The sequence below is a fragment of the Limanda limanda genome, chromosome 21 (assembly GCF_963576545.1).
Source record: "Limanda limanda chromosome 21, fLimLim1.1, whole genome shotgun sequence".
In the NCBI taxonomy this organism is placed as follows: Eukaryota; Metazoa; Chordata; class Actinopteri; order Pleuronectiformes; family Pleuronectidae; genus Limanda; species Limanda limanda.
This window is the reverse complement of record NC_083656.1, coordinates 2,624,687-2,696,473: the sequence shown is the minus strand read 5'-3', so window position 1 is coordinate 2,696,473 and position 71,787 is coordinate 2,624,687. Positions and strand designations below refer to the sequence as shown.

The 71,787-nt window shown below is 43.8% G+C and overlaps 3 protein-coding genes across 3 annotated transcripts; all 3 read right to left on the bottom strand.

Annotated features, from left to right (window-relative positions):
- Positions 1-22,983: 22,983 nt before the first annotated feature.
- grb7 (growth factor receptor bound protein 7) lies at positions 22,984-35,374 on the bottom strand. The gene is made up of 15 exons (XM_061094849.1): positions 35,255-35,374; positions 33,209-33,374; positions 32,364-32,490; positions 30,279-30,435; positions 30,077-30,198; positions 29,113-29,187; positions 27,855-27,992; positions 27,633-27,743; positions 27,418-27,516; positions 27,112-27,195; positions 26,874-26,990; positions 24,918-24,975; positions 24,717-24,804; positions 24,446-24,539; positions 22,984-24,364 (listed from the first exon to the last, which is right to left on the bottom strand). The coding sequence occupies exons 2-15, from the start codon at positions 33,367-33,369 to the stop codon at positions 24,218-24,220; spliced, it is 1,578 nt and encodes a 525-aa protein (XP_060950832.1). The 5' UTR covers positions 33,370-33,374; positions 35,255-35,374; the 3' UTR covers positions 22,984-24,217.
- Positions 35,375-36,382: 1,008 nt separating this feature from the next.
- On the bottom strand, positions 36,383-43,567 carry arf2b (ADP-ribosylation factor 2b). The gene is made up of 5 exons (XM_061094595.1): positions 43,491-43,567; positions 41,058-41,215; positions 40,657-40,767; positions 38,458-38,582; positions 36,383-38,292 (listed from the first exon to the last, which is right to left on the bottom strand). The coding sequence occupies exons 2-5, from the start codon at positions 41,203-41,205 to the stop codon at positions 38,131-38,133; spliced, it is 546 nt and encodes a 181-aa protein (XP_060950578.1). The 5' UTR covers positions 41,206-41,215; positions 43,491-43,567; the 3' UTR covers positions 36,383-38,130.
- A 17,294-nt stretch (positions 43,568-60,861) lies between these two features.
- grnb (granulin b) lies at positions 60,862-71,721 on the bottom strand. The gene is made up of 16 exons (XM_061094485.1): positions 71,596-71,721; positions 71,102-71,151; positions 69,535-69,675; positions 68,844-68,984; positions 68,600-68,695; positions 67,856-67,997; positions 67,584-67,702; positions 66,028-66,157; positions 65,819-65,910; positions 65,520-65,706; positions 64,736-64,833; positions 64,211-64,447; positions 63,839-64,108; positions 63,456-63,761; positions 63,124-63,372; positions 60,862-62,970 (listed from the first exon to the last, which is right to left on the bottom strand). Exons 2-16 carry the CDS (start codon positions 71,102-71,104, stop codon positions 62,821-62,823), a joined length of 2,361 nt encoding a protein of 786 aa, XP_060950468.1. The 5' UTR covers positions 71,105-71,151; positions 71,596-71,721; the 3' UTR covers positions 60,862-62,820.
- Positions 71,722-71,787: the final 66 nt, after the last annotated feature.

Genomic DNA, 71,787 nt, shown 5'->3' with positions numbered 1-71,787 from the left:
GTTCAGAGCGTGTTCAGAGCGTGTTCAGAGCGTGTTCAGAGCGTGTTCAGAGAGTGTTCAGAGCGTGTTCAGAGCGTGTTCAGAGCGTGTTCAGAGCGTGTTCAGAGCGTGTTCAGAGCGTGTTCAGAGCGTGTTCAGAGCGTGAGATTATTGATACGGCCCTGGAGAGTGCCTTTTAAGAACAGGACTTGATAAGAGACGCTTTGTGGTGGAGACGTTTAAATTCACCAGTTTGCTTCAGTGCTCTGAGGTTCACCCTCGATATTAAAAGTATCTGACGTCAAATCTGACTTGTTCAAACATTACTGGAGATTAAATGTCATTCTGCAACTGTACAGGATCAGGTCCTTGTGTGATGTAATCGAATCTTCCCACAGACGCCCAGTGGTGGAGGAAGCACTGAAGTACCCAGGAAAATATATACTTAAGTAAAAGTAAAAGTACTACATCAGCAATCCTACTTAAGTAAAAGTAAAAAGTACTTACTTTTAAATTTACTTTGAGTATTAAAATTAAAAGTCGGAGCTGCTCCGTCACAGCAACATTTTGGCGAAACTGTGTTCATAAAATGTAACGAGTAACGACTCATATTGTAGAAATGTAGCGGAGTAAAAGTATAGATAAAAGCTGCAAAATGTAACGTAGTAAAATTAAAAAGTATGGAGGAAAAATAGTGGCTGAAAAAACCTGGTCGGCGTTTCTCGTCGATCAGGCGATGTCTCGTGCGAGTTGGAGGCGTGTCCGGGTAATTGAGGAGGAGGAGCTAAACAACACTTCAATCAAGCGACTTGACTTCATTTCAACCAAACTTCTCAGAAACATGAACAATCAAACAAATAAGATAAAAACTACTTAAAATGACCGAAACCATCTTCTGTCGTCTACTGTCCACCAGCCACCAGGGGGCGACGGAGACACTTTGACACAACTCTGCTGTCTTTACTTTATTGAAGCGAACCTCAACGATGGAGAACGCTCAGCTCTGATCCACGTGAAGGTCGTCCCAGGTTAGCTGCCTCTCACCCCCCCCCTCTCCCCTCCCCCTCCACCCCCACCATGTCCCCCCCTCCTCTCTGGCTCCTCTCCCTCTCCGCTATCTTTCCCCTCCTCTTTTCTTTCTATGTGGGTTCTCTCGGGGCGATGCAAAGGAGCCGGATGATAATCTTGGTGCATGCAGCCGGCGAGCGTCCTCTGCAGAGAGAGAGAGAGCGGATCAGAAGAGAGAGAGAGAGCGAGACCGGGCGAGAGAGAGCGAGCGAGTGAATGCTGGAGGAAGCGTTACCTGGGTGGTGGTCCCGAGCAGGTGGAGGTCCGCCTCTGGCCAAAGTCTACATGGCACTGATGGGACACGTGTGTGTGTGTCTGTGTGTGTGTCTGTGTGTGTGTCTGTGTGTGAGTCTGTGTGTGAGTGTGTGTCTGTGTGTGTCTGTGTGTGTCTGTGTGTGTTAAAAAGCAATGAGTGCGGTGGAGGAGATGGGGCGAGTGCACAGTGTAGAGGAGGCAGGGAGCTCACTATGAGCTAAGACTGAGCCTCTCTCTCTCTCTCTCCCTCTCTCTCTCTCTCTCTCTCTCTCTCCCCCTCTTCTCTCTCTCCCTCCTCATATTCTCACTCTCCTCCTTTCCCTCTCTCTCTCTCTTCTCTCTCTACCTCCTCCTATTCTCTCTCCTCCTTTCTCTCTCTCTCTCTCTCTCTCTCTCTCTCTCTCTCTCTCTCTCTCCCTCCCTCTCTCTCTCTCTCGCTCTCTCTCTCTTTCCCTCTCTCTCTCTCTCTCTCTCTCTCTCTCTCTCTCTCTCTCTCTCTCTCTCTCTCTCTCCCCCTCTTCTCTCTCTCCCTCCTCATATTCTCACTCTCCTCCTTTCCCTCTCTCTCTCTCTGTCTTCTCTCTCTACCTCCTCCTATTCTCTCTCTCTCTCTCTCTCCCCTTCTCTCTCTTCCCTCTCTCTCTCTCTCTCTCTCTCTCTTCTCTCTCTCTCTCTCAGAGTATAATCCCTTCCTCAGTCTTCGGGGACGAGCTGTAAATGAACTGGCTCTATCTCTCTCTCTCTCTCTCTCCACTTCCTCTCTTGTTCTGTATCTCCTCTTTGCACATGAGCCCCGAGCAGAATTACCCCCCCCCCTTGCCGCTCGCCCCTCCGCCCCCCCCATGCCTCCACCTAGCAGGCAGATAAGCCAGAATAGCAGAGAGCAGTCTTGCCCTTAATGACTGTTACAACTCCATCGAGCCTCTTCCTCTCCACCGAGGTCTTCACCCTGCACCATGTGAGCAGCGACGCCCCCTGGAGGCCGTTCTGCACCCCCCTGTTAGTTTGCTGCACAATGACCTCGATGTCGTTTCACGTTCGGAGTCTGGAGGTTTATTGCTGCGGCTGCTTTTCAGAGTTTCTAATTTTTCTGGCAGCGCTTTAAGATGCAAATGTTGGTGAGTCAGACGTATCGTTGATCCCATCTGGAAACGTCTGGCAGCGCTTTGAGAACCGGCTGCGTGTGAGACAGAGAATCTCTCACAGAACTCGCCTGTGTTATTTAATGAGCTCGAGTTCTCCGACACTGAGATGAGTTGAATCTGATGTTTCTGGTGTTTAAAGGCTGAGCTCAACCAAACGTTCCTTTTGACCAGTAAGTGTAAAAAAATAAGTTTCACTGGAACGGAGGAATATTCTGTCATCAGCCTGTCGACAGTGAAGAGGAACCAGGACGTCCTTCTGTCCTGGAGACGTGTTATTGTCACCGCGGCTCAAACCATTATTTCCATAATCGACTACATCTGCCGGCTATTTTCTCAGGTTTCATCGGTTTCTCACAAGCCCGAGGCGACATCTTCAGATTCACTTCCTGAGAGTAACAGTCCAAAACTTAAAGGGTATTTACTGTGAAGGAAGAGTTCAGAGCCAGAGATTCACTGTAGAATTATTTAAAAGGAGACAATCTGCAGAGACTCACAGAAGAAAAGATGCAACTTGAGAATTGGGGATGTTCTTCTTTTTAAAAAGGAGACATTCTGGTAAGATATGTAAAACCCCTAAGGCCAGACTCTGTGGAAGTATTGAATGAACGACCCTGTAATGTTGCCTTGATTCAGCCTCACCGACCCCTATCCCATTCTCTCCCTCTAACATGTTGTTGTTTTTTATTCGGCTTGTTTTTATTCATTTATTTATTTTTTTCTCTACTGATCTGTGATCATTGTCTACATGTACGCACTGTACCGCTCCCAAAATGTACAAAGTTACCCAATTTTGAAAAAGGTTGACAGCAGAAGAAAGAAAATTGCCCTTGGGCTGATGTAAGGAAACATTCTACATATTCTACTCAGGTTGATAACTTTAATTAGGGCCCGAGCACTGATCAAAGGTCAGGTGAGGCCCTATTGAAATTGTAAGGATAATTATTATTATTCAGGCAAATAAATTGGCTTTTTGAGGGCTTTACTATGCTCAAATTCTCACCAAAATTTGCAGAAAGTCAGAAAGTGGTGAAAATGTACGTATCCTGGAGGAATTTTCAATGGGCGTCGCAAAATGGCTCAACGGTGCCCCCCCCCCGAGACCCCTGGAACGTGTTCACATTGACCGATCTTCACAAAAGTCTATACAAAGGTGTATCACGACCAGACAAACAAAAAAGTTGTTAGGTGCAATTGGAAAAACACAACAGGAAGCCTGCTATTTTGCATTTAGTGGCCATTTTGGCCATATTTCACATTTTTAGTTAATGTTATTACTTGAAACGGTTTACATGCTCTTATGTTCTCCTCCTCAGATTGTGTGCTGCTGCTGCTCCTCTTTTCAGCCTCTGTCTCAAACACTTGGTTTTATCGAAGTTGTCTGATTGAGCCTCTGTCTTGTGATCGGGAGTCTCGCAGACGTGAGGTCAGAGAACACGACTGATCAGCAACAGGAAGTCGACACCGACATTTAGAGGTGGTCCGGGTTTCGTCTCGGTTTCAGTTGCGACTCTTTCCAGAGTTAGATCGTGTTTTTCGGTAGAATCAGTTTTACTCTGGAACCTCAGTTCATCGTCGACTGATGATGTTAAGATAGTTTCCTTCATCTGCATGTGTCCGTGTCCATAACGTGAGGAAGAATTTCCTCCTTTTCCACTCAAGACGCTGCCGATTCCTAATTTAGCTAGAGTGTGTTGATGATGCAACAGCTCCAGCACGTCGAACCCATCGTCTCTGTGGCGGCCGCGGGGGGGAGACGCCAGGCCGGCGGATTACGTGCATGTCAAATTGGCAGAATGTATTAGCGTCACACCGACCACTGTCATATTTACCCCCTCCACCCCCCCACTAGTCAATTATCAAGATAGATAGCTGAAACAGATAATAGCCCAGGATGGAGCCTGGACCCATTTTCTGCTCAGTGGACAGAGAGAGATGAGGAGGAGAAGAGGAAGGAGAGAAGGAGAGGAAGCATCAGAGATGTTGTGAGACTTGCAGCACAGACAGAATCACATCGGGTCGACCAAGACAGACGGGGGGGGTAGGGTGGGGGGGGTACCAAATAAAAGGAGCCCTGTGTTATTGCAGGCGAGGAGCCCGGGTGGTAGAAATATGGAGCGAGAGGCAGACTTGTCATCGCAATGAAATCATTCTCCAAGGCTGCAGAGGAAAGAGAGAGCTGCACAGAGACGTGTGTGTGTGTGTGTGTGAGTGTGTGTATGGTGTGTGTGTGTGTGTGTGTGTGTGTGTGTGTGTATGTGTGTGTCTGAGTGTGTGTCTGAGTGTGTGTCTGAGTGTGTGTCTGAGTGTGTGTGTGAGTCTGTGTCGAACCAGAGAGAGACAGAAAAGTCTGACCATAAAGAAAAAACTGTTTGCTGATTAAATCTTGTTTTGCTTTCGGGCGTCTTTTCTCTGTCGTCCTCTTAAATCTGCGTCTTCTTCTCTCGACAACACAAACACGACCGTGACAAACACTCAGTGATCTAAAAATACTCGGACACACAAATCTGTGCTACGTGTTCAACAGATTTCACTCCAGAGCAACTCAAAGGTCCAAAAAGGGTGAAAACGCCACGACAGCAGCGATTGATTGTGATCATGTGACGTGCAGCATTCTTACTTCACTTAATAATCTCCACTTTACAAGTCCATTGAAATGCATTTTGGGTAATCGGGTCACAGTGAGAGCTCGAGCACGTGTTCAGGTGTAAACGTCCAGGTGGTCGGGGACATGTGACCTCACTGAACACGACAGGGCGGATACAGTTTGTACAGAAACACAGAAGTCAACAACACAAGATGCATGACTAAGACAACACAGGAAGTCTTACAGCAGATAGAACCTCTGGGGACGGACCTGAAGACAGACGTTAGCAGATGTTTCCCATCCACACTGAGTCTAAGAGGATCTGATCAGGATCCACACGTCACATCCAGGTGTTTCTCCACGTCTCACAGATCGATGAGCGGTCATGTGATCCACTTATAATGAAACCCCCCCGATAAAAATGTCTTTCTGAAGACGCTGCATCTTTATCAACTTTTAATGAAAGAAGTTCCTGATAACACTTTTCTTCTATGTCACGCAGCTCCTCTACAATAATGAAATGATTTCCTCCTCCTCGTCTCGCTGCTCGTCTCAGAGAGACCATTATCCCAGAGAACGCTTTTCATCTGAACGTGATCGGGGGGGTTTCTGAAGGACCGCTCCGTGCAATCAGCAAATGAGCAGCTTGTTAAAACGTCGCTCGCCGCAATTTACTCGTCAACGCGGCGTTTGTTGCGTTTTCCTTCCAGAGGACGAGTGTCAGAGCCGTCACGCCAGCTCAAGAGATAAAGAGCAGGAGGAGAGACACACACACACACACACACACACACACACACACACACACACACACACACACACACACACACACACACACACACACACACACACACACACACACACACACACACATACACACACAAACACACACACGTTCAGCTCATAAAAACACTGTTAACAAGCAGACGACTGCTCATACACACAAATACTAAACCTCACATTTTCAAATTATACAATAAATCCAATGAAAAATTTTCCGAAACTGAAAACCAGGTGAAAGTTTAAAGTCACTAACACTCATGTTTCTGTTAAAGGTAGGAACTAAGTTCACAGGTTGTTGTGTCTACCCAGGTCACTGAGGGAGGAGCACACAGTCTGCGTAAAAGTTGCTGCACCCATAGACATATATAAAGACTAGATGTCTCGTTCGACGGAGCCAGACGTCCGCACATGGCGGCCATCTTGCTAGGGGGCAGCTCGCTCACCCATAACATTGTGTTGGTAGTGGTAAATAACCAAAACCTGCTCAATTTTCAACCGATTTTGAAACGGTCTGGTTTGTTATAAACGTCAGAGATGTAGATATGACACTGCATGCTTATGAATAATTATGTTATTTTCTAAAAAAATGTAATAATTTATGCAGTGTCATATCTACATCTCTGACGTTTATAACAAACCAGACCGTTTCAAAATCGGTTGAAAATTGATTAAGTTATGGTTATTTACCACTACCAACACAATGTTATGGGTGAGCGAGCTGCCCCGTAGCAAGATGGCCGCCATGTGCGGACGTCTGGCTCCGTCGAACGAGACATCTAGTCTTTATATATGTCTATGGGTGCAGCAACTTTTACGCAGACTGTGTGCTCCTCCCTCAGTAAGATGGCCGCCATGTGGTGACATCCGGCTCCGTTGGCCGGCAACGCGGACAAGACATCTAGCCTTTATATATGTCTATGGCTGCACCAGTCATGAGTCACTGTAATTAAAGATGGACGACGCAACAGACCCACAAGTGAAGCCAAATCATCTCTATCACCCCCTGGTGGTTGGCTGGCGGCTGCAGTATAGGTCATAAACCCCGCCTCCTCCATGTTAGTGGATGAGACAAGAAACAAACTAAAAACTGACTGACTCACTGGGAACTAACTGTGATGGAGCCGGTTTCCTGTTACTGGTTGGACCCTCTCTGATTTAATGAGGTCAAAATGAGTTAACGTCCATCAACCTTTAATAGACTCTTCTCTCAGTTTACTGGTCTGGAATAAAGAGATTATTATCTGTGTTTAAACTGACGCTGCTGAAATCATTATTTCTCAACAGTGAATTCATCAAATGGGTTTTTCCTCTCGACAGAAATCCCTCCTGAAAATGAAAGATTCCTTTGAAACTGCTTCGTGGTTCCCAGTTGTTTGTTTGTTGAAGTTTCAGCTCGTCGTTCCCAGTATTCAAACACACATGTTCCAGCACGTTCTAACTGGTTTGCTGGTTTCTATCATGGCCTCAGAGTCCTGTGTGGGAGCTCTTCAGACGCCCGAGGAGGAACATGGCCACGTGGGATTTGGATTTTGAGTGAGAGGTTACTTCAAGGTTTTTCCTGCTGCCGTCACTTATCCTGGGATTTCTCGTGCACAGGGAAACAGACTCAGACTAAATTTGACAACTTTCCCTGAAAGACCGAATCGCAGATATTCATCTCCAGGTTTGTTTTGGTCCTTGATGAAGTAGATTTCTATCTGAGTGACAGAGAGCAGACGATCGGGGGGGCATCGCGGTCACACCTCAGCTTCCTGTCGCAGGTGAAACCTCGGGTTCTGCCTTTGTGTCTCTGTGTCGTCACGGCGACGCAAAATCCATCACGTCTGCAGATTCATCAGCGTGAGATCGGATCGAGCTGCAGACGCCAGACACGGTTTCACATCTTCCACATTTAACAAGATTCATATTAAATCATCTGAATCGGATTTTAGGCCTAAAGAGTCTTAAATATATTGAAATATACAAAGTGAGTCGTGATTATATTAATGTTAATGTTTAGACCAACAAATGATTATATACACATATTTAAGATCGCAGGATGAGACGGAAATATATAAAAATAATAACGAAGGAGATTGTGTTTTTATTCTGCACCTTACATTGAGATGGTTTTAAATACATTTATTATGTCAACTTGGAACTTTAAAACAAGAAATATATCAAGAAATGTTTTAACATGTAAATTTGTTTAATGTCTCAAGCGCGCTGTAATAAAACGATCACGTCTGTCTGTAATTTGAAACCAGGTTATTCTCTCAGCTACTTCTCCTGAAGTGTCAGTAATTCTGACTCTGATATTCCTTCATATCACAAGATCTTAAATTTCCTTCATTATGGATACAGCGTCTGAGACCGGACTCGTGTATCATCAGCGGAGACACCGCTCGGGGCTTTTATCTCTTATATTTTCTCATATTTGCTTAAATTAGTTGAGTTAATAGTCGTGGACGAGGAGATTTCTAAGTGGAATCGACTTCAGACATTAAAGCGAGTTGAGCTTTGTGACCCAGTTTGCGTTGAGTTTTTCTAAAACCCTGCAGCCAAATGAAATATGGTTTTTGGGACCAGTCCGACGTGTCCAGAGTTGTCAGATGTCAGAGAGAATAATAATGAGCAGACGGAGGAGAAGTGAACCTTAAAGGGCCGGTGTCAAGAAACATCTCTGTTCCAGGTTGATCCTGTGTCCCCGTGGGAACTCTTCATTTACCTCTGGTTATAAAAAACAACATCATCATATTTTACATCCAAATCCACGGTTTAAAGACTCGTCCTGCATCCAATCAGAAAACTGCAATTTTAACTTCCTCCCTGTGACTGTAAATTCTGGCGTTTAACGACCGGCAGCCGAGGACGCAGATCGTCTCAATCATCGGTTCAATCTGTGGGTGAAGGTGGGGACGTCCTCTGAACTGCTGGTTACTGTCCACTCTGCCACCAGGGGGCGTGATGCATGGTCAACGTCTCATCTGATAACATGGCAGAGACCTATACTGCAAACCAGCCACCAGGGGGCAACTCAGACGATTTGGCTTCACTAATCATGTCGTCCATCTTTATTTACAGCCTGGTTTTATGGTTGTTTGGAAATAAACCAGGTTTCTGGTTAATATTTGACAGTTTAATAGTTTAATCGATGTTGAGAATCTTCATCATCAGCGTCTGAAAGTCACCGGAGCCTTTTAGTGGATTATTAATGATCAATAATGGACTTTAAGTGCAAACGTAGGGAGATGATTCACCGTGTTCCCTTCGTCAAGTCTCACCACTTTGACCCTTTATTCATTTACTGAAGCTTCAGGCGGAACAACAGGTTCTTCAGGTTCTTCAGGTTCTTCAGGTTCTTCAGGTTCTTCAGGTTCTTCAGGTTCTGGCTCCAGACTCAGTTCACTGGACTGATCCCAGAGCAGAAGCAGAACGTTCGCTGCAACAACCTTCACGAGTGTAAAGTGTAAATGTATAAATTAAAACTGATTTAGTCTGACTTTTATCATTTTAGTTTTATTTTTTAAAATTGTTTTTTATCATTTTCTATTTTGTTACGTTATTTTTCACGTACTTTACAATCTTCAACTTAATTGACCTTTTATTTTCTTATAATTGATGTAGAACTTTTTTCATTTGTTGCTTTTATCCATCTTAACTTTACTTTATTCAATCTATGGCAGTGTCGGGGGTGCAAGTGCACAAAGGTTTCAGATTCCAAGACAGATCCACAGACTCAAATATGAAAGACAACTTCTATGAGAGAGAAAAGTGCGTTAATCCCACAACTGCAGCTGAAGACGTCTGCGTGGACGATAAAAACGTTCTGGACCGTAGTGCAGTATGGCAGAGAGCTCTGCACACACCAAGTTAAATATGGTTTTATGAGGAACGTGAAATTGTTTTTGATTGATTATGAAACTGTGGCAGGACAAATTAGAACATGACGGACAAACACATCCTGATAATTCATGTGAAACTGATTCTTCTGTCCACTCCTACAGGTCAGGGTCGTGTACTGCACCGATCTGTTGTGTTTCTATGGGTCAGTGATAAGTGAAGCTGAGTCAGTGGAAGTGGTGAGAGCGGGGGGGTGGTCTGGTTCCTTCTCTTTATGGCCACAAACTGTCGGTCGGACGTGAGGAATGGGAACGACTGCGACGAGGACAAACCGAATGTGACGCAGTTTGTAATTAAGCTGATTTATGGGAGAGACGCAGGCGGCTCCTCTTTTCTTTATTCCTCCGTTTCTCTTGTTCTTTGTGTCGAGCGTCTGGAGAAAAGAAAACTCAAACTCTGATGACACAAACATAAAAGCTGCTGCTCCTGCTTTTTAACGTCAGATCTGGTTTTTTATGTCTGTTTCAGCTCGACTCTCCGGAGCTGATCACACGTCGTCTGTCTTCCTACAGACAGGACGAGTCTGTGAAGTTACACAACTCTGGAGTAACACAACTCTCATTTCAAACAATAACCCGACAGATACGAGAGTGAGAATGATGAAGGTTCGTCAGTGGTCGATGACAAAACAGATAACTAATAAAACAAGCATTTAATAAGAACTTCAATGAACATTTAAACCTTATTACCAACAGGGAGGTTATGTTTTCACCCCTGCTTCTCCGATTCTGTTTGTTGTGTTTGTTTTGCCCGAGGACACTTCGGTGCCGTGGACTCGAACCACCGTCGTCGTGGTTAGTGGACGACCCGCTCTCCCCCTGCTGAGTTACAGACGCCCAGTGGAGAAAAACTTACTGAAAAAATTCACGACATTTTTGTTGTTTACGGGCCTGGTGAGTTCAGGTACAATTCGACATCGTATATCTGATACAAATAATGATCAGTATCTGCATCGTCAGCGTTTGTGTTCGCCAGATGAAACAACGTGAGGAGTGTGTGTGTGTGTGTGTGTGTGTGTGTGTGTGTGTGTGTGTGTGTGTGTGTGTGTGTGTGTTAAGAAAGGAAGTGAGAGCGACAGACGGAGGATAAATAAATCAGGTGCAGACAAACTGTGAAGATGATCCAGGGTCAAACTTGACAGAGTCTGAGGAGACGAAGCCGAGAGCTGTTCTTTCTTTCCACGACAATATCGTCCAATGATAAAAACAACTATAAACCTCATTTCATAATCAATGAAGCTTCTGTAGCTGAATCTCAGATTCACGATCAATGTGTCAAACCATAATCTGCACATAAAGATGGACGACGCGTGTCCACTGTCCAGGACTGAAGCCTGAAGAAGAAGAGTCATGGAGCCAGGGTCAGTCTCAGCTGTCAATCATAACCTGTCACCTCGTCTCTATATCAAATCAATATTTTCAAAATGTCGACACACAAGAGAAAACCAGATCTGAACTAATCTTTAACAGATTCTCCATAACTTTCATGACCTATACTGCAGCCAGCCACCAGGGGGCATGCAGGTAATTTGGCCTCACTTTAAGGAGCCGTCATGTCGTCCATCTTTTTTGAAGCAACTTGTACAAATAAAGTTCATATTTTTACAGTGTCTGGTACCAACACAGCAAAAAAAGCATTTTCTTTCAAATGTCAAAGATCCAAACACTTGCTGATCGACTTCCTGTCGACGGATCAATCTGCAGAATCTGAATCCATCAGCAGCTTCATCTATATTCATGTTTATATTCATGTTTATATTCATGTTTATATTCATGTTTATATTCATGTGTCAGAGACGTTTGTGATGACAACTCGTCTGTCGGTTGAAGCTTCATCACGTTAACAGCCTCAGTTACTTTCAGCGCCTGGAACCAAATTCCTTTAAATCGTGGTTTTGCTTCATAAACAGACGTCAAAGAGCAAAAGATGAAAGTTGAGAAAGAGTCAGAGGAGCAGCTCAGGTGGGAGGAGCCTCAGCCTCACCTGGCAGCGCCATGGCAACCGCATCAATCAGCCCTGTGATGTAGACGCCCTCTGCTGCTTCCTCTCCCTCACTTCCTCCTCCCTCTTCCTCCTCCCTCTCTCTTCCTCTACATCACTACTTCCTCCCTCCCTCTCTCTTCCTCCTCTCTCTCCCACCTCCCTCTTCCTCCCTCTCTCTCCCTCTTCCTCCTCCCTCTCTCTTCCTCTCCCTCCCTCTCTCTCCCTCTTCCTCCTCTCTCTTCCTCCCTCTCGATCCTCCTCTCTTGTCCTCCTCCCTCTTCCTCCTCTCTCTTCCCTCTTCGTCCTCACTCTCTCTTCCTCCCTCTCTCTTCCTCCCTCTCTTTTACTCTCCCGCTTCCTCCTCCCTCTCTCTTCTCTCTTCCTCTTCCTCCTCCCTCTTCCTCCTCCCTCTTCCCTCTTCCTCCTCTCTCTTACTCCCTCTCACTTCCCTCTTCCTCCCTCTCTCTTCCTCCTCTCTCTTCTTCCTCCCTCTTCCTCCCTCTCTCTTCCCTCTTCCTTCTCTCTCTTCCTCCCTCTCACTTCCTCCTCCCTCTTTCTCCCTCTCTCTTTCTCCCTCTCTCTTCCTTCTTCCTCCTCTCTCTTCCTCCCTCTCTCTTCCCTCTTCCTCCCTCTCTCTTCCCTCTTCCTCCTCTCTCTTCCTCCCTCTTTCTTCCCTATTCCTCCCTCTCTCTTCCTCCCTCTCTCTTACCTCTTCCTCTTCTCTCTTCCTCCCTCTCTCTTCCCTCTTCCTCTCCCTCTTCCTCCCTCTCTCTTCCCTCTTCCTCCCTCCCTCTTCCTCCTCCCTCCTCCCTCTTCCATCTCTTTCCAGATGTCAACAGGTTTGATCAGGCTGACTTGGGGAAACGCAGCTCGACTTCCTGACAGATCCTCTACCCGTCTCTTCTCCTTCTCCTTCGCTCCCCAGTCGCTTGTGATTCCAACGAGTTTGATCTGCTACACACCACCACCTACCCCCCACCCCCACCCCACCCCCCCCTGGGGAGCCGGGGAGGGCTCCGGCGTGTCATTGAGGTGACATGACTCACACAGTCAAGCAGCACAAAGAGAGAAGTTTGGAGATGTTCAAGGACGTTTTTACGTTTTTAGCTCAGTTCAGGTTTAATCCTCTCAGCGACGTGCGAGCGAGACGGCGAGCAGGAAGTGACAGCGAGCAGGAAGTGACAGCCCTCGCATCCGCTGAGTTTTAAAGATAGCTTCTGTTTCCTTTAACATCCGTCTCCCCCTGCGTTCAAGAGCTCGACACTCGTCTTCCTCCGACACGTTCGAGCGTCGCAGGAACACGACGAGGTTCAGATGTAAATCATTTCTGATTCAACCTCCATCTTACATGTCATCATTACATTGGAGCGACGGGGGGGGGTGAAGCAGCTGTTTTTAAATGATAATGAACGTTCAACAATACCTCACAACACTGGGAACATTTCCCAGAATCCTCTGAGTCTCAAACACTGGTTAAAAATAGAAAAATAGAATCTGACATGACCTAAATTAAGATTTTAGCGCAACAAGGTGGAGCCTGACTGAGAGTTTGAGGACACGCCCACCTACACCTGTCAATCAAACAGTCATCATGCCCCAGTGAGACCAACACGTACAAACTGAACATCACAAGAAAACTAGAGATGAGACATAAACTCCTCAGGAAAATGTTTCCTGACGTGTAAAGTGAGAAGTCCATTTCTCATAGACTTCTATAGAAACTACCAGTGGAGTCGCCCCCTGCTGGTCACTACGCAGAACCTGCTACTGAAACAACTGCTTTATGAGCAGGAAATAACAATAAACATTATATTTGATTAGTAATTTTATTTGCACCAAAGTTTAACATCCTGATTTATCTAATTTGTGATCAATTCAGTCGCTTTAATTAGTTTAATTAGTCGATGACCTGAACAAGTCTCATATTAAACATTTGTTCCTGTTTATCTACGAGTTCGTGACTCATCTTATCAAACTGCATCCTTTCCTCTTCACACGCTTGTTTTCAGACGACCTCGACGACCTGAACTATAAAACTCTGTTCACGCCGGTAGCTTTAATCTGCCCCCCCGCTCCGCTGAATCAGAAGCACATCGCTGTCGGAGATAAATCGCTTCCTGAATAAATTTTACGAGGCCAAATGCTCTCTAGCGCCTCCAGGTGTTTTCTTTTTTCTATACAGGTTTGAATTGGAACCTTTTCAAAGCAAACACCTGCCGGAGTTTCAAGGACGCCGACGCCTTCAGGAGCCGGAGAACAATCCCACATCCACAGGGGAGAAGATCTTATTTATTTACTCCTGCTCAGGATTCACCCTCCAGGAAACAGATGCTCTCGTCTGCGACCGGGATTCAAATATAGAAACTGCAGGTGTAAATAAAACTAAATGTATGAAAGGACACGAGGAAATCGTTTACCTGCTTCGGTATTAAAGAAGAATTAAATCTTAACCCTGTGTGGCCGATTTATTTTCTTTATTCCAGCGTGATCTAGAGGTTAAAAGATAATTGTTTTGGGGACACGGAATTGCCAAATTCATATTCGGCATCATCAACGAGCTATGATTAGAAAATCTTTAACGATTTATGAAATACTACAAAAGAGATTTATTTATTTTTGAATCCCTGACACGACCTAAATTAACATATTAAAAAACATCTCAATTTAAATTCTTAACTGATTTAAAGCTGCAGAACTATGGCTCCCGTTTGTTGCTGTTCAACGATCGGCCAGCAGGGGAGTCGATTTATTCCAAATCGTGCGTGAACAAACGTCTGCCCGAACCGATCGAACACGCCCACAACGAGGGGCGGGGCCATTCCTATTCCGTCATCACTACACCTGGCTTTCTATTGGTCGGGTTGTTTGATGCACAAAAAATGCAAAGAGCAGAAGAAATGAATCCAAGATGTTTTCTGCAGCTTGATAAAGAAAAACTGAAGCTGTGACACAGAAAATCTGAATTCATTATTTTAAACAATCTAAACATGAAATCCTGCCCTCGAGCTGAAAGATGGAATTAAATTAGGCAAGAAGCTGATATTCAATTCAGCCTCTTCAGCTGTATATTTTTAAACCTCTGCACATTCACATCCAGCTCATCTCTCTCTCACTGGCTTGTGTCTCCAGCTCAGTTTCCATCGCTCCCTCCTCTATGGAAAATCCATCAATAGCGTCTTTCAGGCTCTTGCCCCAGATGTGGACAGATCAACAGTCCCCCCCCCCCGTCCCCCCCCCCCCACAGAGGCAGGAAACACACAGCCGCTGCCAGGAGCATCCCGTCGCAGCTGAAATGCATTTCTAATTTCCAACCAGCTGCAGAACTTCACACACGAGACTCAAAGACTCAAACACACACAACTCGGACCCGAGCTTCAACTCGACTGTTACACAATCCTGCAAGTCACAACCTGCAGCCGAGGGAAGCAACAAAGTGCTGAGCAGAGAGAGAGAGGGAGGAAGAGAGGGGAAGAGAGAGGAGGAAGAGAGGAGGAGGAAGAGAGAGGAGGAAGATAGGAGGAAGAGAGAGGGGGAAGAGAGAGGGAGGAAGAGAGAGAGAGGGAGGAAGAGAGAGGGAGGAAGAGATAGGAGGAAGAGAGAGGAGGAAGAGAGCGGAGGTAGAGAGAGGGAGGAAGAGAGAGAGAGGAAGAGAGAGGGGGAAGAGAGAGGAGGAAGAGAGAGGAGGAAGAGAGAGGAGGAAGAGAGAGAGAGGAGGAAGAGAGAGGAGGAAGAGAGAGGCAGGAAAAGAGAGGAGGAAGAGAGAGGAGGAAGAGAGAGGAGGAAGAGAGAGAGAGGAGGAAGAGAGAGGAGAGAGGAGGAAGAGAGAGGGAGGAAGAGAGAGGAGGAAGAGAGAGAAGGAAGAGAGAGGAGGAAGAGAGAGGCAGGAAGAGAGAGGCAGGAAGAGACAGGAAGAAGAGAGAGGAGGAAAGAGAAGAGGACGAGAGAGGAGGAAGAGAGAGGAGGAAGAGAGAGAGAGGAGGAAGAGAGAGAAGCAGCAGAGAGGTGAAGTGTAAACTGTGGAAAGTGGGATCGATCTCCCTCATTCCATCATGCAGGAGGAGGAGAAGAAGTGCGGCAAACACAGACAGCACCACACTGAGGAGGAGAGAGAGAGGGATGGGGTGGGGGGGGGGGGTGGTGGAGGTAAACAGCAGTAGTCCCCCCCCCCCCCACTCAGCGTGTCACAGAAAGCCACTCAAGTTAGAAATACCTGCAACTACAGAATGGACGGAGAGAGAGGAGACATGCCTGGGAAGGAGGAGTTGCCCATTCTCCGCCTGGATGCTCCCGTTCTCCGTCTCTTCCTCTCTTTTATCTTCTTCTGCTTCTTCTCTATCCCTGTAAAAACCTCTTCTTCTTCTTCTTCTCCTCGTCTTCTGGCTCCTCGTCCTCCCTCGCTCCGGGTTCTATCCCTCTCTTCTGAGCGGCTCCATGTCCGGAGGAGCTGTGTGAGCGGCCGGCCGGGGGGGTGCTCTCCTCCTCCTCCGACAGGTCTGAGTGCAGAGCGTCTCCGAGCGACCGCCCAATCAACTCATGTTTTATGGATGCACTCCCCCCCTCCACCCACCCCCCCCCACTGTCTCTCTTAAAGGGCCTGCACCACCGGTTCTCGTCGCTTTTGATCTCGGCGCCGTCAGCTCCACGCGTCGGATCTGCATCACGTGATCCAAGCGTCCGTGGGAATAAACCGAGTGTCAGATTCTCAGAGAAGCAGCTGGGGAGAAGAAGAAGAAGAAGAAGAAGAAGAAGAAGAAGAAGAAGAAGAAGAAGAAGAAGAAGAAGAAGAAGAAGAAGAAGAAGAAGAAGAAGAAGAAGAAGAAGAAGAAGAAGAAGAAAGTGACAAACTGACAAACTGATGAATTATGAACACGAGCAGGAAAAGAGCGGCAACGCAAACACTCGTTCTCTACATGTGTGTGACAGGAAAAAGACAAAACGCACAACTGCATCTCTGAGTGTGTGTGTGTGTGTGTGTGTGTGTTTGTGTGTGTGTGTGTGTGGCTCAGATTTTCCTCCTGTTGTGGGGACCGACATCTCCTCACACACGTTATGAAGATTAAAATTAAAAACTCCTCAACGTTAATCATCACATTTGAAGATGAAGACATGTTTTAATATTTAGGAGATAAGGTTTAGCGATGAGGTTTTGGTTCAGAAGAGAGAGGGAGGAAGAGAGAGGAGGAAGAGAGAGAGAGGAGGAAGACAGAGAAGGAAGAGAGAGGAGGAAGAGAGAGAAGGAAGAGAGAGAGGAAGAGAGAGGAGGGAGAGAGAGGGAGGAAGAGAGAGGGAGGAAGAGAGAGGAGGAAGAGAGAGGAGGAAGAGAGAGAGAGGAGGAAGAGAGAGAGGAGGAAGAGGGAGGAAGAGATAGGAGGAAGAGAGAGAGAGGAGGAAGAGAGAGGAGGAAGAGAGAGGGGGAAGAGAGAGGGGGAAGAGAGAGGAGGAAGAGAGAGGAGGAAGAGAGGGAGAGGAGGAAGAGAGAGGAGGAAGAGAGAGAGGAGGAAGAGAGAGGAGGAAGAGAGAGAGAGAGAGAGAGAGGAGGAAGAGGGAGGAAGAGAGAGAGAGGAGGAAGAGAGAGGGGGAAGAGAGAGGGGGAAGAGAGAGGAGGAAGAGAGAGGAGGAAGAGAGGGAGAGGAAGAGAGAGAGAGGAGGAAGAGAGAGGAGGAAGAGAGGGAGAGGAGGAAGAGACAGGAGGAAGAGAGAGGAGGAAGCGAGAGAGAGGAGGAAGAGAGAGGAGGAAGAGAGAGAGAGGAGGAAGAGAGAGGAGGAAGAGAGAGTAGGAAGAGAGAGGGAGGAAGAGAGAGGGAGGAAGAGAGAGGAGGAAGAGAGAGAAGGAAGAGAGGAGGAAGAGAGAGGAGGAAGAGAGAGGGAGGAAGAGAGAGGAGGAAGAGAGAGGAGGAAGAGAGAGAGGAAGAGAGAGGAGGAAGAGAGAGGAGGAAGAGAGAAGAGGAAGAGAGAGAGAGGAGGAAGAGAGAGGAGGAAGAGAGAGGAGGTTCAGCTGTCCAGTGTCAACAATGAATGGAAGTCAATGCAAAGTCCCAATAAGGATGTTTGTGTGTGCCTCTGTGTGTGTGTTTGTGTGTGTGTGTGTCTGTGTGTGTGTGTGTGTGTGTGTGTGCGTGCGTGCGTGCGTGCGTGTGTGTGTGTCTGTCAGCAACCTGTGATATTGTCAAAAGTAAATCTTGAACTTACGGCCGCTTGTAATTCAAACCGGAGATGAAGTCCTTGAATTAATGAGACTGGTTGTCTGTGTGTGTGTGTGTGTGTGTGTGTGTGTGTGAGAGTGTGTGTGTGTGTGTGTGTGTGTTCAATGTCACTGGTCCTGTACATCATTCACACTATGACACCTGATAATAGAATCTCTCCTGAGCGAGAGAGAGGGGGAGGTTCTGCTGCTTCTACAGGACGTTAGAGAAGAAGCTTGAGCGTTTAGGAAGCTGCGGCCGCTCGGTGAGAAACAAGCCGGACACTAACACTCAGTGTTTGTTTCTCCGTGGCCTGAATTTACCGTCTGCTAAATAAAACATCGTGATAAATTAAAGATGGGAGTTCTGAGTCGAGCAGCTGCTGAGTGTCTCTGCCCTTTGACCTCCAGCTCCACTCGCTCTCACTCGACTGCTCACGCTCGAGTCCTGCAGCTCAGGTGGAAACAGGGAAACATCAGAGTGACGTACGTTCACACCTCGAGAAATCTCAGGAAAACGAGACTCACAAACTCACAAACCAACAGGTCTACACACATTTCTCATTGTTGTGTTGACACGTGTGTTTTGACAGAAGCTAAATCTATATGTTTGAAAATAGCAGCACCTAATAGGATGAATATTAATTGTAACTAACTCATATTATGAATAAGAGAACGTTATTTTATCGAAGCTTTTGTTTTGATTGATTGGAATTTAATTTAATTTATTTGTATTTGTATAATTATGTCTTTATTTACTTCCATTTATTCTTATATTTTTATATATGTATTTTTTTTTATTATTATTTTATTTAATCTTATTTAAGTTATTTAATTTTTGCCTTTTTTTTCTTTACCCTGAGTGTTTGATTGTGGGTTGGGGGCGTTCATAAACATTTGTATGTTTATAAATGTTTGAATGTATGTTTCTTGTATGTAAAACTCAATAAATATATAGTAAAAAAAAAAAAAAAATGTATATTTTTAAAAATAGCAGCACCTAATAGGATGAATATTAATTGTAACTAGCTAATATTATGAATAAGAGAACGTTATTTTATCTAGGCTTTTGATTTGATTGATTAGAATTTAATTTTTATTTATTTGTATTTGTTTAATTATGTCTTTATTTACTTCCATTTATTCTTATATTTTTATAAATGTATTTTTTTTATTATTTTATTTAATCTTATTTTAAGTTATTTAATTTCTGCCTTTTTTTCTTTACCCTGAGTGTTTGATTGTGGGTTGGGGGTGTCCATAAACGTTTGTATGTTTATAAATGTTTGAATGTATGTTTCTTATATGTAAAACTCTATAAATATATAGTAAAAAAAATAAATAAATGTATATGTTTGAAAATAGCAGCACCTAATAGGATGAATATTAATTGTAACTAACTAATATTATGAATAAGATAACGTTTTTTTATCTAGGCTTTTGATTTGATTGATTGGAATTTAATTTAATTTATTTGTATTTGTTTAATTATGTCTTTATTTACTTCCATTTATTCTTATATTTTTATATATATGTATTTTTTTTTATTATTATTTTATTTAATCGTATTTAAGTTATTTAATTTCCGCCTTTTTTTCTTTACCCTGAGTGTTTGATTGTGGGTTGGGGGTGTTCATAAACGTTTGTATGTTTAAAAATGTTTGATTGTATGTTTCTTATATGTAAAACTCAATAAATATATTGTTAAAAAAAAAAAAAAATGTATATGTTTGGAGCGAGTCCCTATTCTCTGCTCGGCCCCTTCCTGTGGGTGGTCCGGTAATTAACACATCGAGTCCCAACTCAGCAGAAAACAAACGAGACCCTGTAGAGAGACGAGGGGAAAGAGGTGAAGAGGAAACAGGAAGTTCACTTCTTCACTTTAAATTCAGTTTTCATACATTATAACTTCATCAAGAGTGGATCTACGTATTTAAAAAGTCGAGAGGATAACTTCATAGAGCCCTGTGGAGCCCAGAGGACGAGAATGGTGACAGGTGGACGGGCCGAGTGATTGACGGAATAAGACGAGAAACAGGCAGTGGAAAGACGGAGGGATGAATACAGAGAAAGAGAAGTGTTGGAGACGGACGAGGACGACAAGATGATTACAGATTCATGGATTCATTTGACCGGTGACAGCAGCAGCAGCTGGTCCGAGGAGCTGAATAATGAATCAGGAGGCAGCTCCGGTTTCAGCCTCGAACACAAACATCACACGGAGCCGCGGCAATTAGCGACAGACGCAGAGGGACGGACAGGTGCGGAGGACGTCGGGAGAAACAACGTGAGACGATCCTGGACGTCTCCAGATGTCGGAGCGAGAGACAGAGACGTGCACAGACTCTCTGAGGGTTCAGGGGCAAGAAGAAAGAAGGAGGCACCTCAACTGTTCATCACAAACAGTACATTAAAGCAACATACGTGCCTGAAACCTGCATTCTCTCTCTGACCAGCAGGGGGCGACTCCTCTGGGTTGTTGTCTCAATCTTTAGTGTCAAGTTTTCTGATGCTCATTTTGTGAGAGAAGCTCCGAAGCAGCTCGTCTGTTTTCTGGAGTGAGGCAGGTTTTACTCGTTTTCCTGACGTCCCGTGAGGAAATCACAAGTTCTATGATCCGTCAAAGGTCAAAAACTACAAATATGGTCTAAAAAACTACTTTTTGTTGTAAACAATAAATCGGAAGCTGCTTATGATCAGAAAAAGTATTCCCCATCCTGTGATCAGTGACACCAGGAAATGACATCCTGCATAGTTGAGAAATCTCTGCGTCGGACGACAGACTCGATCTGAATCTTAAGAATCCGTGGGTTCACATCTAGTTTCACAGTTAATGTGTAGAACAGCTGGACAGATGTGGAAGATTAAAATCCCAGATGATTTGTTCTGAAGTCAGTGAAGTCACAGCTTGATAGTTTTAATTAGTTTGACAAAAGCCTTGATCTCCGGCTGAAGCTACATGAATCCAAACTGAACCACGGAGACGTAAAAGCTTTAAACCCGTCGTCCCTTTGTTCTTCTCTCAGGATGAAAGACGGCGGCTCGAGCTGCTGTCAAACATTTCTGTTTGTCACTGGTTCGGCTTTTTTTAATTGAGCCGCTCTATTTTTAGATTTCACAGCAATCGCAAACTTTGGCCGGGTGTGAATTATCAAGCTGAAGAAGTGGGTCAGGTAAACACTCGTCTGATTTGAATCAGCTGCAGCAGCGAGAGGACGGTTTCCTGTCGGACGTTTGTCTGAGAAACGATGATTGGAAAAGACAAGGAAGAGAAGTGGGAGGAGTTTAGCTCTGTTCACACATTCTATATAAAAGCTATGATCAATAAGAGCTGACGACAGGAAACAAGGAACCAGATGCTTCAGGAATAATGAGAAATAATGAGGGTTAGTTTGAAGTTTTGTACTCTTAAATATTCATAAATGTGCCTATGATTAATTAAATGTTATTTAATTTGTATTATACAATACGTGAAGGTCATAAAGAAAAGATGGAGCCGAGCTGAGGCGTCTAATTCTTCATTAAACATGAAGGATCAGCCATCGACACAAAAATACAAATCTCACTCACAGTGTTTGTGTGTAGTCGAGTACTTGACGTACTTGTGTGATGTACTTACAGTATTCGTCACGTTTCCATCGTGTCGAACTTTCTTCTTCTGCTTCAGGTTCCTGTTGAGAAACGTTGATCATTTTATTCATTTAACTCGATTAATCAATAAAACAATCAGCAGATTATTGAACCTGAAGCAAAAGAATCCTCTCCCTCTGAATCTGAACCGGAAGTGACTCAGACGTTAAATCAGCTGACTCATCAGAAACAAACACAAACATCAGAATAAACAAGTGACACAAACCTGTAAACATCCGGTTTGATGTTCGTCTTCATCATTTCATCCATAAAAAAACAAACAAACAAACTTCACTTTCTGACTCTTTCATCCTGACCTGATGTTTATAAACTTTGTGGTTCTGACGGGTTCCACGTGTTCTGGTGACGGCGGCCATCTTGTCTTCCATCAGTGTCTCCTGCTCAGGTGGGGGGTGTTTGATTCCTGTCCCCCTGGTGGACACCCGGGCGGTGCTTCACACGTTTAGTTGAAACTGATAAACTTTGTTATACTAAGATGTTTGTGTTATATTGATTTGAATGAGGATGAAAAATCGTCTCATTTTATTTATTTATTGGTGTTTAAAATATTATGTCTAGTGTCTTTAATCTAACTATACACAGTTTTATTTAATTATGTGTTTAAACCGACGTTTGGGAAACTTGTTTTTATATATTTATTATAAGTGCTGCTTAACTCATAAATGATAAAGAAATAAAACAACAGTCAGAATAAAACAGTCCTCAGTGATATGTTTTATGAGATGGAATATTAATACAATAAAAATATATATACGTAAGATATATAACTACATTTATGAGACGTCCCTCTTTGACCCGTCCCTCCTCTGTCTCCCTCACCCCTTCACTTACCTGCCCATCTAGGCCAGCACAGAAAAAAAAATTGTGTTACCATGGCAACCCCTCCTCCAAGAGTGGGTCAGCGCTCGGAGAAATGGTCTCTTCAGCTGGATGCAGCCTCAGCGTGGAGCTCGTCCAGGAGACCCTCTGCCAGGACGCCAGTGACCCCGAGGCTCCGCCTCCGAGGCCACGTCAGGACCGCGGCCAGGTTTATTTATTTATTTATTTCCCTCGTCTATTTTTGGGCTGTTGATAAAATAACTGAATTTGAATCAGAGCAGCTGCAGAGGAGAGAACCAGTGTTCAAATGAATATGATTATGGTATATTTATATTTGTGCTTCCTGAGTCAACAAGCAGTATACAATTAAAAAAATACTCAAAGTAGAAGTACCTTAAAAGTACTTAAATATCGTCACAATGTTACATGTTAGATCAGTTATATAATCGGCTCCATTTTGACCGAATCAACATAAAAAAAATATTGTTTACGTGTCAATACAGCAATCAGAGTAATTCAATATTATAATATTACAACAGTTCAAGTACTTTTACTTTGGATACTTGAAAACATGCTGGTTCAGTTAACAGTCATTTCAAATGTAGGAAAATCTGTTTAATATCAAATTATTTATTCAACATATAAAATACGCACAAGTGATGATACATAAAACTAACGAGCCCTGTTTGATAGAAAAAAGTAATATATTGACAATATGTTTGTTTAAGTGACGACATTTTAACAACAGCATCTTCACGATAATAGAAATTAAACAATAAGTGCTGAATGTTATTCTACACAACCAGCGATAAAAAAACTATCATTTCCTAACTCTGTGTCTTGAGAAGCTCGATGTAAACACTGGTAAATATGATAATTATTTATTTATTCAGCTGACGTCCTGTTCTCCATAATTAGTTTGAAATAACGTTGTTTATTCTGAGAAACTTACTCGTAAACTTTTCAGATTGAACAGACGTGTAAAGGTTTAAAGTTAAAGTCCAGAAGTGAGCTTTCACCACATCTCAGTCTTCCTCAGTTAGATTTTACAGAAAGTACTCATGTATAAAACATTATTATCACATGTGTATTTGCTCAAACGTCTAAATGTTGCAGCTCTGTTAACAAACAATAGTTTCTCTAAACCCTCGATGTGCAAATACAGCTTCGGAAGAGTTCATGGAGATTTCTGTAAAGTTTGTTCTAATTAAGATATGAGATATAATAAGGCACATGAAGAAGCTAGTGACCTCACACCGGGTGAGAAGCTTCCTGCTACATGACGGCGACTCCGGGCTTCACCTTCTCAAACTTCTCCTCTAAGATTCATATCAGAACCAGGTCACACAGCTGAAGAACTCCCATGAACCCTCTCTGCTGATCCCTGACTCAGAGCGCCCCCTGATGGCCACAGGCGGCAGTGAGTTCTGGGGCAGCCCTCTCACCACAGCTGCATGGATATGAATCAAAAGTGCACGTGTTTAAAAAACCGCTGAAAACGTCCCTGAAGTCTAAACGTCTGTCCGGCGTCGCTAATTAAGGCGCCTCAGCTGGGACCGGGGTTCATTAACTACAAATAAAACCCCCCCCACTGTCCGGGGGGGCCGTCGTGGAGGTGATTAAAACTATTAAAGCGAGGTGGGGCGGAGGATGGGCTCCAGTCCCGTGGGTCCACGTCTCTCAGCCGCTGAGATAACGTTATCACTCAGACCTTTGAACCGCTCGAGGAAATCCAGTCGTCTCACTTCTCGTTATCAGCGGCGCCTCGCAGGTGTCAGAGCGATGTGGTGACGCAGACGCACTTTGGACTTGACGTTCAGGTGCCCGACTGATCCTGGGTCAGGAGGTAGAGGTAGAGGTCAGAGGTCGCAGGCTGGTGGGGGGGGGGGGTCACAGAGCCACGCAGACGCAGGGGTGCTTGAGGCAGACGGGCAGGATGCCCTTGTTGATCTGGTGGAACTCCACCAGCTGCAGGAGGTCGATGAACAGCGTCAGACCGTCGTCCATGGTGAAGTACTTCCTGCCGCTGTCGTCGAACTGCGGAGACAATCACAGAATCATCAATGCATCCAACACAGGAAGTGTCTGTCTCCTGCTGGGGGGGGGTGGGGGACTCACAGGGATCACCAGGTAGTGTTTGGTCTTCAGCTGGTAACACAGCGACAGGACGAAGCACTGGGCGTGTTGCTGACTGTCGCGCACCAGGAACATCCTGCAGACACAAACACACACGAGTGAAACCACAGCTGAGGAACATCTGGAGAACCCTCGTCTCCGTGGACATTCGGTGTCTGCTTCTTTTATTCCACACATGGATTGTCCTGGTCGTGGAGGTTCCTGGCCCCTCCCCCTAACCCACACATCCAGGTGCACCCCAGCTGTCACTCACCCGTCCACCAGCCCCTGCTTCTCTATCAGCCGCTGGGTTTCCTTTCTGGAGATGCCGCCATGAAACCAGGGCTGGGTCCTGTGGATGGCTGCAGGATGGAACACAGGGAGAGAACCACAGGAGCGTGGGTCAGTCGGGAATCAGACAACGGGACATATGAACAGAAAAGCAGAACCAGGACTCGGCCTCCTCTGGACTTACAGGACGGTCTCGCAGCAGAGTTCAGGTTTGGGAGGCTGCACCTCAGAGCTTCTCTCCTCTGTCACAGAACAAACACACAAGAGTTCACATCAACAATGTTCTATTTCACTCCCGAGTCCCGTCTGCTAACATGGAGGAGGCAGGTTTACGACCTACACTGCAGCTCGCCACCAGGGGGCGCTTGAGTTTCTAGTTATTGTTTTCTCTGCTGCCTGCTGCTTCACGTTGTGTTTGAGTCTTTCTGTTAACAGGGTTCATACACATTTTGACCAATGGATTTCCATGACTTTTCCATGACTTTTCAATAACTTTAAACCAAATTTCCATGACCGAAGATTTTGTGAAATCTCGGTGTATACACAAAAAGTGACAAAATGCAGTATTCAAACTAACAATGAGAATTCCAAGGCAGACAGTATACCTTAAATGACACAAACCCAAGTGTGTCTGCCTATATTTTGAGCGTATTTCTTTAAAAGCATATGAATTATTTAAAACTCAGCGTAAATTAACTAGGGATGGGCATTCGATTAAATTGTCTAAATTGATCGTCTATTAATTATGCCCATCCCTAAAATGAACGACGTGAAAATATGAATATAACAAATTTCCATGACTTTTACAAAACTTTTGGAAGATTATTTTTTTTCCATGACTTTTCCAGGCCTGGAAAAACACATTTTAAAATTCCATGACTTTTCCAGGTTTTCCATGACTGTACGAACCCTGTGTTAATTATTAAACTAACGAGTTAAACAGTCGCTGCAGGTTTCAGCCGGTTTCTCTTTCCCGTCTCGAGGGAAGAATCTGAGCCACAGACGTCGTTAATCCTGTTGCTTTAACACGGGTGAGAAGATATAAATGTTTTTATCTTTATGTTCAAGATCAGCAGAAAAATAAAACACAGGTTTTTATTCCCCTTTCATTTTTTTACTGCTTTTTTCTCATTATGCATCTAAATCTCCTCCGGTAACAAATAAAAACACCTTAAACTCGGTGATAAAACAACCGTCGGACATTTTGTGCCGAGCCGAAGGTTTTATAGTTGAAACCGTAAAACTGAGGCCTCCACAAAGATAAAGTCTAAATCAGAGGCTGAGGTCAAACACAGGTTTCAAGCTCAGAACTGAGAACGTGATGACATCACACGGGTCAAACACGGGAGGAGTCACATGATCTGATCCCAGACTCGTTTAAACACGTCTCAGTTTAAAGTGATTAACTGGAGGTTCTGAAACACAGTGTTTCTTGTTTTATCTACAAACAAAGTTGTTAAAAAGCTGCAGTAAAACACTTTTATTCTAAATATCACACGACTCCGTTCCCGACATTCACAATAACATGAGGTCACCGTGACCTTTGACCTTTAACAACTGAAATCTAATCAGTTCATCATTGATTCAAACAAAAACTTCCTGGAGGCGAAATACCTGCAACTTTTACAACCAATAAAATGACAATATAATTATTAGAGACACGATCTGAAGCTTAACTCCATGAACCAATCACTGGTGGTCATGAGGTTTGAATGATGTCATGATGGCGTCGTTACAATATAAATATATGAGCGTTGTTTGGGGTTTATACACCGTGAAATTATTTTCATTTTTAATCTCCCTGTTGTTACAACCTCCAAATTAATGACACTGTCGCTCTGTGTGTGTGTGTGTGTGTGTCTGTGTGTGTGTGTGTGTGTGTGTGTGTTTGCTCTGCTGATAATAGATCAGTGTTGTTTTTACAGCTTGTTGAAAATCAATTGACGCTGCTTCGACGAATCTGAACGAGGTGACGCTTTGTTTACATCCTGTCAGAGTTCGTTGACCCGCGTCCGTCACTCAGAGAGCTCAGGCTTCACATCATCACCGACTCTTTATCCTTTTTTTATTGCTCCCCCTCTCCTCTGCAGTCATCCCTCCCTCCTCTCATCCCTCCCTCCTCTCCTCCCTCCCTCCTCACCCTCCAGGCTTGTCCTTCCTCTCTCTCTGCGTTCTGGGCCTCCGCCGGGTTCTGGATGACCCGTCCTCCGGCCTTCCCTGAGAAGTCCATGGCCACCAGGCTGTCCTCAGACTTTGACTGGACAGACACACACACACACACACAGAAAACACACAACACACAGAGACAAAGTTAAGACATGATTTCCCAGCATCCTCCTCTTCGTGTAATCTATATTAATGATGTCGGACGAACTCACTTTGTTTTCCGTCAGGTTTCTTCCTTCCACACTTTGTGGAGCCGACTGTGACAGCTGGTAGTTACACTGAAGCTGCTTCCCGTACTGACAGACACACACACACACACACACACACACACACACACACACACACACACACACACACACAACATTAATCAGATGTTACTGTCTACACAAGGACAAACAGGACACCATCAGTTTGAAAAGATATGATCCTGTAATCAGCTTTATCGGACAAATACTGATGTGAAATAACAGCATTTCTGTAAAGAAATAAAGAGCAGATTAATAGAAGTGAAGTGAAACCTTGAACAATCTGAAAGCCGACGTCCAACACGTTCGAATCTGCTCGTTCTCTGCACAGAGGATCTTCAGGTCCTGAGCTCGCACCGGGTTCCTGCACGGCTGAGAACACACACACACACACACACACACACACAGGTCTGACATTTCTCTACACAACGTTGTGTCTTGTTTGAGGATTGTTTCCGTGACGGGTCAGAACTGGAGGAAGCCGATACCTTGATGCAGAAGGTGAAGTCCGCTGGAGCTCCGTACAGTTTCCGGCTGTTCACCACCGTGCACACGTTCAGATCCTCCAGGTCGGCCACGTACTGCAGGTGCCGCGGCTCCTGGGATCGAAACAGAGACACAGACATGTTCCTCATCCATCTAAGCTCTTCCTGGTGACACTTGTGAAATTCCACAGACTGAGACGGTGAATAAGAAGCTGTCTCTCTGACCTTGGACGAGCCCTTGGTGGAGCAGTAGAGTCCCGAGCGTCGGAGGAAGAAGTAAACTTTCTTCCAGGCTTTACGACTCGGCTCCTTCACGTGGAGGAAGCCCTGGATCTCCGGACACGTCCCAGACCTCAGCAGGTTCTGGGAGAAGGTTTAGAATGAGACCCTGAACTGTTTATCCACTGGCCAATAAAAAAATCAACACAATCTGAGACACAGACACATTCGTTCCAGCAGTTAACTGACATGAAAACTGTGATTTTACAGAATCAAAAGATGAGCTTTGATGTTTATAATCTTCATTCCAGTTCTATGGGTCTTTTTATCTATGGTTACTTATCATAAAGTTTATGTTTAAACTGTAAAATATCAAACCTCAATGACATTTCTTTGTCACACGGGTTTGATAACGACATCTTAGGAATGAATAACTTTTAATCAGCTCTTAAATCAGAATTGCTTTACTCCATAATAACAAAAGGAAAAGTGAAACTGGACATAAAAATCAAAAGTGAAAAATAGCATTTACAAAACAACCTCTATGACTCAACTGACTTTAATAAGCTGACGTGCATAAATAAAAACTCATTTCCTCAGTTGACTTCTGTTTAAGAGTAGGTGGAGTGGGAGTTTCCCCTTTAAACTACATTGAAGCCTCACTTTGCAAAATCTTGAAGATATTTGTGAAAAAAATCAAACTTGAAAAACAGATTCATCGATTTAAATCAATAGAAAATGAATCATTAATAATTTGGTTGAGATTCTTGACCCTCATCCTCTGATTTTCTGTATTTCCATGTTTTAAACTCATCATCTTTAGGTTCTTTACGGACATTGGGACTAAATGAGACATTTTATGACACAAATTTCTTTCATTTTAAAAAACTAAAGGTTTTATCGAAAAATTATATTCTAGGCGGGGGAATCAGATAAAACTCATTATCTTATCATAAATGTAATCTTCCATTCTCACATCTCTCCATTTAAATGTCCTCTTACTGTTACCAGTCGCCCCATTTTGTGCACAAGGACAAAAATAATGTCTCCAACATAAAAGAGGTTATTGTTCTTCAGGCCTTTTGATTAGAGTCGTAACCTCGGTCGCCTCTGAAGGAACTCTTAAAACTTTACAACCAAGGAGTCAGAGACACCAAAGTTACAGAGGAACTGAAACATGTCTGAACAAAAGGAAAAAAAGTGGAAACTTTTGTGTTTGTCTCTCGTGTTTCACTGTGAACTCCTGGTCCCCCCCCCCTCGTACCTGAATGAGCTCCGATGACGTCATCCCCTTGTTGACGTCTGCGCTGTCGGAGATCATGGTCTCTGGGAAGAAGAGCTGAGAGAGGAAGGACAGGGCGGACGTGAAACTCCGGGGAAAAACACTCGTGGTTATCTCCACTTCTCAGAGACTCCAACAGGAATCATGCTCCTGCATTTAGATCAATTTAAGACTGAATAATAACTTTAATTTACAGTTACAATTACCAGCCGTGCAAAGGAAAAATGTGAAATTTCCAAAGAGAGAAAGATCCTGCTCATGTCCTTGTTTGCAAACATGTGCAATTTACATATTAGTTTGTATTAGAATATTAATTATAACCACCGCCAAGAAAATGACTGTTTCTTATGTTTTGACGTTTATCAATGCATGTTGCATCAATCGACTAACGTTTAAGAAAATGGGCTCAGCAGCTTTTGCCTAATCCTGCTGACAAACAACAAACTGTTGTGAAATCATAACTAATATGATTACTAAGGATTAGACTAATGAAGATAATCACAAGGTCTGTGTCCTGTTTGCAGAGGGCGACTGTTTGCATTGCTCCCATTAAACTCACTGCAGGTTTGATCCTAACATCAGCAGAATGCCGCAGCAGATCCCTGATCAGATTCCCTCTGCTGCCTCCTGGAGGCAGTGTGGCCACGTGTCACAGCCGGCGTGATTCAGCAGAACCAGTTTTCAGACTAACTGTCGCCTTTGTTCAGCAGCACAGGCGACAGACGCCAGGCGATGTAATGAAATAACTGAGGCATTAAGTAAGTGTGCGTGTCTGCACCAGCACGCAACCTGCCAATCATCAGGGATCAGTAACCGTCACGATGTCAGACTCACGTCTGCTGCAGCGACATGTTTAATGAAGAGCGTTAAAAACCCTCCTCAGCTCGTCTCTTATATAAAACCAAGGGAGGGAGAGTCGCTGGGGCGTGTGATGTATTCTGCGTACCACTGGTTTCCTGAAGAACTCGTACTTGGCGTAGTTTTTGCAGAACACGAGTCTGGTGTCACCCTTCAGAGACCAGGTGGCCTGAACCTCCAGCACGACCTCGTGGTCCTCCAGACACCGCTCTGAGGAGACAGAGGGACGGCGGTGTGAGAGTCGTTGAATCCATCACCTCACATTTACAGTGGTTAGCAGAGGGACTTACCGAGGCCGAGGGGGCGGTGGAGCTCCAGGAGAGCCCAGTTCTCCTGGTCGCTGCAGTGCGCCGTCTGGACCAACATGTGACACACCTCCCGGGCCGTGGCTCCGGGGGAGACCCACACCGAGCGGCTGTGGTTGTCCTCGCCATAAACCTTTATCAGCTGAGGAGGAATAGAACTTCCTCAGTTAACTGGTGACATGACAATTCAAGCACAGATGCTATATTACAATATTATAATGTTTTTCTTTTACTAAAATTCCTGCGGTCAGAGTTGGTCAGTTCATCACAGGGCCGACCATAGATTGGATTCAAATAAAGATGGACGACGTGTCTCCACTTCCTCCCGTTGCAAAGATGAATTATCATAGATACAGGTGCTGCCATGTTTCACTATATCATCAGATGACTAATTAAAACCAAACTTATCAGAAATGTGAGCACTTAAAGCATAAAAGTGTATTTTTTGTGTGGTCCATGTCCTGTTCACTAACATGGATTCACTCACATTCACACGTACAATTTATCAATTATCAAAAGCTGCTCATCGTAGGACCGAGTCCAGAGGAAGACGTGCAACCTCCACACAGACCTGCTGCTGCCGAGGTGACTCAAGTTTCTCTGTGACACAGCATCTGGATCCAGACGCACGTTTTCACAGCCAAAGAAAACAAACCTGCCCGACCAGTAACCCTGCGCCCGTCAGTCAACGAGCCCCGACTGGTCGGACAGGTGCTGGCGTCAGCGTGGACGAAGAATGGCTGCTTATCCACCAGGGAAGATTATGGGAGGAGGAGGAGGAGGGACATTCCTTCCTCACTGTTCCATATCTGGTCAGTCCACTTTGACTAGCAGATCAAAACAGTCTCACATCATCTGCGTAGAGACTCACAATCTGCACCAGACTCATTCTGCAGCTTGTGTTTTATTTACTGAGCCGGTTAATTACAGAAGAAATACTCGCTCTGAACTAGGGCTGTGGAATTAACGATATTGTTGATCATGATTTAAGCTTTTCACAGGTAAACAAACTCAATGAACTGTGATAAAATATTTGGAGATAATAAGCTGGTGGCCACCAGGGGGCGATCAAGATTTGCCTCCAATTTTGGGGCAGTGTCAAGTGTCAAAAGTGACCAGAATATTTATTCTTGGGATTTACATTCAGTAAACATTTTATTTTATTTTAGATGCACTGAATTCAGGTTCAGAAGAACTTTATGATATGTAATTATTTCTTGGGGCGTTTTTTTATTTGATAGCTGTGATGAGAAACTGAAAAATTCCACAAAAATAATAATATGATAACAGAAAAAAGAGTAAATACAGCCTCCTGTGGGTCAAAGCGATTCACCTGCGTACATGTCAGTCAGTTCACTTCCATCACTGAACTTGAATCACCTGGGAGAGGGGGGGGGGTGGCACGGTGACACGCCGCCGTAACCACAGACGTGTTGACTCTGCTGCTGTTTGGGCGTCAAAACAAGGCAGCGCCGCCATGGCAACACAGCTCACCTGTCAATCACTATCACACCGACCTGCACCCACGGCCTCAGCCAACAGGTGAAGACTCGTGTGTGTTTACAGGATCCGCTCGCCGCTCGCCGCCTGTCAGACCCTGAACATCTGGGCAGGTGTGATGGGACTAACACAGCAGACGCTCTCGTACATATAAACGTGATTCCTCAACTTGTCAGGCACAAGACGATCGCTTCATACTGAAGATGAAAAATATGAATTTTAAGCAGCCTTAGTCTTGACCCGGTTTTCACGGACGACAGCTCACTTCTATTGTGAATGTGTTTCCGTTGTGTTTGTGTTTTCCGTAAACTCGGAAGTGTGACAGGTCTCTGCGTCCGGAGGCTTCTGAGCTCGGATCTTTGTATTTTCTGGAGTTAACGAAGCAGGTAAATCCACAGGGTTCGAAACCTGATTGATTCTTATTAATTTCCCTAAATTCACAGATCATTTGGGACGAGGCTCCGTAATAATGAAACTAACAATGTGAGTTTTATCAACATGATAAACCAGATCTAGCGTCTGGCTCTGTCCTCACTGAAGCAGCTGCTGAATAACACGCGGTTCACTCACGTGTTTGTCGCTGGCCCCCGGGGGAAGTGACCCGACCAGCACCGGCGACTGGGACGGGCTGCACAGCTCGGGGAACGGGTTGGGAATGGACGGGTCGGAGGAAGAGAACGAGTTGACGCCTTTCCGCCTGGAGAGAGTCAAAGAAACAACAAGCTCAAAATCAATGGATTGGAATCAGACAGTTTGGTTGTTACGCAATACATCCACTAGAGGGTAGCGAAGAGTTGAGAGTTTCCGATAATTGGTGGTTTTCGTGATAATGTCCCTTTTGTCAAAGTCCCCAAAGTGTTGAAATTCATTCCGCGAGTCTCGTGGTCGTCTCGCTCTAACTATTGGCTACACTGCCCCCCTGTGATTTCTGGTGGTACTGCTCTGTGTCGTTAGCTTTCAGAAGACGTGAACAAATACACAGAGGACGGACACACGGCTGCATTATGATCACAACTCGAATATTTTGGTAATTACACTGACAAACCCATAATAAACCAACCAGGGTTAATTAGGTCACAACCATTATGTCTGGTAATTGATGAGCAATTACCCCGGTTATATCATACGCTATTATTGAACATCATAAATAAATAATGTGTCTGTGGCCACAGGGCAACCAGGAAGCAAAGAAGCGAGAGAAACAGTTCTGTGTGTCGAAGCAGAACAAACACGCAGCCTGATCGGCAATGACAGTTTTATTATCTGCGTCTTTCAACCCGGCAGTTTCTGGGTTCGTCGATGTCGTAAAGAGAAACTTCTTTAAACATCAGCTGACTCGAGGCCTGAGGCGGAGTCGCCGACTTGAGTCAATAACACTGACTCACGTCCACAGTGTGTGTTCATCAGCTTCCTACCTGTTGGAGCTGATGAGGATGGGCTGCGAGCGGCGGACGGACGGCGAGTCGGCGAGCAGCGGAGCCAGAGTCAGAGTGGAGCTCTGCAGCAGCGTGCCCCCCCCCTCAGACTCCTCCGAGCGCTCGAACACTTCTGTCCACGGACCTGCCACCTCCATCATGTTACCTGAGGGGAAGGAGGGAGAGTCACATGACTGGCTCTGCACACATCAAACTGCTCAGAGTTAATCTCTTTAAAAGCACATTTAGACCCAAAGTGCTTAAAAGAGAAACTTAACTGTGAGATAAATAAAATAAAAGCATGAAACACAACAGCTCAGAACAGAGAACAAGTAAAAACAAAAAACAGGCGAGTGTGAGTCCAGCTATTACAAAGTTTAGGAGACTTTTATCTCTTTTAAAATGAGAGAAAGGTAAAAATCACTAACTTTTTACTCATTAACTTAAAAACAAAAACTATTTATGAAAGTTCTTGAGTTTAAAAATGATTTCATTATGGTACGAGCGCTGCAGAGGACTCAGACCTTTGGACTGCACTGACTGAGCTGGAGTTGTTCTGGCTTCGGTTCAGAAATCAGCTCGTGGTTTTATTTGGGTCACACATGTGAATCCGGCGGATTAATCGTCACTTACACACGGAACCGACCGTTCCCGACGACTTAAAAGACCAAATATAACTTTAAACACACAAAGAGCAATAACAAGGATTAGTCATAGTTTCGCTACTGAATATAGACGAGACGAGGCGTCGAGCCAGAGAGAAATGAACCTGACGTGAACCTGATTACACACAGAGGCACACAGCAAGTGTACGTGTGTGTGTGTGTGTGTGTGTGTGTGTGTGTGTGTGTGAGATCTGTCCTCCAGTTCTAACACTTGTCAGATCAGAATCAGAAGTATTTTATTGCCAAGTACGTTCACACATACAAGGAATTTGCTCTGGTTATTGGTGCAAACAATGAACATAGAAACATAAAAATGCAATAAATACAACATACATAGGAGAGCAATAAAAAATGGGAAACCAGTATATATTTACTCACTGTGTACTTCTTATTTACTCACTTTTTACCAATATTTATACAAAGTAACATTTATTTTGAGATTAACATTTCTGAATAAAAATTTATAAAAAATATAAAGTGACGTAAAAAGTGAAATGCTAAATGCAAATGTCTCATTGTGTCATGTATTTTGAAGCTGTCAAAGAAGTAAACGTACATTAAAACCCTTCACATTATAATAAAATGTTTTTGTCCAAATCTTTGTGTTTACAATATAAACCAAGATTTCTGTAAACATTAATTTTAGACACAGACCCTGATGGTCTCCGTCCACCTATGATCACAAGTGATGGAAATGAGACAACACAACTGAACACAACCAACAACCTGTTTCCTCAGGAGCAGACGACACCGATGTGCAATCAACGATTAATGTTCGGTTTTAAAATCTGTCCATTTTTTTGTTTGTGAGCATAATAACACAACAACAGCTGAATAGATGTAATGACACTTCATGCGTTTGCATTGTGACTCACTTATTCCATGAGCTATATGGACGAACAACACTAATTAATCAATTAAACACCAAAGCTCTAATATCTTTAACACACACTTTCCACAGCAGCGAGAAGAGAAGTAGGTCACTGATAAGTTTCCTCCTGAGACATAATGTTTAACACACTGAAATAACTTAAATCCTTAAATCATGTGTAAAGTGAATGCAATGCGGAGCAGCGGCACCGACTCACTCTGAAAGCCTGGAATCTAAACCGGTGTGAATGCGCAGCACCAAACCTCGTTCAGAAAATACGGTATTTGTCTGATTTGTCCCTGAATAAAGGTCCGTTGATATTAAACACACTTTGAATCCGTAGATAAGTAAACAATGGTTGATTCGGCGAGCATCGGCGGACTCCAGCTGTTTGTAGGAGCGTTGATGTGGCGGTGAGAAGCCGCCTGCACCTGTCTGGATGTAGCCTGTTAGCCTGTTAGCCTGTTAGCATGCTAGCCTGTTAGCCTGTTAGCATGCGGAGGGACTCACCTGAGCAGCTCCTGGTGCTTCAGCGGTTTGACATCGTGTCACTTCCGCAGGAGACGATCATCTGCTCCGGGTTGTTTTCATTCTTCACCTGAACAGACGAGTGTGAGTCTCTGGAGGAAGCAGCGGAGCAGCGGAGGAGGAGAGCGGAGGCAGGGAGGAGTCAGGCCGGCAGGTGAGCACCGGAGGCCGGCCTCCTCCTCCTGCCTCCTCCCGCCCCCCTGACACCTCCGGAGCCTCACGTTCCATCACAACACAATTATGGTTCTTCATTTTTATAACTGCACCGTTTTGTTCACTTTTTATTGTAATAATTAATAATAAAATCAGTAAATGTCACGTTTGTCTTGCATGTTTTTTATGTTTATGCATTATTTACAATGGTAATGGTAATATTGTCCTTTCTACTGTATTGTATTGTATTTTTCTGACAATAATTTATATAATTATACATCAAACAAGATCTTTTAATCAGAAAATTAGTATTTTTTTATATACAAAATATTTCTGTATATCGTCCCAATGTGGTGAAGTGCTAAGATCATTTATCAATGACATATAGTTAATTATAAATAACAAATGAAATGTAAATGCATTGATAGATGTAGAAATGCATAATGTTTATTTTCAATATTGATTGAGGATTTAATGCATTTAAATAATATTTTTTTTCTAACTTTGAAGTTGAAAAAACAAGCAATCCCTGTATTTTAGATTCGTATAAACGGATAAATTAAGGAAATAATCAGCAAATGAATCCATAATGAAAATGGTGATTAAAATTGTAATATTCATTTAACTGAAAATAATATAAATACCATTTTCTTATTGTTGATAACAGATATTTGTACATCTTTATTTTTTTTTTATCTATGACCAGAAAGTACAAAATGTATTTTATTGATGCTTCACATCTACGAGCCTCTCTGTCTCCCCCTGGTGTTTGACACTGAGCTGGAGGAAATTATCCCTTTGGCTCAGTTTGAGTCAGATATTTAAAGCTTGTTCAGCCTCTGCAAGAAGTTCAAGATCAGTCAAAGCAGAAACTTAGACTTAGATGTTTTGTTATATTGTCATTTAAAAACCCAAACAAGACACTTGAAACCAAAGAAAAGTCAGTTTCTCCATCAATTGTTGGATCAAATCATGTTTATTAATGTGTTCAGGAAATCCCCACAGAAACAGTTTACAGGGGAACTTAACAGATTTACAATCATTCTTGACAGAAGTGCCAGCTTAACCCCTACGGATCTGCATTGAGGACGCCCGCCGGACCTCGACCAGCTCCCTGCACACCCACTCCCCTTCACAGGTCCACCACAGAGTTCGGTCGGGGCTTTCAGTCGTGAAGAATGTAGGAGCCTTCGAACACCCAGACGCTCGCACTGGGTTTTCCTTCTTCGTGTCTGGACCATTCACAGGAAGAGAAGCCTTCATATTTGGTGCCAATCCTTCATCCCAACCCCAAACGTTAGACAGCTGGATGCTTTTCAGGTTTCAGAGTGTAACTGCCAACCGTTGGTGAGGAAAAACCTCAGTACGCAGTTCAGGCCCTCCAGGACACACTACTTCCATATACAGGATTTGTCATACTGCTCAATGCATTTGGTTCAGCAGTCATAGTACAAATAGAAATGCTAAAACTAGTTACAGAAAAAAAAAACATGTAACATCTCTGAAAGGAATAACATGTGAAGCTTGAATGTATCGGGACACTGTCTCAACCGGCTGACGCTTGTGAAATGCCCAACACCTTGTTTTCCACCTACATTAAGTAGGAACACTGTCAGAATGATTAATTACTCTGGAGGTCGCCTTGAAAAATCCAATTTTATCCAGTGAATCCAAATCCAGCTACCAAAAGAATCGGAAAAGACTAGAATTGCATATACTTGCAGGTTTCTAATTTATAACGTAGACTTTTTTAAGATTGTTGGCTTGCCTTGTGCTTCACGGTCTCTTTTAGTGGGGTGGGGGGGGTTGGGGCAGGGGGAGAGAAAGGTAGTGTTCATTGGAGAACCATTGCTAAGAATAATCTGTTATATTCCAATATAATAATAATAAAACAAACAGCATGATTTTCAAGTGACACAAGAATGATCAAGGATGGGCCTTTGTTGTTGTTGTTGTTTTCTTGTTTTTGTGATTTGCGTCGACCTGATACAGGTTAAGATGCAATTTACTGAATCTCTAACTGGTGGGTTGAAAATCAATAGAGGTTGAAATGAACATGTAGCATTCGGTCTAACGCGGGCGAACAATTCTAGTCAACATAGATACTACAGGTGGGGGGGGGGAGAGAGCGAGACACGGGGGGAGGAGAGCTTGCACCCTTGCTCTTTCTTTGCCGTATGAAAACCATGCTTCCTCTGGAGAGTAAGGGTGGGGGGGGTGGGGGGCCGTGCAAGACTGAGAGTGGGGGGGGGGCAGAGGTTGGTGGATGGAGAGAGAGAGAGGGAGAGAGAGAGAGAGAGAGGGGCTTGAAAACCAGACTGCTGATTTCACAGGAGGTGTGTAAAAGGCACGCCAGGGTTCCTCCCAGTCCCAGCCAACGCACACAGAGACGCCTTCACACCCACACACTCTCGCTGAACACACAAGGTACACACACGTACACGCACACACACGCCCACACACAAGCAGCACAGGCTAGAGCCCCACTGACGAGGGGGGAGAGAGCAGGGGGGGGGAGGGAGCGAGGGAGGGAGCGAGGGAATGATGGAAGTTCGTGACAGAGAGAGCTGGGGTTGAAGGGTGGAGGTGGTTTCGATGGGAGCGGGGGGGCCTGGGTCCGGTGCTGCCGCTGTGTTGAAACAGAAAAAAATAAACAACAAACAAAACAAAAAAAAAATAAAGAAATCAAAAACTGGTGGAATGGATCATTTCTGGTTCTTCAGCTGGTTGGAGAGCCAGTCCAGGCCCTCGTACAGGCCGTCGCCGCTGGTGGCGCAGGTGGCCTGGATGTACCAGTTGCGCTGGCGCAGGGCGTGCAGGCCCAGCTTGTCTGTGATCTCTGCCGCGTTCATGGCGTTGGGGAGATCCTGGGGGAGGAGACGACAAGCGTTCATCAGGATGCAGGGTCAATATGAAACGTGGATTTTTTAAAAGTTGTTAAATCTCTAATCCACAGGGAGGCGGATTAGTTCTCCTCCGGCTCGGTGTGAAGAGCTCGGACCAGCGTCTGGAGATCAAAGGAGGAACCTCACCTGCTTGTTGGCGAAGACGAGCAGCGCTGCGTCTCTGAGCTCGTCCTCGGCGAGCATCCTGGCAAGCTCCTCCCTCGCCTCGTTCACCCGCTCCCTGTCGTTGCTGTCCACCACGAAGATGAGACCTGCACACACACACACACAGTGATTTACTAAGTGTCCTCTCAACGTGGCCTGAGGACACGCCCACCTACACATGAGATCTACACCCATTGGACATTAGTAGCTGTCAATCCCTCTGCGGTATCCACCCCCTAATACATTGTACATACAATTTACTAAATGAACATCATGTATTGAAGAAGACTTGAAACTAGAGATTGAGACAAACTCCTGAGGAAAATGTTTCCTGACGTTATAAGTCATTTTCTCATACACTTCTATAGTAACAGCCAGTGGAGTCGCCCCCTGCTGGTCATTACACACAATACAGGTTTCCAACAATTCCAAATTGTTTTCTACATCCATTTTTAGGAAGGGCCTGTGGTTGTGAACAGCCAAATATCGTCTGTTCTTTTTGAAATTCGCTGTAACACAGAAATGTCACTTTAAGACGACTTGTGTTCTGGTTTCAAAGCATTTTCCTCTCGACCAGATCAAAGGCTGTGACTTCTCCCGATTAATAATTAATTATGTGCAAATTGTTTGTGCTGCTTAATGAGTCTCTTTCACCCGATCAAAGCCTGGTATTCATGCTCTGATGAGAGCAGCTTCAGACGCAAACAATGACCTCAAAATGTTGTTATGATTATTCTGAAAAACTGGATATTAAAAGCCAGCTATGAAAATTGTGCTGTCAAGTTACCAAACGCTGCCGTCAAGTGCACTGAAACAAATATAAGATTTAAAAATGAGTTGCTTGTTAACTGTGGCCCAGTTGAGTTTGAAAATCCCATCAAACTAAAAGCTGACAAACTTTGATGGTATCAGTATTTATGACTTTGTGCTGCCAAGACATTTTACGACTTGCCTTTATCAAAATGCAGCGTTTCAGTGGAGAAGAGACTCTGAAAAGGAGACTCAGCAGAACGTGCTCAGACTCAGAGAGAAACTGATTCTACTTTAGTTTTCGTACAAACATTTTATCACCGGATGTCCAAACTTAATAAAAAAGGGGTTTTACTCTGAAAACGAAACGACTCTTGGCTCAGTTTGATCCAGACCTCCTCGTTTGGAGGAAACCAACAAGCACGGCCCTCCTGAGCCATCATGACCCCAAAGCATTCGAATCGCATTCAAATATTTTTGAGCGAATTTAGTCTTGTGTCTCCGGGGGACGAGAAAAAGATAAAATGTCTCGGGGCAGATTTGTCACCATGAAGACAAATGATCTGCGATGATGCTCCGGTCCACGAGTCAGTTCAGTGTTTTTAATGTGTACAAAACGTGGTCACGCGGTCAATCGAGCCTGTGACCGGAGTTGCTGCATATGTACAAACACTGTGTTAACTTACTGACAGACTCGTCAAATTATCGACTCGTCAAGTTATCACTAAACCAAAGGAGTCAGTACTCAGTGAAAGAAAGAGGATGAATACGACAGATAAAAACAACAAGTCAAATCGACTCTCGCACTTTACATCAGAGCAATAAGTTCAATATGGAAATGAAGAGATTTTCCTTTGCGGCCTGAAATGATCAAAGTGACAGGTAAGAAATTGATTTGACGTGGATGTGTATTAACGTTAGAGCAGCAGCCACAACGAGCTGCGTCTACACCAGCAGCAGAAACCCTGGGTTTGCTCTGAAGTAAGACATCCTGGACTGGGTTTGATAAATGATGCTGATTGTAACCGTCACATCCAAAAAGGATTCGCATGTTTAATTTTGCACTGGGATGCTCTGTGTGTGGATGGTGATGATTGTGAGAAGTCCAAACACGACCAGGAGTGTTAAACTGCTGCATTATCTCCAATCACAATGGACTTTTGTATGAAACGGATCGTTGTAAAACTTAATCAAAATACTGGTTGAACTGACAATTTAGCGGCAGCTGACATCATATCTGATCCTACAGAGCTTTCACACAAATTAATTCCATTCAGGGGGGAACAACACAATACTCCCTTTGAGAATTGAACAATGGTGTATGAGTCATTGGTTCTCTAACACTACGATCATCTTTTATGCATCAGCGAGGCCACCTATTGGCCGTGATGGTCACCCACACCACTGCCAGCGAACATAACGTCCACTCACCTTGAGTGTTCTGGAAGTAGTGGCGCCACAAGGGCCGGATTTTGTCCTGACCGCCCACGTCCCACACTGTGAAGCTGATGTTCTTGTATTCTACAGTTTCCACGTTAAAACCTAGAGAGAGGAGAAGAAAACAGATGAGTCACGGGCAAAAAATATTTTGAAACTTTTAATTAATTCCAGGTTAATTAAAAGCTTTGGGTCAGTGCAAGTGTCCCAGAGCTTAAAATTAGCTCAACAGAGCAGGGCTGGGAAGCAAAGCAGAAAATAAACCACCAACTATTCAGATGATGGAACACTTTCAATAGTTTTTAATCAAAAGGCCGCCAGCCCTACCATGACGAGGAGAACCTGTTCAACACAAACAAGGAAAGCATTTTGAATTATTACGTAGACGTTTATACCAATGGTGGGAATGGTGGTGACTATCTCTCCAAGCTTCAGTTTATATAGGATGGTTGTTTTGCCAGCAGCATCGAGGCCGACCATGAGAATCCTCATCTCTTTTTTGCCAAACAGGCCCTTGAACAGGCTCGCCATTAAATTCCCCATGGTGACGAAGCTGTGGGAGGAAGAGGAGAGAGGAGGAAGAAGAGTTAGGGGCGTTCGCGTCGGCAGCTTTTCAGTTTCAGAAAGAGGAAAGGAGGAGATAGCGAGTGCATGATCGAGATAACAGTTCAACTACCACCTGTCACCGAGGGGAGAACCCTGCTAGTAAATATTTTATTCCATGATCAGCACCCAACGCAGCGTTTCTCAGACATGACCTGCGAGTGAAGTCCGGAGAATTGTCTTTACTGCAGTAAGAGAAAATCCATACGTCACTGCCCTCTGGTAAAGCAGTTAAGGTGTAACACCGCCGAGATGTTTACTTAAGCTAATGGTTAAACATTGTTAAGGTTTGTGACTTTACATTAACACTCAACCGCCAACAACACAGGTTATTGTCCTCGTCTCTGCATTAACCCGGAAGCTATGTCACGACAATCATGCTAAACATAAGAAGTTTGGAGCTGCACGGATTAGTCAGTCAACAAGGAAGTGAAATACTTTTAAATTTGATTTGTTATTTTACTAAGCTTGTAGAATATTTTTCACGGGTTCAAGATTCTTGAAATTATATTTTTCTGTTACGTCTGATTGTAAACTGAACCAGAGCAGAAATGTTTGGTGAATTAATCTGAAATTACGTCGATGGTTGAAAGACTATTTTACCACTTTTGTTAAGCAACAGTTTCTGGTTTTAAGTATAAGTCAGAAAACAAGACTCGTGAAGATGCACCTTGGAATGAAGAAAATATCAAAAATATGAATCACTATTTTATGACACTTGAGCAAGAATGATGTCATAGCTCAACTGTCAAACATAACGCGCCCAACCTCTCAAATGTGCTTTTCTATAGATGCGAATATGGAAGTTAAATGCGACATTTCCACAATTTTAAGACAAGATTAATCAAATAATATTTTAATACCTTGTTACACCCTATTCAAAAATTATAATTTGTGTCATAGGGTGTAACAAGGTGTGGCATCGACTGTCATTAACCCTCAACGAGAGAAAGGAAACACTCCCAAATATTAATTATATTAATAATAAATAAATTTGAAAGAAAATCACCTCTAGATTTAACATAACTGAAAATTAACACTTAAAACAAACCTCTGGGAAATTATCAGTGGATATTTTGGAAAATTGCATTTCTAAAAAATTATTTTGAATGAAATATATTCACAAATGGATGATTATTGCGTGTAAATGTTAAGACTGAGTTAATCTGTGCTTTACATGACAGTTGACTTAATGAATGTGGCCAAAGGATTCTGGTTGGACAAACACGACCCATGGGAATGTTCCCACTGGGCAGCTTCCTCCTCCTCTACTGGTTTCACAGAAAAACAACATAATGAATTAAGAAATGTTCATCAGATCGAACAGTTGATAGAAATCATATTCAGCTACATCGTGGATCGCGTTTGGATGTTTAACTATCGCTCGCACACGCAACTTGACATCTAGAACACGTCCACTGGGGCTAAGAGGAAGTTGTTCCTTTTCTACATCGTACAAAACATGGCGACGGGTTTGATTAAAGGTTGAAACGCTGCGTGAAGGTTGATGACACGAGGAGGAACCGGCGGCGGCGGACCGGGACCCGTCGGTAACCGGAGAACCGTCGCAGAAACCCGAGCACCGGAGAACCGAGGCCTGCTCCAGCTGGGGAGCTGTCGGCTACACGGGTAGTGTTACCGGAGGGGGGGGGCGCTGCTAGCATGCTAACAACACCCGACCTCAGCAGGAGGCCGACGGCCGGCCGAACCTCGACGGAACCACGACATCAACCCCGCGGACTCTGCGTGTGAATTTACCGGTTGTACGTGTGATGTTTCCCCGGAGCGAGCGGGCGAGGTGACGGGCTGTCGGCCGGTCGCTGCGACGCGGAGCAGATTAACGTTAGCCCCCGTAAGGGCGGATGCTTCGGCCAGCTAGCTAGCTGTTAGCTACCTGCTAGCCGCGAGCTAACAGGCGACGATCCGACCGAACGCATCGGTTTAAATCACACTTCGCGACGCGGGATCGAGACGAGCACCAGCGGAGTGTGGCTCAGGCGTCGCTGGGAATCGAACCTCTTTCTCTCGGTGGCTTTTCGGTCTTGTGGGAACTGCGCTAGCGGCCATGCTAACGCCGCTAGCTAAGTGCCGCGTCACAGTAACGACAGCGCATCGTGACGTAGCACCGAAACGTGGATTAAAACGCGCAGTTCGGACAAAGTAGCAACTGCTTCACGTTAACTCGCGTTTTAAACCAGAAGCGTCGCGTCAATGCGCAGATTTACCTTTAAAACGCAGCTTCTCGATCGTTCCGTTATCTGTCGCTGTCGCTCCAAAATGGCGTCTTGCGCAACCAGGGAGACACCGGCGTACGGACACGTCCCACTATCACAGCGCGACCAATCAGCGCTCACATGGTGTCACTCAGAGCCCGCCCCCAAGACCCCGCCGACCAATCACAGCCTCCACAGCTCTGTGTGCTCTATGGTTCACAAAATGTCGAGGAAGTGAAGTTTGTTCAAGTTACACACACACACATACACACACACACATACACACACATTCACATACACACACATACACATACACACGGACACACTCTCACTCACACAACACATACACACTCACACAAACACACAGACTCACACCAAAACATTACACACAGACACACAACACTACACAACAAGACACAACAACCCCAAAACTCAAGTTGGCTAATTGAACCCTGCAGGTAAATACTGATTCGTCTGTTGTGACTAAATGTTCATGTTTCACAAACTTCACACTTTAAACAGAGGATTAAACAGAAGAAGCTGAAAACATGAAATGTGTCGACAATTTGTCTTAAATTTATTTAACCACAAACAAATTAAATTATTATTAACATCTCTTACAGTGAAAATACATGATTTGAATAAATAAAGGAAAACTCACACAGAAAACAGTCACATACAATTTTCCTGTAAGATCCAATTTAATTTCTCGTTTATTGTATCATGACAACGATTCAGTGTTTTAACCGACGTGTGAGAACTGGATTCTGTTCAGAGTTGTAATAACTCCTCTATAAATACTGTGTTGTATAAACTGTTTAAAGACGTGTTCACATGCATCTACTCTTCATAATATTCTATGTATATGAAATAATCCATTACATTTATGTTACACATTAAATATTCAGTCCAGCACTTCTGGTACTTTATTACACATTTGCACTATTTTAAAATATTCCTACAATTTGCATTGTAATTTTCGTTCTTACATAAAAAAACATATATTTATGTATATATATATATATATATATAAAAACACACACACACATAAATCAGTCTATTTTTATACATAACCGGGCACTGCTTTAAAATATCAGTCCATTGATTAAGGGTTTAGGAGCTATGCAATATATATATATAAATAAATAAATATTCTTCATATATAGTCTTTTTAGCTGTTCAGTTCATCATAAAAAGTTTCTCACTCGCCTGCAAATGTAAATGACAATAATCCATAAAGTCTGTTGTTGTTAATGTAAATAATCAGGTGAACACATGTTGGTCCAGATGTTCTGCAGCTGTTCAAACTTTCTCCCTCGTGGATTGAACCTTTAAGATATTGATTACAATTTATAAACCTTCCATAAATTATTCTTTATTCGGAATTGGTTCCCATAATACTCATGTTAATCTTCTACATCTTGTAGCGTCACATTCCATGTGCGTCCACAAACAGAAATCTGCAATAACCTACAAAAATGGTACAAAATGTAATTCTCTCCTCTCACATTTGTCCCCCAGCAGCAGATTGTCACCGTGGGCTTTTATCAACAAACAGCCGGGAGACAGAACGCGTGTTTTGCTCCTGCAGCTCCAGCTTCCCGTCTCGGACCCTCCAGCTCCAGCGATGACACGTGTCGGGCGCCGAGACGCAACGCAGCCACACACACGAGTCCGTGATCTCCTCCTCGCACGCCACCAGCTTCCTGTCCAGAGTCTCCAGAGTGAAGGGCTTCCCCGAGATCTCAGGGACACAAGACAGGAACTTTATTACACGAGTTCAAGCACAAACAGCAGAAAGGATCAGTTCTATCGTCCACAGTCACTGATTCTGAAGAGTCTGGGATGTGTTCCGTCTGAACACAATGGGGATCATGCATGTGAAATTAAAAAACATCTGTAACACCTGACTTGAACTCTTATCCCGCACCCAAGTCTCAATTCTGTGTTACATTAACACACATAACATAACAGTATATTGCATATTGCATATCCCCATTTCTCTCCTGCTTTCTTTCAAAGGCCTTTGACACGCTTGACCACCATCTGCTTTTAAACAAATTATCACTTATCGGCTTTGATCATTTGAGCCTACAGTGGTTTAAGAGTTATCTCTCTGGTCGCTCCCAATGTGTAAAGGTGAGCAAAATAACATCACTTTTTTTAGATATTGACAAGGGGGTACCCCAAGGCTCTGTCCTTGGACCTTTACTTTTTATAATATATATCAATGAAATTGCCTCCACACTCACTCCACTTTCTCGGGTTCATCTTTATGCGGATGACACAGTTCTGTATTGTGGTGCCTCCAACATTGACTCCGCTATAAATAGACTGCAGCTCTCCTTCCACATTCTAGAGAAGCAATTAAGTGACTGGAAGCTAGTCCTGAATTGTGCCAAAACCAAATTGATTCTTTTTACTAAAGCTAGAAGCACAGATTTTAACAGTTTAAAACTCTGCTCTAGAAATGGTACCACTCTGGAAAGGGTCACCAGCTATAAGTACCTAGGCATTTGGGTTGATGAGAAGCTCGATTTTAAACCACATGTGAGTCAACTCGTAAAAAAGCTAAGAACAAAATTAGGCTTTCTATATAGAAATAGGTTCTGTTTCACTTTCCAAGCCAGAAAACGGATTATTGAGTCTGTTTTTATATCAGTTTTAGATTATGGTGATGTTATTTATGGAAATACATCCCACAGCACACTGAAATCTCTGGATGCTGTTTACCATTCTGCTCTGTGTTTTATCACAGGAGACCGCTATGGCACACACCACTGTACTCTCTATAACAAGTTTGGCTGGCCAGCCCTGTCTGAAAAAAGGGATGGTCATTGGAAGATTTATATTTACAAAACAATCATTGGGCTAATGCCACTATATCTCTCCTCTCTCATCAGCTGGAATTGTAATATCCACAATACTCGCTCCCAGAGCTGGCTTTCCTTATATCTGCCTTGTGTTAAGACCAACTTGGGGAAGACAGCTTTCTGTTATAAAGCACACCTACATTTGGAATGAGGTCCAAAAATCTTTAAAGTTGTGCTCATTTGTTTCACTGACGGAGTTCTCGACTCTGGTCTCATGTGCAGCTGACTTCTCCTGCAGTGATTGTAACTGCTAGTTGACTTGGCCATAGTATTTTATTGACGAATGCTTTTATACCTTGTATTACTGTGTATATATATATGCATATTTATTTCATTCCTATTTATTCAATGTATTCACTTTTAATGTATCAACTTTTTTATTGTACCCTTGGCACAATTGTAAATGAGGGTCTTATCCCTCAATGTGTCTTCCGAGGCTTAAATAAATATTCAATCAATCAATCAATCAATCAATGCTTTGCATTTTACTTTTTATATCTTGTATATCTGTTTTTGCATTTTACTCTTTATTTAAGTTTTTAGGTCTTGTATATATATTTGTTTTATATACAGTTATTTCTTTCTTATGTGAAGTACTTATTGTGTTTTTATGCTTTATGTTAAATGTTTGCACCTTTTTACCAAAGAAAATTCCAGGTAGGTGTAAACCTACTTGGCAATAAATCCTTTCTGATTCTGATTCTGATTCTGAAAGCTCTGGATGTGTTTTCTACCTGGTCACTGATTCCCAAAGCCACGTGTCCGACCTTGACCTGCCGTCGCTCTCGGATCCTCAGACACTGGCCCTGGACGTTCTCGATCCAGATGTCAACACCTGCAGGAGTCACAGCGTTAAGAACTCAGAGGACAACACCAGGCTCAGCGGCAGCAGGAGGACGCCTCACCTTCAAAGCAGCACGACGACGGCTGATTGGCCGAGGCCGACCACTCCAGGCGTCCGTCTGCGTGGCTGTCGCAGGAGGAGAAGACCCCCGAGCTCAGGTCGTCAGAGGAGTGGTCCGAGTCCTTCACAAACACAGAGTTTAATGTTGTAATGTAGATTCAGTGTGTAGACGTCAGTGTGTGTGGACTCACCTTCTCTGAGGCGTCTCTCTGCGAGGTGTCCGAGCAGCTGAAACAGGAGGGGGGGTCGTCCCGGGGTTCAGGGGAGGGGGTCTGCAACCTGGTGCCAAGAGCCACGTCTGGGGAGAGACAACATGTTTCAGTGATAAACTCCATGAAATATTATAAATCATATAGTTTATGGTTTCAGGCATTTTCACACAACAAAGAAAATGTGATTTGATTATTCAGCATCGAGACTGAAGCTGCAGCAAGAACACGTTTGACTTTAAACTCATTTTGGTCGAGAAATAAATCTACAGATATCCGATATTTTGTTTAAAAAGAAAAAGTATTACACTGATAAATTGAGTATAAACACTTTCATTAGAAACATTCCACTTCTCTTTGCAGCTACGATCAATGACAGTAAAGAAAAATCAAAACCTTTACTCAAAATATTCAAAAGGAAAGAATATGTGATCAACAACTGTATCTCAACATTATCTCCCTCTGTCAGAGCCACCATCACAGAACTGCACTATACCTGTCTCCTGCACTGTGTACCTGTACAACACTCTGCTCCATATACACTTACTTCACATCATATGTGATATGTGTTAATATAAACCATATTGATATTATATATCATTTTATACAATAATATTGTCTTTGGCACACTCTGTCTACATATTCTTACACTCATAGTATATTATATTATCTATTGTATAGTCAAAAATACATATGTTTATACCTCTACTATATATCATATATTATATCATACTCTCTGTATATTCTTTGTATATATAAGTCTATATACACATATTTATACATGTGTACATGTTATTATTATTATATTTACTATTATTATTATATATACTGTTGCTGCCATTATTACTATATACTGCTATTATATTGGTATAATTACTATCATATATAAATATATATTATGTTATATTATATAATGTATATACTGTACTATTTTTATATACTGTCTAACAATAACATTACCATCATATCATCAGTACTATTACCATCATCTTGCCACTGCACCTTATCTACCTATTTATCTTGTGTTTCTATTTTTTATTCTTTCTACCTCAATATTTTTTATTTTATTCTATTGTTTTGTATTTTATTGTATTCAAATAAACCGGCTGCTATGACGACTTAATTTCCCTTCGGGGATGAATAAAGTAATCTATCTATCTATCTATCTATCTATCTATCTATCTATCTATCTATCTATCTATCTATCTATCTATCTATCTATCTATCTATCTATCTATCTATCTATCTATCTATCTATCTATCTATCTATCTATCTATCTATCTATCTATCTATCTATCTATCTATCTATCTATCTATCTATCTATCTATCTATCTATCTATCTATTATCCTCAAAAAACGTTCGCTGAAACAAAAATAGTTTTGGACCAGATATTAGTGCCCGCCCTCTGCTGCGCTGTCGCCATGACGACCCCTCCCCTCCCTCACCGTCCCGGAGATGTTCCAGCTCCGGTTCGGATCCACACGGGCTGTCGCTCGGCTGGTGACCTTTCTGCAGCAGAGGGAAAAGGCCTCTGAGAGCTCGGAGATAATCTGTGGACACTGAAGACTCCCACTCTTCATCCTCCTCTTCCTCACGTCCCTCCTCCTCCTCCCAGTCGCCCTCGTAGTCCCTGTCCATCTTTGTCCACATCTCCTGGATGAGGTCCTCCTCCCCCATGTAGATGTCCACGTCCGACTCAGAGCCCGAGTCCCAGTCCAGTTCGTCCCGCAGGGACTTGGGCGGCGAGTCCGACTCCCCGCTGAAAGACTCCGCCTCCACGTCAGAGTCTTCGCCAAAGTCCTCGTCCACCGCCGTGGTTCTCCAGGGGCTCACCCAGTGCATCATGGGAGGTGGCGCTGGGGCTGATGGTTTATTTGGGGGGATCAGAGGAGACAGGGGGGGGCTCGTCCTGCCACAGCTCAGAACCTCACAGGCAGCTTGAACCGAGCAGGGACTCAAACCTCCCACTGCAGAAAGAGAATCCACCATCAACAGAGAATTCATCTATAATGGAAGATGTGATTATCTTATTTGTTTAACATACTGCTCGAAAATTCATCTTTTAATATCTATGACCGATTCTTCATTGAAAGTTTAAATATAACAACGTATAAAGTAATTAAATAACTTTGAGCAATATATTGGACAAGAGATCAAAAATTAGCCTATAAAGATAAGTATTAAGTTTCCATTGATCACTGAGCACTGCCTCATAAAACTAATCCAAAATAAAATAATAAAATTATCATTTTTGCTGTTGTCGATGCTCAAGTTTGTTTTATCTACTTTATTTACAGTTTGTTTACATTTAGTCTCAGAAGTTCAGACACCTCTTTCTTCCCGTCTGGTTTCATATTTAAAATGTGTTACATTGTAGAAGCTTATTACATTTATGTATTTGTAACTATTTCAAATGCTCTGCGGTTGAGTATAAAGTACAAATACTCTTCTCTTGCAGTGGAAAAGATGTGTGAAGTAGAATTAAATGCTTGGGTAAAGTAACAGTACCTCAGCCTTGTACTGAAGTACCTAAGTAAGTGTACTTTCTACCCCAGAGGAGGTTGAGCTGCTGTGACCTGCTCTCAAAGCTTTGGTGGTTTTCCTCCTCAGCTCCTTGGCGGAGGCTCGTCTCTCCGGCTGCTTCTGGAGTCCGGCTCTGAACACTTTGGCCGTGAAGTTGTTGCAGGTGGACGGGACCTCCCACAGAGGAGCAGGCTCGTTGACGATCTGACCAGAGGAGTGAGAAACACCTTGGTATAGTTTGATCAATCTTACATTGTATTCTTTAATAAAGACTTTGGCCTCCTGCAGGCCAAGAGGATGGTTGCTTGATCTTGGAGAGAGACTGAAGTATCGTCTACACATTCTTGGATTAGAGAGATGGCAATGTGTGTTACATTAGAAAAGCTAACCTGTGTAATCAGGGGTAAAGCAGAGGAATTTGAAGAGGTGTGGGAACCCTTAATGGACTTTCTCAGGCAACGGTAGATTATATCTATCTGTAGGGATATCGAGTGTGACATTTTTATTTTATTTTATTTATTATTGTTATTTTACGTAGGTATTTATGTTTGTGTGCGTGTTTATCTGTATTTTTCTTTATTTTTTTTGTATGTATGTGTATGCAGTGAAGTTTGCCTGCATTTCATTGTGCAACTTGTGTGGTATGTGTCAATGTGTTTTGTAGGTTCTTATTGGAAATTGATAAAAAAACATTGTTCAAAAAAAATAAAAATAATAATAAAGACTTTGGGGTTTACCTGCAGACACAGCGGGTGTGAGTAGTAACGTATCCAGGGGTGACATCCGTTGAGCATGTGCAGTAACATGCAGCAGCTGCTCCACACGTCGGCCTTCGCACAGAGTCCATCTCCTCGAGCGACCTCCGGCGCCATGTGCGTCTCCGTGCCCGGGAACGCAGCAGCGCCTTCAACAACAACACACACTGAAGTTAACTTTCTGCATCCGCCCCAAGACACTAACGCTGCTTTCAGACCTGCACTGAACTCCAGATGTTCCCCTGGAATTCATGGGAGAGGCCGTGTGTGAGAACGCAAAAGTCTGAGTCAGTTGCTAAGGAGTTTCCAGTTTCCTATAATAAAAACTGTGGATAATGTCCTAATTGGCCCCGCGGGAGATTATCTGGGATTCAAAGTGAGGGAGTGGTCTGAAGCCAAAGCTGAACGGAAACAGAAAGAGACACAAACCTCGAACTATCATCGACGTTCAGCTGAAATAATGTGGATTCTGTAGAGAATCAACAGTTTACATGAATCTTTAGTAGTTTTAGAAGTACGTCCAAATGAACATGACGGATTTGGTCCTTGACAGACGCATCGATCTGTCTTTTTTATGTATGTTTGTAAAGTGTCTACGTTTCTGGAACGTTTCAGGAGATAAAAATTTCAAACTTGTTCTTTGTATTAATAAATAATAATGAAGTAAATGCAGAAATGCTTTCCTGCTCCTTCACTAACTTCTTGTTGATGACACTACAGTCACCGGTGAGACTGAGCCACAGACGAGGACACGAGTGCACTTAAGAGACTTTTCACGATCAACAACCTTTTAAATAAAAGGTTCTTATTTCTTATTTCTCTCAATAAAAATAGTAGGATCAATATGCTGAATCTCTGAAAGCGACTCTCTCCCCTTGTGTTCAAAGTCGCTGAGCGTGAACGACCACGTGACCGTGTGTGAACTCTGTGAACTGCTGACTCACCCCTGAACGCTCTGGTGCTCCGGCCGCTGTCGTCCAGCGTCTCTGAGAGACCGAAGTCACAGAGGAATGTGTCTCTGCAGTCTGCAGACAGCAGCACATTGTCAACTGGAATAAAATCAACACAGAGGATTTGGAGAGACAGCTTGTTTTCATTTGCTGCTCATCATGAAACAGACGAGAGAGGAATCAGGCGGCTGTCAGGGTGACGGGGATTCTGGGATCAGCTCCCTGCTCTCCAGGTGGCACAAGGCTGAGTCTAAATAAAGGCTTGTTTTTCTCCACCTCTCCATGAAGATGTGATGTGATGAGACTGTTTAACTCGAGCGAGACCCTCGTCCTGCTCCATCCTCTCGGGGGGATTACTCTGGGTTTAGGGGTGAGGTGTCCGTTCAGGATTAGGAACCATCAGCAGGAATGTTAGCTGACAGGAGAGCAGCAGCTAGAGGCTTCACCAGGATTCATCCTGCATGTCTCCTTATACAAGCTGCTGATAATATCACATCACACTCCACAGGAGAACGTTTATAAAAATGCCGGCCATGTGGAGATTAAGACAAATAATCAATAATGAGAAAGACAAGAAAAACGTTGAAGAGTTTCTCAAACGTTGTAACAAATTTCACACACTCGTAGATATCAAACTTCTACAAATGACTAGGGTTGCAAAGGGGCAGAAAGTTTCCGGTAAATTTCCGGAAACTTTACATCGGAAGTTTGGCTCGGGAATTTTGGGAATTTTGAAAAAAAAAAAAAAAATACGCAAATTAAACGCTGAGCAATAAAAACATCATTCAAAACTCTATCTTAAAGATGTATGGAATGCATCACACGCTGCACGTTGAGTTTCAAGCCTCCACTGTGCATTCTTCCATCACATGCACAGATAACTCCCAGCATGCTTCACTCTACAGCAGGGCTATTGAGGCCTGCTGTAGTGTGCAGGACTAGTCAGGTAAGTTTCCATGATATTACTGGGAAAATATATTAGCATGCTGATTGAGGATTGTTCATCTGTTCATCTAGCCAATTTCCATTCATTTATCCATCAATTGTAAAATATGTTTACAGACGATTCCAATTGTTTGTCTAACTATTTATATCTCTGGCATTGCATTAGTGTTTTTTTACAAACTTTTTTCTCATCTTATTCTACAGAACAATGCCACGTGCACTATCTCATGTGTGGAGACATTTCACCCCATCCAATGTAGAAGGAAAGGCTGTGTACATTTGCAAATACTGTGCAGAGACCTATGTTAAGAATGACACAACGATGCAGAAGCATATAGTCAAGTGCCCAAAGTTTCCTCAGGACTCAAATCAGCCTATGACAAAACAAAATGTTTATATTTATGTCTGTTTATGACAAGGTAAATACAGTTAGTATAAATTACCCACAACATTTCCAGTTTATTCCCGTTAATTCCCATATATTCCCGTATATTCCCGTTAATTCCCATGGAAAGTTTCCAACTTTGAATATTCCCGGAATTTTGCAACCCTACAAATGACTCATGACTCTTTGTTGGTATCAACTCCAAAATTGTATGAGTTATTTCTGGGCCCGAGTTCAATCCTTCCGCCAAGTTTAGTTTAAATCGGTCCAAGAGTTTTTGCGTAATCCTGCTGACAAACAAACAAGCGAACAAACCAACAGGCGCGAAAACCAACCGACCTTTGACGTCCAAGTGAAGAACCTTCCTGTGGTGCAGGTGCTCCAGCGCCCCCAGTGACTGGTGGAGGTAGTGCAGGGCCAGGTCCTCGGGCAGGGAGCTCATCTCTTTCAGGAGCTGAGCCAAACAAGCTGAGGAGGTTTGGGAAAGTGGCCTGTGAGCGTCGTGTCCTCGTTGTGAGTGAGAAGTGGTTTGAACAGTTTGGACGAGTACCTGGCTTCAGGTCCATGAACATCACGACGTTAGGCCCCTCCCTCACGGCGCCGAAGAGCTCCACGACCCGAGGAGAGTTCAGAGCGCTCCACGTGCTCACCTCCTCGCGGCTGAGGTGACTCAGTGGGATCTGAGCGTGGACACCATGAGGTTAACTCAATTATTGCATCTGCTTCCAAAGCTCTGGGTGTGGGTGCGTATATCTGGATTTCTCACAGTGACTCACTCCCTCTCTCTGCACTCACCCTCTTGGCAGCACATTCGAATCCCGTCCGTTTGTCCCGAACACAGAACACGTCACCGTACGAGCCGTTCTGGATGTGGTGCAGGACACAGTACTCCTCTCCCTCCCGGTACTGACACCGGCCGCTGGGCTGCAGCCGCTTCAGGAAACAAGAGTAAACAGAACTGTGATAACCAGAAACAGGCTGAAGAAAACAGACCAGAGATAGAGATCATGAAATTGCTCTTTGGAAACATTCCAGTCACTGACGTCTCTGCAGATGTTGGAAGAAAAATATCAACTGAGCAGAGGTGTCAAAGTATAGATACCCAACATTTCTACTTAAGTAAGGTAATGAAGTATTTGTACTTCGATGATACAACGATGACAAACCGGAATGAAAACAAGCCAAAATTAAACAGGAGTAACGAGGCTATTTTTTAAATGTAAAGAGTAGAAAGTACAGATATTTGCGTGAAAATGTAAGAAGTAGAAGTAAAAAGTCGTCTGAAAAATAAATACCCCTGTAAAGTATAGATACCCAACATTTCTACTTAAGTAAGGTAACGAAGTATTGTACTTCGTTACTTCGTCTATACTTTACTGGAGTATTTATTTTTCAGACGACTTTTTACTTCTACTTCTTACATTTTCACGCAAATATCTGTACTTTCTTCTCCTTACATTTAAAAAAATAGCCTCGTTACTCCTATTTAATTTTGGCTTGTTTTCATTCCGGTTTGTTATCGTTCAAAAACACACACACAAAAAAAGGCAACACAACCTTGTTACGACTTTTACTTCCTCTAAGTCAAGTTTGATTATTGGTAGTGTTGAGTCCAAAGGTCTCTTCCAACAATATATGTATTTGCATTGTAATAAAATTTTATAATTTTCAATGGGCATATTTGCAGTTCCAACGGGTAGCCTAGTGCATCCCACATTTTTCAACATAACATTTTAATATAACATGATAGTCATAATGGCCTTTAGAAAAATGTGTTTTTTGGAGGAGGGGGGGGTAGTGCACTATAGGCCCCTGAGACGCGGCTTAAGAGTTTGTCCTTAATGGACATTTTGTTTCCCTTACATTACTTTTACTTTTATACTTTAAGTAGTTTTGAAACCAGGACTTCTACACTTTTACTTAAGTAAAAAGCTTGAGTTTATACTTCAACTTCTACAAAAGTATTTTTAAACCCTAGTATCTATACTTCTACTTGAGTAATGAATGTGAATACTTTTGACACCTCTGCACCTGAGTCAGAAACATCTTGATGCTGCAACTAGTAAAAATGATAATTTAATATTGAATATTTGACATTTCTACCCAGAGCCCGTCGGCAATCGACCAATCAGCCGCTGGGGGACAGTCGTGTCTCTTTTCATATGTAAAGGCAGAATTAATAAGCTCTCAATCATCAAGATGCAAATATCTTACAGGATGGAATACGAGTCCTTCGTTGACGGGTGCGTTTGGTTTCCAGTTATTTAACGTCTGTTGAATCAAATCCTTGAAGAACGGTGAAACAAACTGCTTCGGCATCTGCGTCACTCTCCCTCTCATTTCCTCCAGAACAGCATCGAGGTCACTGAGGTCATCGCAGCCGAAGGAACGACCACACGTGTTCACGGAGTCTGAATGTCCCAGCATGCTTTGCACACCCTCCGTAGAGTCAGAATCCCACTCAGAGGGACAGGAGTTAAAACCAGACACGTGCATCAGGTCAAAGGTCGAACCTGAAACCTTGGCCTGGGCTGCGGAGCTCTGAGGAGCTGGCGTGTGGTCGTCCGCCCAGCGGGACGAGTCCGAGTCCGAGTCATGAGTGCGAATAGATTCCAAGTCCTGCACGGACCAATCAGAGTCGGACGCTCCTCGGCCGTCAGAGCTCGATGACTCGTCGGTTTCTATGGATCCGTATCGATCCTCTGATGGAGACACGTCCTCTGATCCTCCGACACAGTCACAAACATCTGTGCAGCTGCAGATCTCATCGTGTCCACCAGGGGGCCGGCCTCCGACGCTGCAGGAGCACGAGTCAGTGAACTCAGGAGGAGGCGGGAAGACCTCGGCCCACGAGGTCGCGTCTCCTCCGTCCGCTGACTTCAGCCAATCGATCTCCTGCACCCACAGGCCGCGGATCACAGGCCGGTGTCCTCCGCCCCCCCCACTCGGTCCCGCTCCCGTCTTCCGGCGCTGTTTCCTCTGCAGGTGGTGGAGCGGGAGGACGGAGGCCTCGTCCAGGTCCTCGTCCTCCGAGTCACTGAGGAAGGACGGTCCTCTGATGTCACACCTGCAATGAGACGATAGACAGAATGAATATATTGATATATATATATTTATGAAGTATAGACCTACAGACACATACACACCTGAGCTTTTTGAGCTGCTGGGATCTGGAGTAGGGACGCTGAGTCGTGGTGGGACTGAACTCCTGGAAGTCTTCTCCTGAGACAGAGAACGTAGAGTTTGACGAATGAATGATGAAGAAGAGATTTTATATCATCAAATAATTAATTCAACCAAACTGGAACAAACAACAGTGTGATAAGAACGACCTGAAATGACAGAAACCATTTATAAAAAACAATAATTTTAACCCTAATGTTTTAGTTTGGTCCCTGTCCCATCCATAGATTTATATATAAAGACTAAATGTCTCGTTCGACGGAGCCGGACGTCACCACATGGCGGCCATCTTGCCAGAGGTTGCTCACTCACCCATAACATTGTGTTTGTAGTGGTAAATAACCATAACTTGCTAAATTTTGACACTGCATACTTATGAATAATTATGTTATTTTCCAAAAAAAATTTAATAAGTGTCATAACTACATCTCTGACGTTTATAACAAACCAGACCGTTTCAAAATCGGTTGAAAATTGAGCAAATTATGGTTATTTACCACTACCAACACAATGTTATGGGTGAGCGAGCTGCCTGTAGCAAGATGGCCGCCATGTGGTGACGTCCGGCTCCTTCAGACGAGACATCTAGTCTTTATATATATCTATGGTCCCATCTGCTAACATGGAGAAGGCAGAGTACTGCAGCCAGACACCAGGGGGCGATCAAGTTTTTGGTGGCACTGTTGTTTAGTCCCTCCTTCCAAACGGTCACTGATCTACACGGAGTCTCACTCTCAGCCTGGGCCACTATGGAGACACATGGATCCTCTGCAGACACTTCCTGTCCCGCGGTGACCACGTGCGTGGCGGTGCCGTGTTGCATCACCCGGCTGAGGTGCGGCGCCATGACCTGCACCAGCGAGTCCTTCTCCTCCTCGCCAACATGGCCGCCGTCGTCCTCTTTGCCCAGAAACGAGAGCTCCGACCCTCCGGCCACGATGATGAACGGCGTGTTGGAGTTAAACACTCGGGGAATCGCCATCGCTGTGGGAACCGGAGGAGGAAGAACAAACACACACAGGGAAAGTTGTATTAAAAACATCACTACACACAAACTGCTCTGCGGGAATACAAAACATCTGGATGTTTATGCCATTGAATAACTAATTGAAACCACAGAAACCATATCTGTTGTGTCCTTTTTTACTTTGGTCCATTTCCCGTCTGCTAACCTTTAGGAGGCCATGCAGATTCCTGACCCATACTGCAGCCGGCCACCAGGGGGGCAATCAAGCTGTTTAGATTCTACGTATTGGAGCTGTCATGTCATGTCGTCCATCTTTAAACGACCCTCAAAAAAACACACACCCACGATTTGAATTCATCTGCAGTCGACAGCAGATTTGCGACGCTCTGGCATTTGGATGTGTTGGTATTTGCTGCGGCCGGGGCGTGAATGAACAGACACCAGGGGGGCGGGGGGGGTATAAATAGCCACATGCTTTCCACCGGGCCCAGCTGTCAGAGTCTCTCTCAGCCGCTTGACACATGGATCAAAACACACAAAGACGGGACTCGTCCTCACGTCCTCCGGCAGCGGGACGAGCTCCAGGAGCAATTTTCACTTCAATCTGGAGAATCTCCTGCAAACTCCATCACTAGCATTTCAAATTTGGGTATTGATTTCAAATTATAAAGACAGTGGAGCTCAGGTGCTGAATCCAGGACAAAGATCTACGTCAGCAGCGTCACGTCTCTAACGATCCTCCCATCATGCACCTCGGCCTCCTGAGAACTTTACCCAGAATCCACCTGGCTCTCAGCGGAGGCCTGTGGACACAGACTGACGCTGAGGTTCTCACCTCCAGCTGAACCCACAGAGGACAGAGTTACCTCTCAGGGACGATCGGGGGGGTCCTTCCCGTCTCAGGTGAGATCCAGAGATCCTGGTGGATGAGGAGGAAGAGGAGGAGGAGGAGGATGAAGGTGTGTGTCCCTCGGTCTCTTCCTGTCTGTTTGTGTTGTGTCCTCCTGTGTTGGAAGCGTCCAACTGAAACCTACCGGCTTCCTGCCCCCGCAGCCTCAGCCGATTGGTCAACCACGTGTGTGAGTTATGAACTTCTACACCTCTGTCACCACCTCCTCCTCCTCCTCCTCCTCCTCCTCCTCCTCCTCCTCCTCCTCCTCCTCCTCCTCCTCCTCCTCCTCCTCCTCTTCCTCCTCCTCCTCCTCCTCCCACACACAGATGCCCTCTGTGACCCTGAGCTCCTTCAGGACCCTGGACATTTAATTTACTTTAAAGACTTTCACTTCAGGCAAATATAATATAATAATAATAATATAATGCAATATATAATACATTTATTTATGACTGTGTATACGCACACTACTACAAGCTGCAGTAGTACTTGAGGCTGAATGTAGTTTAATAATTCAAACTCATTATTGTGTTACTGTTGGAGTTTGATAAACTATTTATATTAAGTTAGTTCTAATCCACTGGTTCCCAGTCTGGACCCAGTTCTCTCCCGAGAGCCAACGTGTGGATATGAGGAGTCGTGAAATGAATGAAGAAGGAAAACTAAATCTGTAAATATTCAAATCTGAAACATGACAACACAGACGTCAATATTCAGAGTGTGATAAGATTTTACTGTTTTATAATTTTGATTGACATGTAACTGTCCAGTGAAGTTTCCAACACATCTGTTGTCCCACATAGAGACGACTGGAATCCATACAGTCCTGTGGGAATTAACGAAATACCAGAGGAGGGAGTGTGTGAGTCTGTGTGTGTCTGTGTTGTGTGTGTCAGTGTGTGTGTCTGTGAGTGTGTGGGTCCCTCTCCCTGGCAACATGTGAATGGGATCAGCGACGAACCAATGGACGTCAGAGGACGAGGTTTCACGTCAAAGGGTTTTAGTCGCTGGGGTCGACTCTGCTAAAGTTAGACGTGAGAAGCGTCTGTGACTCTTCACTTAGAAACATATCGATGAAAACACCACGATGATGTTTGAAAGCTTCAATAAAAAACTTCTATTCTTCTCATTCTTGTTTTCAGTTTATTGGAACAATGACTAACGTTAGATAAAGATCGAGATCACACTCGCTCATCATGATTTATCATGATTTGTTCTAAGCTTTATTCTTAAGCTACTTAGCTTAGAATAAAGACTGGAAACAGGAGATGGTTGTTGTTGTTCATAAATTATCTTTTTAATTGTTGAGCTTCAGACACGTTGTTGGGCAGATTTAGTTTTTCTGGGCAAAGCAGCCGAAGTTTGTCACAAAATGTTCTTGTTTTTTCACGAGGTGGATAATAGAAAGTTGGTAAATCCAGAAAAAGTACGTAGAAAAGTAAGTATCCAAATAAAAGAGCTCATTATGCAGTATAGGCTTCAATAGTTTAATTATAAGCAATTAGATAGATAGATAGATAGATAGATAGATAGATAGATAGATAGATAGATAGATAGATAGATAGATAGATAGATAGATAGATTACTTTATTCATCCCCGAAGGGAAATTAAGTCGTCATAGCAGCCGGTATATTTGAATACAATAAAATACAATACAATACAATACAATAGAATAAAATAAAAAATATTGAGGTAGAAAGAATAAAAAACAGAAGCACAAGATAAAATAAAATAAAATATGTAGATAAGGTGCAGTGGCAAGATGATGGTGATAGTACTGATGATATGATGGTTATGTTATTGTTAGACAGTATATAAAAATAGTACAGTATATATAGTATATAATATAACATAATATATATTTATATATGATAGTAATTATACCAATATAATAGCAGTATATCGTAATAATGGCAGCAACAGTATATATAATAATAGTAGTAATAATATAATAATAATAATTATAACATGTACACATGTATAAATATGTGTATATAGACTTATATATACAAAGAATATACAGAGAGTATGATATAATATATGATATATAGTAGAGGTATAATTATAAATATAAGTATTTGACTATACAATAGGTAATATAATATACTATGAGTGTAAGAATATGTAGACATTTCTGATTATTACTGAAGTATATGTAAACAGTACTTTAGAGTCATGTGGTTGTTGTTTTGAGTAGTTTTATAATAAACCTTTAATCTGAAAAGTGACATAAAAGTACTTTAGAGCAGCGGTCATGTTTTGTTGACGTGTACAATTCTAGAGTAAAAGTAGTAAAAGTAGTTTTGCGTCTGCGTGTGTTTCTGGGGACGAAGCTGCTCGGGTGTTTCCACCTCACTGAGCGTCCGGCCGATCTTCAACAATGAGTCCGAACGCCGAGGACGAGTCTGACCTCATTCTGCTGAAGCATCATGTGTCCTCCATTGTTTCCCACTGAGGCAGAAGAGCCTCACGTCTGTTTCCAGCCACCAGGGGGCAGAGGAGGAGGAGCCCGGCACACCCCCCCATCAGCCGAGGAGTGGACAGCAAAGTGGGACATTCGCCACCTGAACCCTGGTACCCCTCCCATCGTGGTTGCTCCGGTTGTCATAACAACATTCTGATGACGAGGCCGAGGGAGGCGGGCGGGGGGGTAAGAGGAGACGGGAGTGAAAAGGTCACAGGAAGTGAGTGGGCGACAGATTCGACTTCAAACATGACCTCAGTCAATTGAATTATCACTTCCAGCAAACTGATATTTTCAACAACTTTATTTCAGTCTCTTTAACCCCCCCCCCCCTCAAATTAAAGTTCTTTAAAAGGCAACATAACACAACAATCACCCGGGACACGTTCCTCACAGCAGCACCGGGCGTTTACAGAATATACTTTTAGGAAGTTACATTTTGAAAAATAACATTTTGATGAATCACGACCCGCTGAGCGATGACAGATCCGAACGGAGCAGACTTGGTGTTTGTGAAACTTCCACAGTTTCTCTGAAAGCTACAAAACAAAAAACACAAAAAAACTCTACGATGAAGAACCGTCGCATCCGGGACAAATAATCTGGTGTTTTATACTTTATCCAATTTTCTTTTAACAGATTAAAAACGAATCCAGGAAACCTGATTCCAACCCTGAGCAGCGTCTGCAGGTTTTTCCCTTCAGGCTCCGTCGGCTGCCAACAACCTTCACGTCTCTCCTCTGGCAGCCGGACGCACACACACAACAAACACAACAACATCTTCACCAACATGATCAACACAAACCCATGAAAGTTTGGGTGGAAAACAGGTTTTTGAATTGGGTTCTTTCATCTCTCTCTGGTGTGTTGTTCAGAAGCTGGAAACCAACAGCAGAGTCTTTGTTTTTCCTTCTGTGCCGATGGAGCAAACCCTGGATTCGTTTCCCCGGGACACTGAGACGTACTTGGCTCTTATTTCTCCGCTGTGTTTACAGAAATCAACACTCAACAGAAACACAACATAACACGGGTGTTGTTTTCCTGACGATGGTCTGAACTCTCTTACGGCGACGTGAGAGAAGGCACAAGCTCTTTGTTCCGTGTGTTGATCTTCTCCTATGATGTTTAACTATTTATATAGAACAATGTTTTCATGACTGCTGGGTCTTTAAATCACAGGTAAAATAAGGATTAAATAAAATCAACACACATCAAATTCACAGACGTAAGACAAACTTAAACGACCTCTAAATGTAGATTATACACAGAAAAGCTGCTTCCTGATCTCAAGTCTGACTCAGCATTTTATCCAGAATAAGGCGGAAAGTACATTCACGTCTGTTTTTATAGAAGAATAAAAACAGATCTGGACAAAGAGTCCAAAGAGAAACGAAGACAGAGGAGACGCAGCAGGTTTCTTATGATTGATCATCCCATGAAAAGATGAATCTCGTTCCTGTGTCTCTGGACTGGTTCATTATTCAGCTGCTGAGGCGCCGACTTTCCCACCTGATAGTTTCTACTCAGCCGACATGACTCAGCAGAAAAACTCTATTTATTTGCCAGAGGTTTCATTTAATTTCTAGACAAATTCATAGAAATGCTAAATATAATAAAAGGTGCAGGGGGAACTTCAGATTTTTGTATTTTCAGTCTGATGATGATACATAATTTTAAATTTCACTGACTCAGTTTGTTAAAATTTCAAACATTTCTATTTAATCTCCACGGATCAGATCTGTACCAGTGGCAGAATGAAAAATGCAGGACGTGTGAATCCAAGCTTTAACTACTTTTTAATAAACTTCAAACATGTTTGTAGATTTTCATATTGTTTTTAAGGTCATTAGGACTCAAGGTAATCTGTCTGTATGACATGGATCCATGTGTGGAAGTTTAAATTGGTCTCATGTTCACAAACTAACTCTTCTCTCTCTGTAATTTCTGATTTGTGGTTGACACGATTTGTGAATTTGCAAAAGATTTGAACTCAAACATAATTTCTTACTCTTGATTCTTTTCATGGGGTTTAAAACCAATAAGAAAGATGCAGAGACAAAGTCGTGCAGCGAGTATTCATATACATATATATCGTCTAAGGTTGACTTCTGAGGACCAAACTTCAGCCAGATTCAAAACATGACAAAACTCAGCAAACTGTTATAAGAACGACTAAGAATTCTGTGAAGTCTTTAACGACCACGAGCATCGGCGTCGCCCGCAAACCAAAGATACCTTCAAGTGAGGAAACACTCAACAGAAGCTGAAGATGTGACGGATCAGTGGGATTAAAGTCCTCGAGGGACAAAGTCTCTGTGTCTGTCCCCAGACAACATGTCCCAGGTCAGCCGGGGGTCCTTCATGGTGCAGCCTCCAGCCGCCTCGTCACAGGAGAAGCCTTCAGGGCAGCAGTGCTGCGAGTCGGAGCAGCAGGTCGCCTGAGGAAACACAAAACATCCCAGTGAGAAGCTGGAGAGTTTCTCACAGGTGAGTTCACTGAAATGTCCCTGAGGAGCTGGATGTGTATCTGACTTCTGTCTGGACATTTAGAAGATGAACCAGTGCGGTGGAGACGTGGCGTGTGGACGGACCTTTGGCGAGGGACAACACGCCCACTCCGTGGACGACGTCTTGCAGCACGTAGCTTTTCTGGGGCAGTGAAACTCCCCCGTGCTGTCACATGGTACGTCCTCTGCGTCTCCACCCCCGGGCCGGACCACTCTGGTCTGAGGGAGGGTTTGGATCAGCTCATGGAGGTTCTTCTTCTCGCACGTCCCTGTCTGCATGTTGCAGGTGTAGCCCTGAGGACAGCAGTGCTCCTGGTCCGCACAGCAGACCGCCTGCAGAGGACAGAGGAGACGAGTCAATCATCTGATTTCATTAAGTCTTCATTAAATTATGATAAAGTGTGCGATGGACAAACCTTGACCAGAGGGCAGCAGCCCCACTCTCCTGTCGCTAGTTTACAGCAGGTGGTTCCTGAAGCACAGCTGCTCTTGTCGTCACACTTGACGTCGGTCACGGCGCCCAGCTCGGTCACGGCGCCCGGCTCGGTCACGGCGCCCGGCTCGGTCACGGCGCCCGGCTCGGTCACGGCGCCCGGCTCGGTCACGGCGCTCAGCTTGGTGAACCAGGGGACGGTGTGGGCGCCTCTGGAGCAGGAGGAGCGGTGAGGGTCACAGCTGTGGCCGCTCGGGCAGCAGTGGTCTCCATCGCTGCAGCAGACGGCCTGAAGCACAGCACAGAGAGGTCAGAGGTCATCACTCCGTTCCCTCAGTGGGAGGAAGTGAAGGAACCGGGTTTTACCTTTGGCAGAGGACAGCAGCCCCACTGGTGGGGCCTGTCCATGAAGCAGCAGGTGGTGTCCTTGGGGCAGCTGGTGCTGGAGTCACACATGTTCCTTCCGTGTGGAGGCGGAGCCGAAGCAGCCGGGTGGAGCTCCGTCCTCAGAGCCAGGAGCTTCTCCGTCCAGGGGAGGGAGGCGGAGAAACCCGACGGGTCGTCACAGGACTCCGCCGCCAGGTTGCAGACGGTGCCGTGAGGGCAGCAGTGGACGTGGTCGTCGCAGCACACGGCCTGACGGGGGGGGGGGGCAGAGCAGAACCACGTGAGAAGGTTCGTTACTCACACACTTGAGGGTTTTGTGTTTTCCTCCACCCTCCTCCACCCTCCTCTCACCTGGGGCAGCGGACAGCACGCCCAGTCCCCGGTCGCCGTCTTGCAGCAGGTGGATTTCCCGGGACAGGAAGTGGATTTGTCACACTTGCTGTCGTCCGTCTCCATGGGGACGACGGGCTCGTGGTCCAGCCAGGGCATCAGCGCCGTGTTGGTGGTGGGGTCGTCACAGGTGGAGGCCTCCAGGTTACACACGGTGCCGTGGGGGCAGCAGTGCATGTGGTCGTCACAGCACACGGCCTGCAGAGGGGGGGGGGCAGTGAACACACACACACACACACACTGTAGTCAATCACGTTCTGTTCATTCATAAAGGGGAAAGCAATAATTAAAAACATTTGAAGTTCCCCATTTTAATGCACTTTTCAAAAATAAATAGTAACTGTGGAAAGTTGTGGTCGGCCTCAACCCTCAGGTTTCAGAAACAAGGGTTTACAGATAGTTTATATTGTGCTGCACACACAACATGTCTGAGATCTACCTCCAGATGTGCAGTATGTTAGGGACAGTGGGGGGGGGGGGGGGTACCTCAGGTAACGGGCAGCAGGCCCACTGGCCCGTGGGCGTCTGACAGCAGGTGCTTCCGTCAGCACAGGCCACCGAGTCGTTACAGGGAACAGCAGCAGCTGAGAGAGAAACACAAGGATTTATATCAGTAAAATTAAACAACTTAATCATTTGAATTCAAGTTAACAAACAGAAAGGATTCATGTGGGAATATGAGATATTGGAATGATTTATTTAAATAATTCTCTCGGTTTCCTGATTTAAAACTGTCAATTATGAAACTGTCCAGGGTTCCTACAGGTTTTAACAAGATACATTTAAGACTTTTTAAGACCTTTTTAAGACCACTTTGAATAGAATTTAAGACCCATTTTACGACCATACTGGCAAAAAGTATGAAGGAAAATTACTATGAAAGAAGAAATAAGTCACAGAATTATTTACAAAGTAAATTTATACCCATTCAACATAAGAACAATAACAATACACAAGTCAAACAAGCTTTAAACATGCTTTAAACATGCTGAAATAAATTGAAATAAAAGGATGTTCCATAAAACATGTCCAGAGAAGGAAATTAAACATCCCATCGAACACTACAAAACCTCTACCTCTCAGCTCGGGCCGAATCAAATTTAAGACCTTTTTAAGACTTTTTAAGGCCTAAAATTTCGATTATTAAATTTAAGACCTTTTAAGACTTTTTAAGACCCCGCGGGAACCCTGCTGTCAAATAAACAGTGTTGAGAAAAAGACAGAAACGCAGCATTTGTATCTCCAGCCTCTGAGCGGCTCCAGGTCTCACCTCTGCTCCGAGCCGTCTCCAGCTCCGTCACCAGCTCCGTCTCCAGCTCCGTCTCCAGCTCCGTCACAGCAGCTGGGATCTCAGAGGCCACGGCGGCGTCTCCCCGGCTCGACACACAGGTGCTGTGCTCCAGGTCGCACTCGGTCTCCTCAGGGCAGCAGTGGATGTGATCTAAGCAGCAGACGGCCTGGACCAACACAGGACAGAGGTTCCCACAGCGTCAGGAAACAGTAAAGACACAGAGTAAAGAGTTTCACTGCTCTACTCTGCTGGAACAGATCTGAGTGTCTCTCACTCACATTGGGCATCGGGCAGCAGCCGTACGAGCCGTTGTCCATCTCGCAGCACGTGGTCTGATCGGGACAGACGGCCACTTTGTCTGGACACACAACTGAGAGGACGAGACACAACAACAGGGTTCACGGAGCAACACTCGCACACAAGAAGCTGTCGTCCTGCAGTTCTTCATGTGCAGATACAATAAAAACATCTGGAATATACTGCTTACCGTCGTTAGGAGACGCTGAGATCTTCTTCAGCATCGGCACCTCGGTGTCGCCGGACTTGCAGACGTCATGTTCCAGGTCACATGTCGTGTTGCTGGGGCAACAGTGGAGGTGATCGCTGCAGCACACGGCCTGAACACAGTCACACAGACAGTAAACACTAGGGACGGGAATCGGCAGGGACCTCCCGATACGATACTATCACGATACTTAGGTGGCGATACGATATGTATTGCGATTCTCGAAGTATTGCGATTTGATATTACGATTTCCTGGGATTTCGTTTAGTTATTTTTTACTGGACCATGGAAAAATGTTGAATCATACCTTCAAATACAACACAGTCAAATTCACTTAGAGCTTTACAAGTTTTATTTCAAATATTAACATTAACTTAATGACTGCCAGGCAGCCAATAGAGAAAAGAAATAAAAATGTTCCCTATTATTGTATAGCCCCTGTCAACTGCACACAAACTGACAGATTAAGAAATGTATGCCACTTAGGCTACTTTTAAACAATAAATAAAAGATAAATTAAATAGAATGAATAAAAGTTTACTTAAAATATAAACTTTGAAATAAACAAAAAGTAGGCTATTGTTGTTTGCATGTAGGCGATGCAAAGCTAGTGCTTGGGTATGTTTAGATTCTTGTGCAAAAACAAGAGCTGGTCTACATGCTCTGGGGTGATGTTGCCCCCCCATATATATCCCCCCCCCCCGTATAAACCAATAAATATGTTTTAAAAATCGATTCGGAAGTTTTATTTCAAATATTAACATTAACTTAATGACTGCCGGGCAGCCAATAGAGAAAATAAATAAAAATGTTCCCTATTATTGTAAAGCCCCTGTCAACTGCACACAAACTGACAGATTAAGAAAGAAAGAAATTTCATTTTTTTTTTGTAATTTTTAAAAAATCGATTTTGGAGGCAGCATGGCGATTTAAAATCGTCATTCACAAGAATCGCGATTTGTAACTGAATCGATTTTTCCCCCCATCCCTAGTAAATACATGAACCTGCAATAAGCTGGTTTCTCACTTCAGGTTTAATCAGATGCACAGGAATTTAGTTCCATTAAAAGGTGAAATTATTAATGCCACACACGGGAAATTCATTACAATGGGAAATGTATCTCATCTTAAAAGTAATAATGAGACAGAGTTGATCCTTAAGTAACAAGCGGCTGCTGCCAAGGTGGAAAATAAATAAAAAACACTAATTTATAAAGATAACTCAGTCTCATGTTTTTCTTTGTTACCTTTGACCACTGAAATCTAATCAATTCATCTTGGAGTTTAAAGGTCCAGTGTGTAAGATTTAGGTGAAAGGGTTCTATTGACAAAAGTTTAAACCTAGAGATGTTTTCACTCGTTTGTTTCATCTAAAATGTACGAATTGTTTTGTTTCTTTACCCTAAAATGGAACCTTTATATTTAAATACTCCATCTCTACAGTGGGTCCTCTCTATGGAGGCCGCCTGTTTTTTACAGGAGCCCAGACTGGACAAACCTCTTGAGTTGAACTGATGAACTGAGTAGTAGCTTCAGACCTGTTCGTACGGGCAGCAGCCGTAGTCTCCACTGATCAGCAGGCAACATGTGTAGCTCTCAGGACAACTGCTCTTCCCCCCCGGACACGTCACTGAACCCACGATCAGAGCCGCAGAAGCTGGAACAAGGTAGAAACACACACATCCACATATTGGTTATTGGAGCAGAGAGGAAAACAGAGGACAGTGACTTTTATTATTTTCCAACTATGAGACATCTGCTTCAAGAAGACCTCTGGGCCTTTACTGTATTTACATGAGGGTTTTCACACCTGGGTTATTCTCCCTGCGTATGGCCGGGAGTTTCTCCACCATGGGGACGGACTCCAGCGACGCAGAAACACACATGTCATGAGCAGTGTCACACTCGGTTCCCTCGGGACAACAGTGCAGCTTATCCTCACAACACACGGCCTGCAGAGAGGAGGGGACACACAGGGAGGGGACACACAAGGAGGGGACACACAGACGGACAGTCAGGACACAGCTTCAATCCAGGACTGAAACAAGACTTTCACATTAAAACTTGCAGCCTTTAATTTCTTCTGTAGAACACCAGGTCATAGCTGTAGCTATTTATTATTTATATCATTTTTTTTTATTATTTCCACTAAATGGGGAAATTAAAAGCAGCAGAGTGACGACTCTGTTGTAGATCAGATTAATTAGTGTTGTGGAAAAGCACATTATACAGAATTTATTAGGTGAAATCCCTTTTAGTCGGCTTCAGCTTGTTCCCCCAAGTCTTTTATTTATTCCTGCTGGCCAGACACCTTCAATTTAATTAAAAGAATTTACGTCGTACACAGAAGAACAGTCTTAAATAATAAGATATAAAAAATGCAGTTCATCTATCAGAGTATTGTGAAGTACAGTCTCACCAGAAACTGACCTGAGGATATGCATCTTGGTGTCAGTGCTTGGTGTTTGTGTTGAACCCGAGGTTTTAAGGTGTGTGTGTGTGTGTGTGTGTGTGTGTGTGTGTGTGTGTGTGTGTGAGAACTCATGTGTTTCACCTTAACCATCGGACAACAGCCATAGCTGCCGTCAAGAAGCTCGCAGCAAGTACTGTCATCTGAACACGTGGACACCTGGTCTGGACATACGATTGTCTTCACACAGACACACACGAACACAGAACAAAAAGACACAACAATGACAGGATCACAAATGTACTAAGTCACTTAAATTAAATCTGAATACTGGCAGGTTCCCACTGTCGAGATAATTAACAGGACATGCTGCACGTCTTCCACTCACCCCAGGGACGTCCAGAGTGTGTTTGGCAGGAAGACGTCTCATCAACGGCAGAGAAACGGTTTTGTTCACACACCTCTGATGAGTCAGATCACACAGGGTCTTCTCGTAGCAGCAGTGGAGGTGGTCTGAGCAGCACTCAGCCTGCAACACAACACAGATTCAAAGATATCTCTCTCCTCTCTCATCAGCTGGAATTGTAATACCCACAATACCCGCTCCCAGAGCTGGCTTTACTTATATCTGCCTCGTGTTAAGACTAACTTGGGGAAGACAGCTTTCTGTTATAAGGCTCCCTACATTTGGAATGATGTCCAAAAATCTTTAAGGTTGTGCTCATTTGTTTCATTGACGGAGTTCTCGAGTCTGGTCTCATGTACAGCTGACTTCTCCTGCAGTGATTGTAACTGCTAGTTGACTTGGCCATAGTATTTTATACTGACAAATTGTTTTATACCTTGTATTACTGTATGTATATATATATATATATATATATGCATATTTATTTCATTTGTATTTATTCAATGTATTAACTCTTCAATGTATCAACTCTTTATTGTACCCTCGGCACCATTGTAAATGAGGGTCTTATTCCTCAATGTGTTTTCCGAGGCTTAAATAAATATTCAATCAATATTACAAACAACTAAATGAAGGAAATCCATCAGACACACTAAGCCGAACACTAACTCACGTGTGGCAGCGGGCAGCAGCCGTATCCTCCCACCGTGTTCTGGCAGCAGGTGTTTCTGTCCTCACACATTCCTCCGTCGGGACAAACCAGCGCCGAGCTCAGGCCGAGCAGAGCCACCAACCAGATTCCCATCGGAAGCTCCTGGGGAAGCAGAGGAGACGACTGTGAGCAGAGACACAAGACGAGAAACTAAACCCGAGCTGCAGCCGGGAGATGTGATGGTATCTAGGGTTGCAGGGCTACTGAGGCCTGCTGTAGAGTGCAGGACTAGTCAGGTAAGTTTCCATGATATTACTGGGGAAAATACATTAGCATGCTGATTGAGGATTGTTCATCTGTTCATCTAGCCTATTTCCATTCATTTATCCATCAATTGTAAAATATGTTTAGGGGCGGTGTGGCCTAGGGGGTACAGTGGGCGTTCTCCAACAAGAAGGTTGCTGGTTCAATCCCCACTCTTCCCCATCTGCATGCCGAAGTGTCCTTGGCAAGATACTGAACCCCTAAATGGCCCCTCATAAATGTTGAGTGTACTAAAAATGTAAGTCGCTTTGGACAAAAGCGTCAGCTAAATGACATGTAATGTAATGTAAAATGTTTACAGACGATTCCAATTGTTTGGCTAACTATTTACATCTCTGGCATTGCATTAGTGTTTTTTTACAAACTTGTTTCTCATCTTATTCTACAGAACAATGCCACGTGCACTCTCTCATGTGTGGAGACATTTCACCCCATCCAATGTAGAAGGAAAGGCTGTGTACATTTGCAAATACTGTGCAAAGACCTATGTTAAGAATGACACAACGATGCAGAAGCATATAGTCAAGTGCCCAAAGTTTCCTCAGGGCTCAAATCAGCCTATGACACAACAAAATGTTTATATTTGTGTCTGTATATGACAAGGTAAATACAGTTAGTATAAATTACCCACAACATTTCCAGTTTATTCCCGTTAATTCCCCTATATTCCCGTTAATTCACATGGAAAGTGTTTGTTTGTGGTTGTGAGGAAGCGTGACGGCTCTGGATAACACAGGTGTGTGTGTCAGCAGCTCTGCAGGCATTCCAGCTGATAAACAGGATTTCCACACTAAACAAACCCTGAAATGTTCACATACCACAAACACACATAACATGCATGTTCAGCTCGACTCGTCGCCAACAGCACAAATAAGGCTGAATAAGGTTATATATTATATTGTTATATTGTGTGGATTATTATTTTCCAGCACTCTGCTTAGTCAGCTGAGTTTTGAATAATTTATAACATCGATTTAGGTGAACTAGTAAATCTTCTTTCTATCGTGAACGCTCCCAGATAATGTTCTGTATATACTGTCAGGTACAAAGCATCGTGGTCTTTATGTTTTATATGTCAAATAAATTATCTAAAGTAATCTAAATAATTGTAATAGATGAAAAGTTTAAATATTTGCCTGTGAAATGATGTGGAGTAGAAGTACAACTATGTCCTTCTGTGTAAATACTACAGTAAAGTATATTTGCCACAGTCTCTACTTTAAATATAGTTTATGTATTCAGTGAATGTTATAAATCTACTTACCATTTTTAATGAGTTGTTAGCAGAGAGTTCACTTCATGCTCCTTTAACACCTGGAAAACAACAACAACAGACTTTAGCCCCTGAAGGAAAACACATTTAAACACATTTAAACTCACACTTTACTTATTCAACTCAACAAAAACACACGTTTATACTGTATATCTATAGTTAATGAGCGGAAGTGGAAACCAGCCACAACACAACCCCTGTGGAGCTGATCCACAAAGAAACGAGCTAGGCTAGCAGAGCCGGCTAGGTGGCTAGCAGAGAAGGCTAGGTGGCTAGCAGAGCCGGCTAGGTGGCTAGCAGCATAGGCTAGGTGGCTAGCAGCATAGGCTAGCAGAGCCGGCTAGGTGGCTAGCACTGAGACGGCTAGGTGGCTAGCAGCATAGGCTAGCAGAGCCGGCTAGGTGGCTAACAGGGAAGCTAACCGCTTTGAATGACTTTCTTCTTCTGTGGTTTTTCCGCGGATGAACCCGGAGCTTTGTTCTCACCCGCTTGTTTCCGATGAGTTTAAAAAGCAAAGTGTCGAACGTGAGTCGCTTTTTAAATCCAGAGAGAAACAGAAGAAGAAGAAACAAGAAGAAGAGACAACGTCCAACAATCACGTGACACCCTGTCACGTGACCACAGAGAGTGTGACGCGTTTTCTTAAAGCGACAGAACCTGATCTGACAGAAAAACAG

Excerpts from the sequence above, each read along its gene's own strand:
- grnb (XM_061094485.1), bottom strand. Across the intron at positions 67,703-67,855 it reads ACGCAGGGAGAATAACCCAG|CTTCTGCGGCTCTGATCGTG; the intron begins GTGTGAAAACCC and ends ACCTTGTTCCAG. Across the intron at positions 62,971-63,123 it reads CGTGTTGTCCCTCGCCAAAG|GCGACCTGCTGCTCCGACTC; the intron begins GTCCGTCCACAC and ends GTGTTTCCTCAG.
- arf2b (XM_061094595.1), bottom strand. The coding sequence starts at position 41,205 with ATGGGGAATTTAATGGCGAGCCTGTTCAAGGGCCTGTTTGGCAAAAAA. Across the intron at positions 40,768-41,057 it reads CACCACCATTCCCACCATTG|GTTTTAACGTGGAAACTGTA; the intron begins GTATAAACGTCT and ends TCCTCTCTCTAG. Across the intron at positions 38,583-40,656 it reads CTACTTCCAGAACACTCAAG|GTCTCATCTTCGTGGTGGAC; the intron begins GTGAGTGGACGT and ends GTGTGTGTGCAG.
- grb7 (XM_061094849.1), bottom strand. The coding sequence starts at position 33,369 with ATGATGGAGGTGGCAGGTCCGTGGACAGAAGTGTTCGAGCGCTCGGAG. Across the intron at positions 30,436-32,363 it reads CGGGGGCCAGCGACAAACAC|CTGATAAAGGTTTATGGCGA; the intron begins GTGAGTGAACCG and ends ATTCCTCCTCAG. Across the intron at positions 24,976-26,873 it reads AGGAAGGACAAGCCTGGAGG|AGGAGAGAAGCTCTGAGGTG; the intron begins GTGAGGAGGGAG and ends GTTCTGTGACAG.